This window comes from Myripristis murdjan, chromosome 2 (assembly GCF_902150065.1).
Source record: "Myripristis murdjan chromosome 2, fMyrMur1.1, whole genome shotgun sequence".
Taxonomy (NCBI): domain Eukaryota; kingdom Metazoa; phylum Chordata; class Actinopteri; order Holocentriformes; family Holocentridae; genus Myripristis; species Myripristis murdjan.
The window spans coordinates 10,342,173-10,400,810 of NC_043981.1; the positions used below are offsets into that span (position 1 = coordinate 10,342,173).

The window sequence follows — 58,638 nt, forward strand, 5'->3', positions numbered from 1 at the left end:
TGGGCGGAGTCACCGTCCTCATGACATCATCAATTAATGGAAGTGCAATCTGCTCGTTTTACAGGGAGAGTTTCAAAAAACGGGCTGTGTGCACTTCTCCATTTATCACAGGTTTAATGCATGGGACAGTATGTATGTGGCCCCAAGACCTTCCCTAGTATATATAGTATATATAGTACACCCGGTGGCCACTTTATTAAGTACACCTGTACAACCTAATACAATCCAATACAACTGTTCTGCCATAAAGTTTACTTTCTGCTGCCTATAATGCTCAGGTTTTCTTTTTGTCACAGTAATAAAGGTGTTCATTAAATTCTGTTTGGTATTAGTGGTGCTGTTGTACTGGACTGCATTTTATTGAGAGGTGTTTCCAATATTCTGCCCCCCTCATGTTTGTGAATATGGAGGACAAAAAATTAGAAACACCTCTCAGTATAATGTTGTCCAATACAAGACCTCTGCAAACTACAACCTCACTAATAAACATCAAATTAAATGTACACAAATTCTTCACGATGTGACAAAAAACTGAACATTATACATTTTCTTAAAAGGTAGAATTTAGGTTTTCACAACCTTATCAACCCTGATGCATCCAACTCCAGACATGGAGTTTCGCACGACAAAGCATGGAGACAACATCATCAGTTAGCATTAGATCTTTATTTCTCATGTCACTTTGAAAGCTTACAAGGAGCTTACATTTAACTTGGGAATTCTCAAATGACACAAGCAAAGATTATATACAGTACTATAAACTGTCAGCTATGATAAAGGAGACCAAATGTACACATTTTGTAGTTCTTTCCGTAGCATATGTTTTCTGTAAGGTATAGTTGTTTTTTTGTATTTTTTTATTTTTTTGCCGGAGGCAGGTGCCCATATCCATAAAGCATTCCTTATTTCCATACTTAACTCTTTGCGATTACAAAAATATCAGATATTTCTTAATTCTTTCAATCCCTGTGTTGACAAGTGCGTCTTGATGCAACTTCTCAACATTATTGCTGCATTAGCACAGTAGTAAATTCTGGACCTCTTAAGTAAACATATATAGTAAAACATGGCTATTAGCAACTTTTTCTTTTCTTTTTTTTCCTCTTACAGGTTCTTTAAATACTCAACACACTTTCAAAGTGCAAAAAACAGATCCGAAATTAGAAAAAAAAGGTGCAAATCATACTACAAAAAAAAAAAAAAAAAAATTCTGGTGAGAGCATAAAAGAGGACATGGCACTTCTAGCATGGTGTGGAAGTGTGAACAGAAACGTCTTGAGTGAGGAAAAGAAGAATGGCATTTATTTCTGCCCAATGTGTCATAGTAAAGAGTCAACATGAGCTTGGCTTGTCCTGATTTACGGTTCAATTTGGCCTTGGTTTTGTCAATGCACTGAGCAAGTGTCAGCATTCAACTGCCTGCAATGCTCCTTGCTTGTTTTTTTTTCCTTGCTTGAGTAATGCTAAGGATAAATTACAAGCAAAGGGGTAATGGTTCGAAAGACATCAGCATCCAATTTCCCACACTGCTCCGACCTTGTAATTTTCCATGCCTCCACTTAATTTTATAAGTTATGTTTGGGGTAAATTACAAGTAAATCGATAAGGTTGCATTTTCTAGACAATTTCAGAGCCTCCACTGACACAGAATCATATGTCCCTTCATTCTTGGCCTTGACCACATCTAAACAAAATGTAAAAACTGACTTTAAAGTTGTCTAAATATAAGTAAAGGTAGGAGTTTTCCCTCTGACTACAAAAAACAAAGGAAAAGCTTCTGCCCCTAAACAAAGTAGCTTAGTATCTTCCCAGTTAGTTAAATGATTCAGCAGGGACACTGTGATTGAAATGGAAGATTGGAACTCAGTCACTTAAGGAGAGAAAATACTGATGAATACTGAACTGAATTTCACTCACTGAGGGAGGGGTACAAAAAAAAACAAACAAAAAAAAAAACAGTAAACAAAATAATACAAATCTGATGAAATGAAAAATGCCAGAACATAAATGTATGCATCTCATAAAGGCAAGGCATTTTCAGTTCTTTCTGTTGGAGTGACTTTTGAATCTTTAAATATCTACTTTTGTTTTGTTTTAAACATCATCAATATCTACAAAATGCGCATGACCATTTTGTACACAGTGATTCATTTTTCCGCAACGTTGATGACAACTTGTAATCATGTACAGCATGGCGCCCCCCTACTGCCTCGGAGGACAAAGTCCACTTAAAGCACTTTACCTGAGGTTTTCATTAAGAATGCTGCAATTTGCCTAAACAGGGAGTCGAGGAACATACGCGAGAGCACACGTGCACGCACACAAACACACTCGCAGGTGCCCGCACACGGGTTGTGGTGCGGGTAAGCACGCATACACGCAGCGTACACGCTTGCACACAAAGATATATCCCCGCAGGTTCACCAAGCATGCTTTCAGAGGTTCTGGGGATATGACGCCTGCGTTAAGTTGGGGGATAGAAAAGTCTTGTCTGGACTGGGGGAGGATTTGCAGATCCTCTTCTAGCAGATGCCATGTAGAGCCCAGAGTCTGACTGGGCTGTTTTTCCTCTGGTGGGCTCGCTCTACTTTAGTCTGAGTCTTGCTCGTCCGTCTCAGGGGTTTTTTTTGGCCCCCGCCAGAGTCAACACCAAACTTTTCGAAGGGTTCTGCTGCCCCCCGATGTTCTCCACTGGTAAGTGACTAAAAGAGGCTCTCCAGAGTTTTCTCTTCCTCCGCAGAGCGTTTGGAGTTCAGTGATATATATGTTTTTTTTTTTGTTGTGTTTTTTTTTTTTTACAGGCTAGGTAAGCCCCCTGCCCCCTGCAGCCCCCAGGGGAGGTTAAATGCGGTCAGCTGGTGTTGAATGACTTGACCCCTGACTTTTAACCCTCTGACCTGGCTGTGGTGTGTTTCTGGGGGTGGAGGGGGGTGTGGGGCCTGGGAGAGCAGGGCCGGGGCAAGGAGCCAGTCACTAGGGGGAGGAGGAGGAAGATGTCCTGCCTGTGGAATAACTGTAAAAGACAGAGGAGGAGAAAATAATACATGTTACTTTCAGCCTCTGACCTTAAACTAGAGGAAAAAAGGAACAGGCATAGTTCATGAGGAGCTTATAAAGTTTATTAACAGTCAGATAAAAGTAAACATTGAACTCACACAAAAAATGTTAAAACTCCTGTGATATGGATACTCGGGCTAAGACCTGGCAAGAACCTCTCAAAAAATGAGTATCATGATGATAATTACATAGCTTATACATATATACACTGCAATAGTCTTGACTCAAAATCTATAAATGAAAGAATGTAATTCAAAAGTCGCATTCCTATTACTTAAAACAGAACTGGCATATTTCACTAACCACAGCAATAAATTAGAGACGCCATAAAATCAATATTAAAATGAAATGCAAGGTGCTACAGAATCGATACAAGATTTTGAAAAATAATCGGATACTGTGTCATTTCTTTTTCCAGAGGTACAATGGATAAAGAAATCATATGAGAGAAAATCCATGAAGTAAGTTTTAAGAATTGATTTTCAAGAACACAGTGATTCTACAAGCCTAACCTAAAGCCGAAAATGAGTGCAACCTGATGATTATGGCATCAGGATCATTTTTCCATGACTCACAGTCTGGATTCTGTGGTAAAAAACACAAAATCAGCGTTTCAAAGGACCCTTTGTGAAGTTGTACTCGGGATTCAGATCCTACCTCTGGATCCTGTGGACCATGTGAGCCACCAGGGAGTCGGAGATGCCGGGGTAGGCCTCCTCGGCCAGCAGGATGGCCTCCCTCAGCTCATCCAGGGCCATGGGGTTCCCGTTCACCTGCTCCTGCCTCGCCTTCAGCTGAAAGCGAGGAGGGGAAAGGTGGAAAGAACATGAGCACTGTGAAAATGGATTATTACACAGGCAAAAGGATAGTTCTGACGCTCAGGGGCTCCAAAACGTCTCCATGCCAAAAACCTCCATAGCAATTTGCACTGCATTTGATAAGATTGCGTCCCATCTGAGAATAGTTGCCAGATATGATTCAGGACAGGCCTACATGGCTGTCTGTGCTGCAGTTGGGGAGAATAAAACCTCTGACTCATGTGCAGGTCGGAAAACAACACTTCTATTAAAAATAGACCTTATTACGTGAGAGGTCATGAGCGTGAAGGAGACTAATTTGTGGTCGGCCTGTCCTTTGGTTAACCGGAGGGAGCTTCTTACCTCAGCCAGTGCAGGAGAGATGACTGTGGCCAGGCTCTGTGAATAAGGCCTCTTTGGAATGTCTTTAGTCTGCGGAAAGATAAAGAGAGAGATCTGAAACACGGAGGGGCTGATGGAAATAAAAGTAGCACAGCATTGCCTTGGGGGGGATTTTCAAATCGGCACGGCACGCATGTTAAATAAATATCACACCTTTTTATCATGGATTAGCTCTTATGCAACGGGACGCAAAATCTGTACTATAAAACCAAAGCCAATTTGTTCTATCAGTGGAGGGCAAAGACGCCCAAGGAAGCAGTGAGGCGCTTTTAGCAGCTGTGGCAGAGAAACCGTAGTGTCCTTTTCAAAATCAACAGGATTTGTATGCTGAAAACAACAAAAAACAACTTCACATTCCTGCATCCTGAATCTATTCTCCACTCGCGTCTCACCTGCTCTGTTGCCCCTGACTGTCCCTCCCCGTTCTGCAGCTTCTTGGGATCCTTCTCTCGGATTGTGAAGATCCAGTCATCGCTGCCAAAGTCGTTCCCGCCCGATGCCTGGCCGTCTTGCTCTCTGATTGGACCGATATCACACAGGATTGTAACATTTACTGGGCTGTGTAATTAAGTCATGCATGTTACGCGCTAACAACTGTGAACAAGTAATTCTGCCCTGATCATAACAAATGTGGGAGGACAAGTGGGACAGAGGATGATGAGAGACGATTTCCTCCCCCTCCACAGCTTATGTTGGTGAAAACTTAATAGCATACTTTCCAAAATAGCATTAAAAAGTGCTTAAGGCATAATCAAGCAGTGTAAAAGCAAACTGGCAGACGTGGATTATAAAGAGGGCTACAGAGGAAATACAAAAACAGCATGGATTTTAATAAACAGGAAAATTGACCTCTATTTCTGGGAAGATGTTCAGACTTACGAGTCGGACTCATCGGAACTGGACTCTGTGGTTCTGGACTGCTCTGCTTTCCACCGCTTGTACTTGTCCACCAGTTCGGTCAGGTAGGAGGTCTTCTTTGCATGGCGAACGATCAGCTTATGCTTGAGCAGCTCTTTGGCAGTGGGCCTCTGGGAGTGATAAAAGTTGGCCATAGGGACAAGGAGGTGAGCGCATATGAAAACAGCCATTTCAAGCCTGAAATTTACCCGTACAGACACGAAAAAACAAACACCACAAATCCTCCATCCTCACTTTAGTCTTATTGAAGTTAAGTCTTGCTTGAAATGTATACATGATCATGAAAGCAGAGCATAACAGTCTCAAATGAAATGAAAATCAACACCTGTTTACTTCATGCTGACACTTACAAAACTGGGCTCTTTATTGAGGCAGGCCTCAACAAACTCCTTGAGCGGTTTGCTGTAGTTGCCCTCCAGCGTGGGTGGGTTGTTCTTTGGGATGAGGAATAAAACCTTCATGGGATGGAGCTCTGAGTGGGGTGGCTCGCCTTTAGCCAGCTCAATGGCTGTGATGCCCAGAGACCAGATATCAGCCTGTAATGGACCGGGAGACACAGAAAGAGCCATGAATAACACAGATACAAATATCATAACACAGATCGTAGCAGGGTAGTGCTACAAATGTTTCTTGGTCTTTCTCATATAACTCTGCACTTCTCTTTAACCTGATCACTCGATTTGTTGCTTACAATGTTTGTGATCTCACTGTACCTTTATGTGCATGTCAAAAGCACCATATTTACCATATTTCCAAGTTAGCACCACATGATCGCCCCCCTCAAAGTGAGAATTACAAGAGTGAAATTCAGAGATGTTGATAAAATTCAAGTTTTTGATTTGTGACATTTCATGGTACTTCAGTCAATGCGGGAAGTACAGGCCTCCAACTTTAAATGGCATTAGGATGGTGTTTTATCAGTGATAAAACATCATCTTATAATAAATGACACTTTTTCTGGAGGACAAAGTCCTGGTGAAGTATCTGTTAAATTCAAATCGCCTCTGCAAAGAGATTCAGCTAAATGCCAACATGGATAACTAAAAACAGTTCTCATGGGTTTTCAGAGAGTTTTCATAACTAGCCTCTCCCATGCTCAATTTACTGCTTTTGAACCTCAGAGCAGATAAGAGCAAGACCGGAGACAGGCTGACCACCTCTCAAGAAAGACTGCCCCTGAACTTCGAGCTCACCTTAGAGTCATAGGCTGACTGTTTGATGACCTCTGGGGCCATCCAGAAGGGCGTGCCGACGAAGGTGTTGCGTTTGATCTGGGTGTCGGTGAGCTGGCCGGCCACACCGAAGTCCGCCAGCTTCACTTCTCCTTGCTCTGACAGCAGCACGTTGGCAGCTGCGGAGGACAGATGGAAGGTTGATAATGATCCAGCTTAGAGCTTGCAAAATCGCATAAAGTACAAACAATGTGTGAGAATCCGTGCTATCTTTATGGGTGCTTCTAGAACATTTGTCTGAGCCATTTATCTCAGTTACAAATGCATTTGATGAAGGGGAAACGACTGTCAAAAGCCATTTAGCGAACCACAGCGTGCTTTCACCTCAATTCCCCAATGAAATAAAAACTCTATAATGAATGAATCCAGACGGGAATGTCAATACCATTAGTGTGTTATATGATCTTAGTGTGTGCGCGACGACTGAAACCCAAGTGTTCTCTAATAGCGTTGCTGTCAATCAGTACCTTTAATATCCCTGTGGATCTTCTTCTCAGAGTGCAGGTACTCCAGGCCCTTAAGGATCTCTCTGAGGATCGTGGCAATCTGAGTTTCGTCCAGAGCTCCGGGCTCCAACTAACAGGGAAAAAAAAAAATATCAACAAAGGGAGAAAAAAAAAAAATACACAACCATGGGCTGTGGGTGCCAGGTTAGTCTCAAGGCTGAGAAGCTGACTGATGACGGTAAAGTTGTTGATTCAATTTCTGGCATTGAAAGGAGGGTGTATTTTAGGCAGATGGTATTACATCTATAGGGCAGTCAGATGAGAAGCAGCTTTGATGAATTTCCATTTCGTAGCCAAAAACCTAAGCTTTTATTCAGCTGAAGATGTGCCATGAGGGACACTCGGAATGTAATAATTATTGGTGTTAAGATTTTGGCGAAAACAACATCTAGCAGTCTATGAGCTCCGCATGCTTGTTAGTACTGAGAGGTGCTGATCACAAGCACAGAGCTCAATGCAGCCATGATGGGTAGGCATGAGTCACTTACCAAATCTAATGCCGAACCGCCACCTAAGTACTCCATGATGATCCATAACTTTGTGTCCTGGAACAGAAGAAGAGAATGAGCTGTTAGTGATAAAAGGAAGGGGTCAGTGAGTGCTTAGAGAGTTATATTCTGGATATACTTTCACAATTTGCTCATTAAGGCTGGGTATTGGCTTACTGCAAGGTGTCAGGAGTGTGGCGCCTTCCTAAACAAGTCATGATGACACTAATAAGTGTTTGGTGGGTGTCTAAAGTCCTCTCGGGCTAATCCCTATTTAATTTGGGATTATTCAGGGGAAAAAGTGGATAGAGGAAGGCAAATCCTTTTATGTCTCATCTCATTTTCTCATTTTGAGGTTTTGGCTTGTGGGGAAAATAGATGCACAAACACTGAGGTAAAGAAATTAGATGTAAAGCCCGAGACTTTGCATACAACCACAAAATTTTCGGTGTGTGCTACATTCTGCGCAAATTGTCTAGTGAAATCAAAGCACACACGCTCAGGTATTGTGTGTTCTGCGTAACCGGCGTCACCTTCAGGTATGAGCCGTAGTACTTGGTGACAAAGGGGCTGTCACACTGGCTCAGCACTGTGATCTCTTGCTGAATGTCTTCGATCTCGTCCTCGGCCTCCTCCAGGTCTATAATCTTGATGGCCACGACCTTCTGGGTGCGATTGTCGATGCCTTTGAACACCTCGCCAAACGAACCCTTGCCAATCCGCTCCAGCTTGGTGAACAGCTCCTCCGGATCCGCTTTGACATTCTGCGATGGAGGAGGGAAGAGGGGAGACAAAGCAGGGGAGGAAAGGGGAGGGAAGGAAGGGAGGAAAAAAAGGAATGTTTGAAAAGAACAAAACATCAGGGAGCAAAGCAAAGCACCAGCGGGGAACCATTATTAGAGAATACATGAATTCACCCAGTGCTGCTCTTTATATGTGTGTGTGTGTACATAAAGAAAGACACAGAGTGGAGGGGACTGAGTGTAAACACTGAATTAGCACATCAATTGGAAAAAAAAATGATAATTTACTAACAAAAAACACAGGGCAAGCTTGCAATTTATTTCTCACAATAAGACACCCATTCGCACGTAGTTTCAAGAAACAGCTGCGCCTTATGGATATTTCTTTTTCTCATGTGGTGTGCAGTTTAAATTGTCAGTGTGATGTTTTTTTTTTTTTTTTTTTTTTGCCCTGAAATTAATCTGTGGACTTTCTGATCCTTGCGTTAATGGTTTGGTTGTCTGATCACTGCCACTAAGACACAGATTCAACCAGTGCTAATACTAAATGAATAAGAGTTACAGGGACAAACCTAACATGTAGCGTAACACTATGTCAAAATGCATTTATTCAAAAAAAATGTTTTGATTTTTAGATGCGGATGATTTTGCATACAAATCTTCGACAGATCAATGAATGCTATTACTCACATTTGTATGGAAACTGCTGGAAATCGTCAATAAAATTACCCAGATTTGACATATTATTATCTTTTGAGCAGAATTAGGTGTTACACACAGACTCAGATGAGTCTGTGTGTTGGGAAACAAAGTTGAAGTTTCTCTTAAGTTCATGCGACAACCTGTACTAACTGCTGGCACTGTGATGCAAGGTAAAGACTCACCTGTAGGCTAAATTATTCTGTGCCCATGACAGCAAGGACACAAGATATTTTCCATGAGATCTGGGCATACAAAACTGCGTAAAAAAAAAAAAAAAAAAAAAAAAAAAAAAACTTAGGCGGCCCTCCTAGGAGTTTATTAGGGAGGTAGAACCCTGTATTTGTTCGGCAATTCCAGTGACAAGGCAAACATCCAATTTTTTTTTTTTTTTTTTTAGGGCTGCATGTCTATCTAAGGGTGGAATGAATAACCTACTCGAACGCCGCAGGAAGCGAAATAAAATGACTGAATTCTCCAAGGGCTGTTATGTGGGAAACACAAGAGCAGGCGCTGACAAAAACAACTTCCTTTTATGACCTCTTTTAAGCAGAGAAAGGGTCAATATGCCCGTTTTGACACAGCTAAAAATGAAACAGCTGCCTACTGTAAAAAGGGATGCTTTTGGCTGTTGCCCTTTAAGACATTTGCTAACGGATATCTCTGTAGTGTGAAAAGGATGATTAAGTGATGATGTTGTGTTTGAATTAAACAATGAGATATTTTTGTTTGCAGAGAGCACGAAATTGCAATGACAGCCTCCAATCAAAATTCTGGCTCATATTATTGTTGCAAAGTATATATATCGGTGTCAATTGAAACTAAGCGAGGTAAGGAGTCCATCGGTGCCAAGCATGCTATGCAGGGTTGCCAGCATTTTGCTCCATGGTTAGGCTACATTTTGGTGATCGAAAAAATTTCATTTTCAAGGAGATCCCTTCACCTCTGACCTGACCATTTTATGCCAATCCCATGCAGTTTGGAGTTTGCAGTTTGGGCCACAATCCATGCAGTGCAAATGTGTTCTTTTGGCTTATTCTAAAATGGTGTATTACTGCATACTGGGGTCTAAACAGTCTTGGAGTTGCATAAATTGGGTTTGACTGGAAAGCTGAGACTCTTGTGGATTCAGTGAGCCCACTTTTATTCATGTGCGATGATGTCAGCCCCCATAGTAGCCACTTCATTGTAGCGAGACCATTTCTTGAAACTTGACATCACTGTTTAAAATGACCCGGTGTGACCTTTAAGATAATCACAGCCTCATGCAATTTTACATCCACAAACTAGCGGATACAATACGTGCAGAATCACAATACCTAAGAGTTGCAATATATACTGATTCTCCACCCAAGTATTGTAATAGTATCGAATCACGAGGTAACCATATTGTGCCAGCACTACTGGAGTGGGCACAATCTTTACTTGACAGACAGCAAAACCTTCCTTTAAACCTAGGATCATAATGTTTGTCTAACACCTTGGTTCTAGCCCAAGCCCCATCTCTAATGCATCCTCCTCCAAAAATTCTGCCTTCCACCTCCTCAAAGCCAGCAACAAATCCAGACCATGGAAATCTGCTAACAGGCCTGCATGGGGAATATAATCTGGTGCATGAGGTAGTTGACATCAAGGAACAGTTATCTACTCAAGTTATCTACCCAACACAATTATCCCCCATAGGCACAATCCTAAAGATAGCAGCAGCAACACGAACAAGGCTCATGTGTGCATGATGGTTACTTGGAGCAGGGGAGCCGGATAGCAGTGTGCAACATGCCTGGAGCACTGGGGGGGAGCTGGATCAGTGTTGCAGCGCTCGGTGCTTTGCAGACCCCCAGCAGGGAGTCAGCACGGACAAACAGTGTGTACATTTTGTTCTAGCAGTGACTGAAAACAGTTAGACTTATATCAAAAGATAGATAGCTCACCTGCATGCCCGGTAGGTTACCCTGAACAGGAGAATGGGCCATGGTGCCTCCAACAACGCAGGGCTGTGCTCTCCTCGGCTTGCCTTGTGTTTACACTCCGCTTGTGGTAATGTTAACAAACACTATCCTTCAGGACGCCAGCCCTACTGTGAAAACTCGCCGTATTGAGAGGAAAACAGTCCTTCCTCAACTTGCTAATGTACCGTTCTTGGATGGGAACAACCCCAAGTCACCCAAACAGCTAAGTGAGCTAACCGAGGTTGGCTAATGCTAACTCTGAAGCTTGGGCAATCTCCTGCAAGCGAGAATTCCGCAATGTTAGCTCGCTAGCCAGTCGGCTAAGCGTAAACTAGCAAATCCGATTTCCTCCGCAGCCAGGCTACGCTGCTACGGCAATTTTAAACTTCCAGGAGACCAAGAAATGTTTAGCTATGACGCTGTATTTCACCGTTTACTTACTGACACTTTCTGAGACCGTATTCTCTCGCTGACGGTGTTGTCAGCTAGCTAACATGGTTAGCTTGCTAGCTAGCTAGCCGACGCAGACGACCTGACGAACGTTCTGTCAGCGAGCTGGCTAGGTGCACATTTGTCTGCATACCGCAAATGTCGCCCCGCAGAAGAGTCTTGAATAAAGCGATTAACAGCTCTTATCCCTTTTCTGGTGGTTTTCAGGAGCTCTAAAAGTCTGACATCAGTGGAGATGATCAGCTCGCCAGTATTTTTGTTTTCTCCCTCACTTTCGTCCAGTACTCTCGGCCATCTTGTCGGTGCTGTGACGCCTGGGCGGATCCGGATCCGGATCAACAACAACATCCTCACCACGACTCTCCACCTACAGCCCGCCGAGCTCAGGTGATGCTGCCAGGTGCATGGACCAGGGCCGCACAAACTTTTCCCCTCCAACATATTAAACCATTGACCCCTGTGTGGCATGGCTGTGTCCCAAGGAGGCTCATCTGGGAAGATTTCAGCAGGTATGATTTAATCCAGAAATAATTATTCAGGGTTGTGTTGGTGTGGTGACACACACACTGGGGGCCGGGGAGAGTGAAACCCATGATCAAAAATGTCACCCTTGCACGTTTTTTTTTTTTTTTACTGTGCAAACATTTACTTGAAGAAAATCTGCGAAATTAAATTTCTATTTCTAATTTCTAATTTTGTTGGGGAACCCCATCATGTGCTCTTGGGAAGCACAGCTCAAAAAAATCATAATTGGGCTGCACGAAGACGCACTTTGCATTGTTATGCATCAGTTAAATATGTGATTGCCGCCCCCCACCTCCATTTTGTTTAAAAAAAAAAAAAAATCACCTTTTGGCCACTGAGATCCCTGCTGTTATGCTACTGAGGTTCATCTAAAGGCATTTATGCAGCTCTGGACTGAGGCAGCCTTTTGCATTAGTCTATCAATAAATCAAAGCATGGGCCTGATCGTTTCCAGCCAACGCTTTCGCACTGCAGCGACGCCTAGCAAGCGTTAATTGGACTGTACTGGACTTAATTGGCATTTCACGGATTCCACCACAAGGGGGCGCCAGTGTATAAAATTATGACGACAGCAGCCTTGTATAATCTGGATGCTGCTGCCGGTGCATCATCCGTGCCTGCTGCAATTGGAAATAATAATGGAATGGATATTTCTGCGGCTAACATTTATGCTGTTTAGGGTGTAGTCATCAGGAAAATGTGTGAATTGAAACAGAATGGTGAAGCAGCCGCAATCTGACCATAATTAGACACATGGCCGTACTGCGCCCTTCACACTGTCCTAATTGGAGTGGCAGAGGCCCCATGGTATGCCGCAGGCCAGCGCTTGAGCAAATCCACGTGTAACCCAACACGACGTTGTCTACATTAAGCAAGCCTTTATAATATGATTATATGATTGAGATGAATACCGTGTCTACGCTGGATTTTATTGTCAAGAGGTAAAAGGAAACCATACCTAATCTTAGCATATTATATCCTATTTTAAACGCATAATAGCAAAAGTTCAGGTCCCTTTAGGAGTGTCATAATAACATTATAGGGGTACGTAAAAATGCTATTTATTACAATAAGGTCACTACAAACTCATTATTGCCACACACTACAAGTCATTGTGCAAGTACAGAGGTTATTATAGGAGTATTTTAGTGATTTTCTATGAAGCAGCCTCCATTTACTTAGCGTGCTGTGGAATATATTCATGATGGGCACAGTGGTGTATAAATAGACTATATGGAGGAGGAATTGCCCTCACAAATGAATTCCTGGATGGAAGTACACGCACAGTGCAGCGGCTCCGCGTCTCACATGTGCGCCCCGTCCTCGCCGCGTCCAGGCTTTAACGCGTCTATTGGGAAGCACTACCTCCCCCCTCCATGCGTAAATTATGTAGGGCAGGAAGGGAATGCTTACCTCCATTTGAGAAAAACCCGGTCGGTGAAGGCTATGTGTTGAGTGAGAAATAGATCACACAAAAAAATTCATCCTCGTTTCCAGCCAGCATTTGACAGAAGAGCACCGTAGTAGCGCATCACGACTTGCCTATTGTGAAACCAAGGAGAAGGAAAGATGGACATCACGGATCAAGGAGCTCAAATGGAGCCGTTATTACCAACGGTAAGTATATAACAGACAAGCTATCACTACATTTTTGTGACATTGTACATGGCTTTGAATATTATGAACGCCGAGTATGTGGATTGGTGTCCCTCTGCCTAATTTCTCTTTAGAATAAAACAGGCATAGCCATAATGAAACGTCCTATCAATGTAGGAATTACATTAAAAGCCCAGTGTTTCAAATCACCTATATTTTGACAGTTTTATTCCTTGTGTGTCGCCTGACATTCATGACATCGCTTTTGTTATGACTGAAATCCTAAAATATTGCGCACTTCAGATGGAAGAAATGCATAATTCCACCATGTACAATCACATTTGAGGGCATGATTAAATCCTGTATAGAGTTATGGCTTATGTGGCCGGCATTTGTGATAGCCGTGTCACTGCACACGCTGAAAAATGTCACAGCAGATTCATTTGTCTTTTCCAAATAGAAAATCCTCCAGATGATATCTTGCCTCTCAACATTACCGTATGGTGTACCCGTCGACCTAATTTTTGATACTCTTTATGAAACCTGATGCCAAGCTGTTGCTTTAAGTATACTGCGGCTCCAAGATGTTACAGTGAAGCTGATAGAGCGGATAGTACTATTTTATCTCAGACCCATGCAAACAGTGAGAAGGAGGGGGTTATAAGCCTGATCAGTGGTGTTTAATGAGCTCCCCTTCTCTCCATCTCTCCATGTGGGTAATTACCAACTGCAGCATAACCCACAGTGCCTGTAGCCCACACAGAAATACATGAAATTAGTAATCTTTCCCATCTGCATATGATAGTCTTGGCATTTGTGAACTCAACGTGACACTCCCACACAAGCCCAGCTATCCCTCCCCTGATGAAATCACCATGGACAGACCTGAGAGTTAAAAAAAAGAGAGAATAGCCTGTTTATTTAAAACACAGTGCTGTAGGGCTATGGCAACATCCCCTAAGTATTGTTTATTTCAATGAGGCAGGCTTGCTGAAAAATCAACACTATTCACTACAGGTAGAGTGTTGGTGGAATACAACAGGGGCCGCACAAGCAGAACCTCAACCCACTTAGTTCAGAGCCCTTCGTGCCCACTGGCAGAATATCAAAGTAGCAGCAGGTCTTAAACATGACTCATTGAACCACCTCTGTTACATGAAGGCAGAGCCTGTACTTCTGCGGTCAGCATCTCCTCATTAGCATTCAGGTGAGACTACACTGAGGAAAAAAAATGTCCGCTGCTCTGGATTCTTTCTCAAGGCTAAAGGAGAAATATTGCTTTTTTTTTTTTCCTCAGTTAAAGACGAAAAACTGTGTTCGCTCTTAAGAGCAATCAATATTTCCCCTTTTGGAGCTGATCACTCAGTTTTGTTTGTACAGCCGATATGTTAGTGTGGTGTTGTTTTCCCAGGGCTCCACACACATACAGTGCATACAGTGATGAGGAGAGCGATGGCTGTTCTGTTTCCCCTGCAGTCTCAATGCAGTGTGGTTCCCTGTCATCGTAACTCACTGCTGCTTCCACTGTCCCCTCCTCCTACACGCCGCATGCCAATGCGTTGTCATGGTTTCCAGAAAATGTGTATGGGTATGTGAGGTGTTAGTGTGGTGAGAATCCCTGGGACTCCTCGGGATGTGACAAGGCAGGATGGCTACCCATTGAAAAACAGGAGCAGAAGAAGGAGGTCCTCTGTTCTGTCCTATTGTAACATGTTACCAGGATTCCAAGGTCAGGCAAGGGAGTATGTTTGATTTACAGGACCAGGAAGGACCATTTCTCACTGCAGCAGCGCTAATAGCATGTTGTAATTCTCAATTGGCGTTTTCTAATTGAATGAGTGGTGTTGTGTACTACATACTGACTACAGGTGATCTTTTTTAACACACAAATTATGTATCTGGCAGGACAGTAATAAATGTGCATGTTTTGATTTTGTTCCACTCAGTGGCAGTTCTGTAGATTGATTTCTTGTTGTTCTCTGACTTTGTTTTGTAGGAACAAAGTTCTCAAGAAAACAAAGATGTGGTGAGTAATATTTATTTTCTTCATTTGGCCTGTAAGAAAATCTCACTTTTGCTCAATGATAATAATGATAGTAAGATTTATATTAATAATAATAGCAATCCTAGCACTTTACAAGACAGTTACAAAGCGCTGTACAAAGGATCGAAAACTCGTAAAATCAACAGCATAAGCCATAAAAACAAGTAGGAAATACAAGGGTATAGAAAGAGCCATAAAAGGAGGTCAAAAACAACATTTTAAAGGTCATTACATAAAAGCAAGTCTATAAAATGAGTTTTAAGAGGCGATTTAAAAGATGATACCGATTTAACCGGCCTCAGGCAGGTCAGCCCAAAGTTTTGAAGCACTGATGGCAAAATCCCTCAACTGTTGGATTTTAATCGACATTTTCTGTAATCTACAATCTACAGTAATATGAAACATCTTTTTTTTGGTTTTTTATTTTTAATTAGGCAGCTTGTTTAGCAGATGTCTGGTGTATTTTTAGAGCACAATGGTCATGAATGTCACTGACAATCCATCTGGCGACCACACCAGACCGAGAACATGCTGGGTGGATGCAAAGGGTTTTTCATAATGCATAATAGGAACTAAGTGGAGTTAAGGCTTTCAACATGTGGACTGGCTTTGGGAGCTTGTGGAGTAAGAGTAAATGAGTGAAGCGGACAATGGGTCCAGCCATAAAGAGTTTTGATGCAGTCATGGCATCTGTTCTGACAAAGTGTTACTTATGCAACCGTGGATGCTGGCCACTGGCAAACACTCTGTGCTCTGTCTTGTCCTCAGTCTGGTTCAAGCTGTGAATCTTGCACTCATCAGGACCACATGGCCACAAGACCTGACTAAAAATTCTCTCACAAAGTGTGGTAAAAGTGGGTAAATAAAATTAAGATGTGTGTGTGCATAGAAACACACAGGGAGACCTCCAGTGCAGTTTGTGATTAGTAACGAATTAGTAGCTATGATTAGTAATGAGCATCATAGACATGTGGATTGGTTTTCCTGTGGACAAAAATGGAGAAACACCTAATGTTTCCATTTTGTTTGCATCTGGAGATGGATACTCTGAGAGGTGCTTGTTTGCAGGATCAGATCATTTGTGGGTCAGATTGTGACTGTCGGCATAATCTCAGAGCTATCTTTGTAAATCAGTGGAAGAAACATTGTCATCGAAATTGGTTGGTCCTCTCTGGAACACTCGTTTAACAGAATATGAAGTGCAGTGTTATAACAGAATCATTACCTTGCATGGATCTGGAATATGTGGTGTTGAAAAATATAAATATAATGAATGATCACTGATTATGTAGCCAGCAAGGCGTAATCTGCCTTCTTGCTTAGTGGGAGCTGTATTATATTATGCTTTACCTTTGTTTTTTTTGTTTTTTTTCCTGAATCAAAATTAAAAAAATTAAAGTGAATAAATATCTTTGGTGTACTCTATCTAATAACTCACCTTTGAGTCCGTACCCAGACTTTGCAAAACACTGGTTCATATGGGCAGACAGGGGACTCTAGTGCCCGAATCTGATCTTGGTCTTTGGTTCAATTTCAAGAACAATTTTTTTTTGGTCTCATATTGAGTTTGAGTCATTCTTTTCTTGACCTTGTGCCTGCTTTGTGTGCCACTTGGTTCACTAAGTGCCAGTGTGGATTTTGACTAAAGCTTTTCCCACCTGTCAGTTTGGCTTTTTCTCGGGGAAGCCAACATACTTGGAAAGATGGTAGTGCTAAATTGACTCAGTTGGGATTATAACTCAGGCTATCTAGCATGGCAGGCCTATGCTCCAGCCAAGGTAAACTTGAAGTGAAGAAACAGACAGGCTCACAGAGTTTGCAGTGGGATATGGAAAGAAAAGAGTTTAAAATATTTTTTTGGTCTAATTGACCAAATCGTTAATGTTTGGTTCCCTTTAACCCCAGCATTATAAACAGTTTAAGGGGTTCAAAAGTCTATGGTCCTCAGACATTTATACCTTGATTTGTCAGTGTATCAAAGTATCATGTTAGGATGTTGCGGGGTGTAATACAGAGTAGATTTACAGGTCAATATATATCTTGGTCCTTTGAGCCTAGTGATTCAAACTCAAACTCCACTGGATTTGGTCTTGGATTTGACTTGGTCTTGACTAAGTTTGTCTTGACTACATCCCTGGGTAGAAGTGATAGGAGCACCTCTGCCAAGCTGTCCAGTCAGGGCAATTTGATGGGCCAGGCTGGAGAAGATCAGTGAGAACAGACGGGGGAAGTCTGCTGGAGTTGCCTAGCCTTGTTCTTTTGAACATGGTGTTCTTGGATCAGTGTAAAATCTCTGTACAACTTGATGCACCAAGTGTGTAAAGCTGGCAGGCAGTCACACAGGCAGGAAGCCTCCCTACTGCAGTTCGGAGCCCAGACCGGCTGTGCTCCTTTCTACATTTAACTATAGCGGTGGGAGTGAAAGGGAGGGTGATGAAGAGGGCACTCAGGGAGACAGAGGGAGGTGGTACAGAGATAGATGGAGATTGACGAGGAGGATGAGAAGAGGGAGACGTGGAGGAAGCAAGACTAAGTGCCTTGCTCAAAGCATGATTTGGAAGACGCCTGTGAGAGATTTCTTCTGCTGTGAGCAATGCAAGTGCCATCTTTACCAATGCAACTTCAAGGAATATCAGATGACATAAACCGCAGAGAGAGCATTATTAGAGTTTCACATTGTCATCACAGGCAGTGCAGCAGCGATAGTTGCTTGTTACACTCGATCTATTTCTAGTGCACCATGCCTCGATCGTTTCGCTGACAATGCATTACAGCCAGAGAGCAGCCTCTTTGCCTCAGGTAGGGTGTGCAAGCACTTGCATGCACACACATACACACACAGAGATGCACACATACAATATCGCTGCATTGCCAGACCTGCTCACTGCTTCTTCGTCTTGAGGTGTGTGACGACCATGGCAGGAGTAGTTGTGAGGTGTGGCGGGGCTTTGCTCACCGGCCAGAACCCCTCACACAGAACGTTATTGTTTGGCTTGCCGTGACTTAAGCCAAGCCTCTCTTAGGTAACACGGCTACAGGGCTTGGCGGCTCAGTAGAGCACAACTGTGCACGGCACAGCATCGGTGATGTCAGCACGCTAATCTCTCTAGGGGGATTGGCCGATGGACGCTTGTCAGAAACATTTGATGCTACCCCTGGATGAAAGCCATTGGAGGCAGAGACAGAGCTGGAGCTGAGCTGAGCTGAGCTCCCTGTTTTTGTTTTATGTTGTGTTCACGGGGCTTTTGAAGGGAGTTTGTTGGCATATTCTGGCATGGGAAGAGCGGGTGAGAAGAGCGTCTGAGGAGAGGAGAGTGTGGGTACGAGCAGGCGCCCAACTGAAAGGCTGACTTTCTCTCTCTCTCTCTTTCGCTCCCGTTCTCCCTCTCTCACTCATACACAATCACAAACGCACACACTCAGCCACCAGCGGGGCTCAGGCCCTGAGCCTTAGCCTCTCGTCTTTCAGCTGCCGCAAGCACAAGGGGAGTTAGCGGGCATCCTGCCCCAACCTCACAGGAGTCAAGCCATGCTCTCAGTGGACCACAATAATGGATTTATTTACCAGGTAGGTTACTCTGACTTTGATTGTGCAGTTATACTCATACTATGGTTCTTCAGCACTGGGGCTTGTCAGTACTAGGTTTTGATTTTTCCATCATGCAGAAGTATGTATTATTCTCTTATCAAGCTTAAGGATGCTTTTGGGTGTACTTTTGTCCTGCTGATATAAGTTATATACAGTGTTTAGATTGATGCTGTGCAATATCAGCTGGGGGAATCATCCCTGGTAAGCCTCCGTGTGATCTTCTTACTCTTTGACTTGACTGACTTAACACCAATACCATTACATGGTAGTGCTAGTAGCAATCTGATTCTTGCTTCCAAATGCAGGGTTAACGTCTGTCTAGTTAATGAGCTGCAGGGAGGCTTGCCTTCTGTGCTGCAGAGAGGGCCAGTTGTGCTGATCAGCATGTGAAAGGTCCTGAGGAGGTTGTCTGACAGATGGGACGGTCATTCTGGGGAGAGAGAGGAGCTTATACCCACTGTCCTGACCCCAGTGATCCCTGAGGGAGGCACTGGTGAACAAAAGCCAGAATCTGTGGATTTGTTTGTGTGTGAGAACTGTGTCAGGTGTGTTCCACAGCAGGGAGATTTTTTCAGGTCATTTTAAGGACGAACAAAAAGTTTTACTGCATTCATTTTTGTTTTGGAGCAGTTAACTTCTCTTCTCCAGGAGTTTTAGCTGTCCGCATGTCAGGTTTAAAAAAATCTTGAATCTGCCTGCTTTTTAGGAGAGCCTCTATGAATGTGTCCATGTTGCACAGGGTGAGGGAGAGGTGATGATGTAGCAATGCCCACAGTCCACTTAGCATATTCTTCCCTGTGATGTTGCTGATGCTGATCCTGCTACCATTGCCACGGTAACCATGGCCATCTGTGGGGCTCAGAGCCACGACAACAGAACCAGCCAGCCAATGACAGGCCCGTATAGCCCTTGTTAATCCGCCTCCCCTCTTAGATAGCTATAGAATCATTGCAGCTCTGAGCACATGTAGAAAGTCCACCCCACTAAAGCAGACTGAAAGTAAATACAGTAGATTTACATCATGATGGATTTCGCTTAAATCGCCATCTGCTTGGCTATTTTCTGGCCTTGCTGTGTGGAGCATGAATGCATTGTACAAAACTTTTCTTTGTTTACCAGATCTGGTATAATTTTTAATGTACACCTCCGGGCCTAGATATCAAGGTAATGTAAATATCCATCACTCCTGCTGTTCTTTGCGTCACAAAAACCCTCAGGAGAGCTCATCGAGGAACATGGAAATGAGGTCGCATATCTGCTTCCCAGAGAGCGGCACGATAATGTACACAGTTTCCTGGAAAGGAGCTTGTGTGAATCAATAAATTTGTGATTTGTACTGGCTAAGAAAGTGGAACATAAGCTCTCAGAAAAATCTTGAAGACATCCTGTGTGTTGTTTTATTGCTGGTTTCCCCCCTGAAAGATAACATCACTGGGTGGCTAATGTGCTCTGCTAGTGTTTCAATTACTCATGTTTTTCTTTCCATCACCTCTTGTGTTGTCTTTATCATGTGCTGGTGCAGAAAAAAGGTTATGAGAAAATAAAGAGAATCCAACTTTCACTTTCATTTTTGTGTTACGAGAATTATATATTATGTATTATGAATTATGTATTCCTGTGACATGAGGCAGTTCAATACTGTTGCCTCTTCCATAACTAGAAATGGAGAGAAAACTGATCCTATTCTGTTATTTCAAGGGATGTAGTGATTGATCAACCCACTTAAATGAAACTCAACTATCATTTTATTGGCAAAATAGTCGACTCACCTTTATTAGATAACATCACCACCTTTATTAGATAATAAGGTCTGCCTGCAACATCACAGCGGTCAACTGTCTGTTTAAATATTTATGGTATCAGTGCAGAGTGTATTATTGTAAATAGTTTCAGATTGATATCACATGAAAATAGGGTCTTTATTACAAATAAATAAATGAATATATAGCCTCTTTTTTGAATATTGGTATATTGGTGTTTTAGAGGTTATCCACCTTTCACTGGCTGCAAAGATATGGCGAGTTTGTACAGATAATGATAGTACCTTTAAATAATTTTCTGAGGAAAACAACCAATATGTGTTGACAAAGTCAGTTTCGTGTTGATTGTCGCTAGAGCGGCTTGGGGCATGCCATGGTATGACGGCCCACATCAGGGTCCTACAGTTAGCCTCTGGTTTATGTATTTTCTGGGGCGGTCTTAATGTTAATGAATGCTGACTGAGCTGTCACTAGAGAGCTTATGTGAAAGTTTCAAATGGGTGACATTGCCCTTTAACTGCACTATCAAACAAAGGTCAGCATGAGGAATAAAATGCAAACACCTTAATGCACCACACAGCAATTAAATCATATGTAATAGGTTTAAAGAGCATTTGAGGATTTGTAAATGCAACAGTTCTTGTGAAATCGCTCTGAGGAAAATGTTGATTAAGCATGGTTACACTTGGCTTTTTCAGAGCAGCGATGCTTGGGAAGCATCCTGTGAGCGAGAGGGACACATTTCAGGTCACTTTCACTGTTGGCTGTGTGTATTTTTGGATTGTATCAGTTGAAAATACACCACAGCAACCCAAGGGCAAACACAAGATGCTGCGTATGGGATTACGCTGAAAGCACAGTGAGTTCTTACCATGCTTTGTCCTACTCCACGTCAAAAGGGGTACACTGAATATTCAGCAAAATTGTGGGGATTTTGTTGTTGTCACAGGATTATCGTCCAGTAGGTGACTGTGCATAAGTTTACACGAGTATCTTGATGCATGTGCAAATACATGTGCATGTGTGCGTGCAGGCATAGAAGGAATGATTGTCCTATTTGGGCATTTTTTTTCACCGCTTCGTTTCCCAGGACTGTTGGTTCTTTTTCAGTGGCCGCCAGATGTGATTACAAAAACTAGGGCAGTGGCTGCCTGGTGGTCCCGAGGACACAGTGGCTTTGTTGGCCCTCTTGGGTCAAACACTCGATCCTCCCAGGGCACTGTTAAACAATGTCAGACATGGAACTCATTAGAAAGAGTGGTTGGGACACAGTTAGCACGTGTATCTGCCCGGAGAGCAGAATCGGGAGTTGATACGGGGCAAGGGTGCACAGACAGTGATTGGTTTAGAAACGCCTCACCTGCAGGGAAAACTGTAATTCTAGACTCGGGACTTGCAGGTACACCTGTTGTACGCAAGGGGAAATTGATGGTAATCCTATGAGGGATTTTGATTCTCAGGCTATTATAGTGATTCTTTTGTCATTTGTCATACCTTGTGGCTGCCAAGGGAGGAAATTGAGGTTTTTACTGGTGATAGATTAGAGAGTCATGCGAAAGTTTGCCTCAGGAAAAGGACCCTAAATGTTTGCATGACTGTGACTTTTAAAGTGTTTATTTGTGGGTTTTTTTCTGAAACATTGACTTTTTATACACTGTAGAAAATTGGAATTCATATCAGTTTAGCCAACATTTACATACTGTGCAACTGCTGGTTTCTACGTGTGCTGTGGTTGGAACCATTTATATCTCCTTCAGCCGTAATATTAAACAAATCATATCAGCAGAATAATGAAGTAGATAGACTTGCACCAGATTAAATGTCGGTAGTTATTTAAAGCTGCACTTAGCATTTTTATGACCACAAGAGGGTGTTGAGAGCTCAAACTCTGTTTCGTAAACATACAGAGTCAGTGCTGCTTCCTTCTTCGCTTGCACAAAAATTGAAAGTTAAGTAAAAAAAAAAAAAAAAAAAAAAGCTTTTTGGATGGAAATGGGGGATACATTTCACTCTCACAAGGGTGTTGTTAGATTACTTGGATTATTTTGTCTCTGACCCCCAATTTGAAATTACTTTCAGTGACAAAGTAAACAACTGCTTAGAATGAACTCTTTTTTCTGTCATGACAGTGCTGATTGCAGCAATGGAGGCACTCATGCAAACTGATCTGAAAATTTGATGTGTTTATCTGCAGAATGTACAGTTTTTAGATGTTTGAATGAAGCTGAGGAGATGAGGGAGGAACTGGGAGGGTGCCGGTTTTATATTGCAAGGCCTCAAATTTGAGGCTGGACTTTGACAACAAAGAGAGAAAAGAGGTGAAAAATAGGAAAATGGCTGGCTCTGGTGAATTGGTATTGGTTTATATAATTAGGGGTACAAAATTCTTCATAAAGCACAGGCTAACTTCAGGGTTGTTAAGAGGTTCTGAAATTCCTTAGTGCAGGTATAAGCTCAAAGGAGCTTGCTGCTGTTTTTATCAGTTACAAATGCACAGATTGTGTATGTTTGTGTGTGTGAGCATGTATTCCTGTAATTAAGGAAAATCCCAGCCTAAAGCATAGTAACAATTTAAAACCGTTGAGTTGTGATTTACATTGTATTTTGGGTGCTGTTTTCTTGTTTGATGTTATATTTGGTTATAACCAGCTATCTAGCCAAAAGTGAATCCACTGACATCACTGGGTGACAGTCTTCGCACAGCTACAATGGAGTTTAACAGGGAATTAAAAAAAAAAAATTGCAATCTAAAACAGAATTTTTACCTGTCAAGCAATGGCCGTCCATGAAAATAAATCAGCACAAGCTTCTTTATAGACTCACTAATTTGCAGCAGTGTTAATTAAACTTACAGGAGAAACCCAGCATAGAAGAAAGAGAACTCACTTCTTTCTCTTATGAAGCGCCATTATAGCTCAGCAGCTGTGTGCGTTGTGATTTTACGAAAGGAATCCATGCTTTCAAACAGCGTACGTGTGTTTTAGGGTTGAATTTTCTTGTAATACCTTTGCGCACCCCTATATGTAGCACAAAAAGCACATGGGTTCTGCCCTGTTCCTGTTAATAAAAGACCCTTAGTGGTAAAGATAAGACCGAACACAGATTGCGTACTACAGATTGTACAATGTGTCTGTAGTAGTGCCAGATATTGACCAGGAAGCTCTGCTGCTTCTATAGAATATGTGCACTGAATTGAGATCAGATGGAGCCCAATGTCAAGCCTGTCTCATGAAGGTCACAATGCTCTACTTCCCATCTCTGCACACATGCTTGCAGTGTCACACTTTCGCACAAACATATACACAATCCTGTACGACACCAGAACATCTTCTGATATGGTTTGTGTGTGTGTGTGTGTGTCTGGGCCTGAAGCCTTATGTCCTCTTCTTTGTGTTGTTCATTCATCCACAGTGCTAATCCCTGTCACACCACCGCCTGCAGAGAACTGTATGCATTGTTGGCATATGCATGGTGTGTGTCCATGTGTGTACAGTGCATACACAGCATGTGCCTGTGTGAGTCTGTACATGGCATTTGCCACATTCGCATATAGATTGGCATGCTTCCCAGCTCTTTAATGGTTTCACTCATTTGTTGGTTCATATTTTATGTTTTGTCTGTGCTTATGTGCTTAGATGGTGTGTGCATCCATTATGACTAAGTGTGTGTAGTCTTTTGTACGCATGTTTCCACAAGACATTAAAGGCTGAAACAAACCTACATACTGTAACAAAAAAAGTCCACACAGGAGTGTATGATTTGAAAATGAGAAAATAATGTGTGTGAGTGCACTCATCATATATGCTCGTTTGTGTGTGTGGCCGATCGTGATGTCTGCTCACGTGCCTGTGCGTGGGAGCGAACCACCCCTCCTCCATCTCTCCCATCCCCACTCCCCCCCAGCGTCTTAGTCACGTGATCTCCGCTCCAGTCCCCCCGAAGCCCTCATCACCAATCAGCAGACCAACTGAGAAATGGCTGATTTATTTATCCCTGCCATGTAGGTGCATACATCACTGATCCCATGGTCAGAAAGAAAAGGCTTTATCCCGCCATAAAAGCTGGGAGATTAATCTAAACCTGGATTGGTAAGCAGGGATGCGGCTCTCTGGCCTGATCTGGGGTCAGTTCCCTGAGGTAGAGAAACCAGTGCCTATAAATAGAGGCAGAGACCTGCAGGCAGGAGATTCTGGCTCATCTGTCTTATAAAGCAGGGTAAGGATTGGGGTGGGACAGAACAGGAAAGAACATATTGAGGATCACAGGATCAGGCTCACATATATCAGGTTTCACATGTATCTGATTAATTGTTGTCACCAAGGACATAGTAATAGATACTCAGATTAATCTGCCATGACAGTCTTGTTCAATTTCACTGTCTTACTTTTTGCAGTAAGACCCTGGTCAAGATTTTGGAAGGGCACACACTACCTCCTTAATATTATCACATAGAAAGCCAGGATTGGACCAAAGAATAATGCCATAATGCTCCAGAGTTAATAGTGTGTACCTCCCTGTGTTGTAAAATATAACTTGTACAAGGTCGAAAAAAGTCAGTGCTGTCTTCTTGTAGCAAAAGAATAAAATCCATTTATTTTACTGGCTCATGCACAGACTGGGAGGAAAAAGAACAATGTTTCAACACAGGCACACAGGACCTCCTCAGGGTGGAAACTGTACATTTGGCTGAGCAGCAATCACAGGTTTCCATGTGCTCAGATAACGTAATAACTCAGTTATCCCATGTTGGGCATTCACCGATTAAATAATAGGTTCTGTTCTTTGAATTTTTGTCATTTAGAATAGAATACAGTAGAGTTAATGTCCCTTAGGGGCAATTACTTTACAGACAATAGTCCAACAAGTACAGTATATACAAATGCATGCAATACATCATCCACAAAAGACAACGCAAGATCCATATAAGCCACACTGTCACGATGAATAACCGGAGTAAGAAAAAGAGACGCAGTGACATCCGGGGGTTATAGTTTGTTTAAAAATCCAATAGCGGATGGGACAGAGGACAGTCTGCTATTGGATGTCAATGTCTGTTGTGTATTGACACCCTCTACTCCAATATAAAAGAATCACCACCCTGTGGCACGCTGAAGCCAAAGCTACTTTCTTCCTTATAGTAGAGAATTACAAGCTCTATGGACACTATATCTGGCTTTGAGTGGGATAAAATAAGTACATTTAAAACAATGTTACAAGAGAGTAGAGTTTCTAATTTGTATAGAAGATCGTGAAAAATGTATTTTATGAATATGAAAGAATGCTGTTATCTTATTCTGGCAGAATGATAGTAAAAACTAGAATGAGTCTTAAGTAATATTGTGATAACATAAGCAACTTACTTTTCCAAGACTTGGTCTAGAAATGTCACATTTATTTTATGACTTGCATTCTTGTTCTAGTTACTCATTTGTGTTCTGCTTGTGTTGTGTAATGTCGAAATTATTATTGCTGAATGCCCCACTGATATATATTTAACAGATGTCTCTGAAATATTGTGGTGTTTGTGCAGACCAATCAGTAATGCATGGCACCTAATCTACAATTAGTTGATCAATTGATCATCTGTCACTATATGTTGCTAAAGTTAATTTGTTTCTCAACAGCACATTTTTTCAACTGTATAATCAGTAAGTATAATCAGATGTAGCGTTTAATGAAATTTTTTTTTTTTTTCTGCATTTAATGATGAACCACTATTACAGTATTTCTCCTCCCCAGAAAGAGAAATCAGAAAAATGTGTTACAGTCTGCACATTGTATGCTGCAGTGGCCACTGCAGTACTAATGCAGGGGAGATGCAGGGCAGTTAGACCTGAGCTCATGGAGGTACATGTGTATTTGACATCGAGAATAGGTTTGAGGCAGTTAGTGTGATCAATACCAAGTGAGAGTGATTTTAAAACCCTACCACTGAGCTTTCTTCATGCTGAGGCTCTGAACTCTAAAATTACACTTGCCTGATGTAGATGTGTGCAGTTCTCAGGGGTTTGGGACGGGGAGAAAAAGCATGTTACTGAGGCTGAGGGAGTTTCCCAGGGGACCCGCAGGGCCAACCAGCAGTGCCAGCCTCTCGTCAACCCCCCTGCTCCTCTCCCAGGCTTGTCACTAACATTTACATCTCTGCCGCTGTCACTGCCATGAGGATAAATATCAGGAGTGGACTGTATTAAAGGATAAAAGCTGTTACTAGGTTAGTTTGTCCGTTCTTTCCCTCTTTGAAACGACTTCTGCTCGATGTGAGAGTAGTGTTGATTATATCCAATTCCTCTCACAGTGGAGTGTGCTGGCAGTCAGTCTTGATCTGGACTTCTGAATCAGAGTGAACTGAAATGCACAAGCATGCACATTCACAAAATTAATACATTGAGAAATTGCCCAAGTCTTTCAGACTACCATTAACCATCTGCCAGGGGAAATCTGGGGAAGTCTGATATCTATCCAATGGGACTTGTTAATGTGTGTGTGTCTCTGTGTATGCGAGTGTGCCTGTATGTCTACAACAGTGTGAGTGAAAATGCTTGTTATATGCAGTGATGCTGGGTAAGCCCACCAACCCAACCCTCAGCATCTGTCCCTCACACTCCCTTGATGCCACGGGATGTCTCACATGGCTGTCCATGTGTGTATGTGTTTGTGTGTGTGTGAGAGTGAGTGTGTCTGCCCACCACCAGCACACTTGCTTAATCTCTACAGGATCAGTGTATGTTGCCCAGCGTCAGCCCCTTTTGACTTGACTGGCCACCAGCCACAGTGTGCCACATGGCCACGTGACTAAATAAAATCTGTTGCATAGTTTACACTAAAACTCTAAAACTACATTGTGAAATGAGCCACATAGAAATGCAATGTATCCACATAAACATTTCCATTATTGCATACAGTATTGGTTGTGTACAGTACCCATATAGGAGTCTATGTCGCTTTTGACACACATCATCTTATGGGTAACACTTTATTTTCTTAGTATATTGATACACTATTAAATTTGTTCTTATACATTGTTGATAATCAGCAGTGGGATTAAATAAAGTGATTTATTTTATCAGTATGTTTTATGACTTCTCTTACCACTCTGCTGTAGGGCTGGGCGATATATACATATTACCTCAATGTTGATATTATTACGATACTCTAATAGGGATGACTATCTGTACTTACATAAGCTCTCAAGGGATTTATGCTACAACAATCAATCATAGTAACGTGGATAGGATGACCAAGCAGGTCGAGGTAAATAAAACAGACATATAATGAAGAAAAAATTGCATCCATTTACTGTAATAAAACCTTTGGAAAAACAGGAAAACATAGCACTCATGTCATATGACCATTCAGTATCCAAAATCCCAGATCATATCAATATCAATATTATATCAGTATCACTCTGCTGCCTTGTTATTGGTGTCTAGCTTGGTGGAGTTTGACTTTCATACAGACAACCACTGGGAGCAAACAGTCTCTATCACTATCCATTGTCTGTCAATATAATGACTGGCATACATGCTACATCATGTCAGGACACAGCAAATCCTCCAGCATAAGAAACCGTTTATTTTTGGTTTATTTATTTATTTATTTATTTATTTATTTATTTTGGTGACAGCGATTTTGAGTGGATAAATGTTGACTGGAGCGTTGTCTGAGCTGATATGGCTTCAGGGCAGCTGTTCAAAAAGTGTTAAATTAACTCTGATGGGTGTGGACTCTGGCATAGTGTTGATTTTTACACAGGCAGAGTTAAATTAACACTGACGAGCTTGCTGTGGAATTCTCTGGGAGACCGTTTATTCTGAAATTCACTATTCACTTCTCCGGCATCAGCTTCATAGTTTAACAATGGATATTTGGGTATATTTCAGCATTTGTATCATAACGTATGGACACTTGTTGTGTTATGGCAGCATATAGTTGCCACAGTGAATAAAAGAATCACAGCAGCATCTATTGTGCTCAGTAACAGCAGAATCCCACCACGTCTCTACCCAAGCACAAGACAAAACTAGATCAAATCGTGTAAATGAGCTGTTGTCAATTTGAGTTCTCCACATTTTTAGAGTTATAGTTATGAGATAAGTTATCTCAGTGTTTGATGGTATAAGGAGATACGAGCAATAATTAATGTTATAGAGAGATAGGTTATCATTATAATAGGAAACATTTCATGTTATCACAAATTAAGTTGGTATGTTGTTATAAGGACAAAAGTTATAATGAGTTTGTAGGTCATAATAAGGAAAGAAGGTTTCATAATGTGAAAATGTCATGTTGCAGTGAGAAAAAAATGTCAGGAGTGCATTACCATATCCGGTCATTACAATTTTGATTATTTTTTTTAGGGGCAGGCTGAGCAGAAAGGCCAGATGATGAATTTCCATACATTTTTTTTCAAGCTGTGCTTTAGTTCCAAGCTGTGCGAGGTCACCACACCTGGCACGTATAGACGAGTACAGGCGAAACACTGGCATTGGCAAAAGACTTTTAAAGGACTTTTTAGGCACTAATTGGGTCTGCAGTGCATCTGCTATATGAGCACTCAGCGGAGATGGTCCACATTTATGTTCAGAAGTCATCCTTTCAAGGGGTATAGGTCTTATCCTCATGAAAAACAATCAGCATGAATAGCAATCCAGCGTTTTAATTAATATTCAAGAGCAGAGTAAGCATTCAAAGACCCCTCCCTTCTCCATTTTTCGAGGTCAGCACTATTTATAGAAAGAAATAACCAGCACTATGTTGCATTCTTTTGCACCAGTCCCTCTACCCTCCACTCCAGGCAGCCGCTTGCAGCATCTGCAGTCGCTGTAGTTTCACGAGGAGGTTGTCTTGCCAGAGGTGTGGGTGGTGATGCATTTAAATGATTTAAGGCTTACGCACAATGAAGCATTCTTGTTAAAACCATGACTCAAAAAACGGTGTAATCTGGCACTCAAGAGATGAGCGTGGCTCTTTCAAATTGCGATTGGCTGCCTTTTGTTGCCATGGTGACTGTCGGTGGAAGTTAGCCTTATAATGCTGAGTTTCTGTGTGTGTGTGTGTGTCTGGGTATTATTTCGGGACACATCCTCCCACTAGGCAGGGGGGCAGTGTGCTCTTATGTAACAACTTGTAGCATTTGGATGAAATGTGGATTTTGCCTCAACATGGGCAGAAAGGCCTCCGGCAAGTCAAATAATGGTTGGATGAATGCGTGCCAGGAGGCCGGCCTGGTCAGAGCATGGCATTGGGGATCCTCACTGTGAAATCCACTTAAACCATTACAAACACTCGTTTATTAGTGTAATAGGTTGTTTTTATGCACTGCACTTATTTCATTAGTGTTCTCATACGCATCTCTTTAAGAATATGTGGAGTGCTGCGGCTGAAAGTAGCATACACTGAATGAAGTCCATTTCATCTGCGTGAGTTGTGTGTTGTGCCTGTGACACGCCTGTCCCCCGTTTGTGTCTCCTGTAGAGAACCGACGAGGAGGCGGTGGTGGACCGCGGCGGCACGCGCTCCATGCTCAACACCAATTTCGAGAAGGAGGAGCTAGAAGGTAACACCGACGACGTTCAGCATGTGTTGTGCATTTTATCTGAGATGAGTGTTACACAATGTGTGACATTGTTGGGCTATGCTCCACCTTTCCAGTGGAGAGGATTAAAGGAAAAATCCATCCTAGGACAGTGTTAGTCACTTAAAATGCACAGCCATGCTTTACCTTACATCTACGTGGCCATTTAATTGCTTGGCAGTACACTTCTCGTTTTCCTGTGGATAGCTGACCAAATATAGATGTTGTGACTTCAGTTATAATGAAATTTGATGACGAAAATCCCAGCAATCTAAAACATCAGTGGTAAATGTCATTTTGCATTTTGGGAAATTCACCAGCACTGGCTTTTCTTTTTCTTTTGCAAGGCTCCGTCCATATACGTAAAGACTGCTTCCACACTCACATAAACACACCTCTTGTGTCTTTTATTGACCTACATTCAACAATTGACCTAAATAGAGGTGTTTGTAGGCCTCAAGGAATTGCATTGGGGAAAGACACGAAAATGAAAAGAAAACACAGCAGAAATGGACCAGTTTGAGAGAACTTACAACTGTGGAAAACATTGCTTTTGCTTTCCAGTATACATAACCAAGGTGCAATACTGAAAAGGAAAGATTCATGCAAGATGATCCAATTTCACATGGCCCTAACTGTGTTTTTAGTATGCATACAAAAATCATGTTCATTCACGAGGTGAATTATAGCTTGAACCAGATTTTGCACTCCACTATTATGTTGCACTGCGTTGTTTCCTGGAAGCATTTGTCGCTGCCGGGCAACGCTCACCTAGGCCGCCCACGGAGATGTCACTCTTTGATTGTGACACTCTGTGGGTAAGGTAACGCTTCCATCTCAAGGACCCTTGTTCTCAGATGATGGTTGTTGTATAGCTGTCTGTCTGGTGCCGTGGTAACAGCAACACTGCGTCAGTGCTGCGCAGAAGGAAATCCTCTAAAGTGATCTCCCTCCCAAACATACTCCCCCACACACATACACACCGGCCCCACCATCCCCTCACTTGCTTTTGCTCTAATTTCTGTTCATTTTGTCTCTCTGCACTCACACACACTCACAAACTCACACATGCACCCTTGCAGATGTGTGGGGGGGGGGGAAGAAAAGGGTCAGCATGACATGACCTTTTTCTTTTGTGAATCCATGGGGATTAAAGCATTGTGGCACACACACACACACATTGACATTAGGATGAAGGCTATCATACTGAACACTAAAATCCTTCCACTAAGATCCTTCCAGTCACGTCAACACTCCGTGTATTCTTGCGCTGAATGTGACCGAGATGTGGCTACGTAAGAAACAGAGAAAAAAGACATGCTATGACATCAGCAGTAGCTCAAGCCTGGGGGGGGTGGGAGCTATTTTTGTTAAGACCTCCCTCCTCATCTTGACTCATGAAGTTTAAAGCTCCAGCGCTGGGTTCTTATGTTTTCCAATGTGGCATTTCCCCAGCTTCCCTATTGTTGCTGCCTGCCTGAATACGCCTTATATAGCATAATTTGCAGTGTGTGTTAAATCAGCCCCAGCCCTCTGCCTCTTCCCTCTGCATTGGATATACATAATTTACATGTTGCTAACTGTAATTTGCGCTGGATCAATGCGTCTGCAGCAGCGCTCTCTTTCACAGCAGAGCAATATTTACTCTCAAACTGCAAATGCATTTTGACATATAGTTCATTTTCTCATTATGTTCCCCAAGACCTCAATTAACCTCTATCCTGGATTCCTGTTGATGGTAGTGGTGGTGGGACAGGGGAGGGGGTTTGTTATTGCGAACGGGCCTATCCCAATGCAGTGACATCAATGTGCTGTCAGGTGATTCAATTCAGGGAGGTTCATGTTATGACTGTTCTTTGCTTAAATCAGATTAGTGCGCTATGATGTGATTAGTAATGTCTCCGAGCAAGCGAAAACAATTCAAGACGCACATTTGAGAAATTTTCCCCTTTGGCTTAATAGTGCTGACGGAATATACACACTGTGGAGATATTGTTTGCTGTAACTGTCTCCCTCATACACAAATAAAAAAATTCTTTCTCACCCTGCACAAATGCTTGAACTTGAGCCAGGGTTTGATTTTGTGGGTTGGCAAAGGAGTTCACAAGCCATTCCTATTAAGGACCTCTAAATAAATGACTGCTGTAGATGGGAAGATATCAGCAGTGGGGAAGGGAAAACTCTCATTGTTCTGTCTCCTACTTAGCGAAATAGTTGGGGAACTAGAGCTGCAAGTAATTTAATTAATCTATTGGGTGTTTTTTTAATTATTATTAATCAATTTATCAGCCTCCAAGTTTCAAAAATAATTACAAATGCCCATTGGAAGTAGGCAGAGCCCAAGCTGATGTCTTCTAATTGCTTCTTTTATCAATTTTATAGTGATAGGAACAGAGAAAAGTAGCAAATCTTAGAGGCTTAGTCATCTTAGTGACCCTGAAATCAGCAAATATGTCATGTTTACATAGCGTGTATGTCATTTTTTTTTAAATTGCCCATCAAATTTTCTATTTATTAATTAATTTTCTATTGATCCACTGATGGATCGATCAATTTCTCAGTGACCCCCGGTGATCCACGGACCCTACTTTGCGAACCGCTGGCCTGCAGAACTCCTGTGCATCAAATTTCCAAAGAGTATGGATCCATTTGGTGTCACGTCATGCTGGACGCTGCTCTCCCTCATATGGTGTAAGAGGCAGATATAGAGAACGGGGCATCCTGTAGTCTTGTCCGTGTCCGGCCACTGAACTGAAGGCTGGCGGGAAGGAGGCAGCGCCCAGGCAGCTCGACCGCAATGAAACAGGAGAGAGTCAGCTTGGATTATCTTCACGCTGACCCTGTGGATACACATGCTCTCTCGCTCTCTCTCTCTCTCTCTCTCTCTCTCCCTCTCCCTCTCTCTCTCCCTCTCCCTCTCTCTCTCACATACACACACGCACAAACATAATGGAAAAAGAGATGAGACAGGCCTTTTAGTGCGATATCACTGCAGAATCCCTGTCTCATTATATCTGACAAAATGACCCCGATCATAAAAATCAACACTTTCACCGTGCCCCAGGAAGACAATAGCTCTGTATTTCTAGTATGCTGACCTCTTTTAAAATTGGGTATTGTAGTGCCATCCCCCTACATTTTTCCCAGCTCACTGGACACTCTACACTGGGGTCAAAGACAGTTTCTATGAAAAATACTCCTTAATATCCTCAGCGAATTCAGGTGCCTTTGCTTTGTTTAAGTCAAATAGTGATGAGGGCATCCACTTTATTCATATAGCACTCATCTAAATGCAGGGTTTACAAAGTGTAGTACACGAAAAGCGGTAACACTAAAATGTGCAATGGAAGGAGACACAGAGACATGAAAACAGGTAAAAACAAAACATAAGAGACAGTGAGACGGTGATTCACGACAGAAGACTAACATTTTAGTTAGATATCAATAAAAACTACCTTTGCTTTTTATTTGTTTGAGTGCCTGGGGCAATTTTTTTATTTTCTTATGAGAGACTGGGCAAGATCAAAAGCAATAAAGGTGAGGATATAACCGTGTGCTTTAAGAAATATTTTAAGAGCATATGGGCTTAGCTAACCGAAGTTCCTCAGGCAGGACGTTCCTAAAAAGCACAAAGTCACTTTTAGTCTTTCTTCAGTTTAGACCAAGGGACAGCCAGGTGCCCTCAGCCTGAGGAGCTTGGTATTAGATGTTATACTTTCACAGACTAATGTCTCTGTGTTGTCTGCAGGTCACCGCACACTCTATATTGGGGTTCACGTTCCCCTGGGCAGGAAGTCGCACCGACGTCACCGTCACCATGGACACAGACACAGGAAGAGGTCCAAGGAAAGGGACTCTGGGGTGGATGATGGACGAGAATCCCCCTCGCACAGTAGGTCTTCAACATGTACTGAAACGAAGTGAAAATCCCTCACCTCTTGTATCACCAAGCATCTTCTACCACTGGACGCCAAGCATCAGCTTTTCACTCCATTACCTTGTTTCTGCCCCTTCTTTCCTCTGCGCGCCGTCCCGTGCCTCTCCCTCTTGCTGCAGCAGACACTCCGGCTCAGAGGGTGCAGTTCCTGCTGGGGACGGAGGATGGCGACGAGGAGCACATCCCCCACGCCCTCTTCACCGAGCTCGACGAGATCTGCCTCAGGGAGGGAGAGGACGCAGAATGGAAAGAGACAGCCAGGTACACAGCTGTAGGCAGCCACATGGGCCGTTCTTTCAGAGCAGGCTGTTCCCAGCTGCCGTGTTGTTCTTTGTTGGACAGACACAGGAGAGGCTGATCCTGTTAGCGGCTGAATGCGAGTCTTTACCATGGTGCTATTGTCCCGGCGCCATCCTCACAACCGATTCATACGTACATCCTCATACGCTGTTTGCAGCCCTTAGGGATAACATTTTGAAGTCTTGTCTTATTTTATTGGACGGTGTCTAACTTATAAAAAATACACAAAGCAATAAAGAAATGCTAAAACTTCACACATTAGGTGCAGATTTTCACACAACCCCCATAATTCTCTTGGTGTGTTTGAAATGAACTATACACAAAGGTCCATAGGAAAGCAGAGGATCTCTTTTTTTTTTTTTTTTTTTTTTTTTTTTTTTTTTTTTTTTGTGGATGTCTACAAAAAACAATATTGGTGCTTTGCCCAAGAATTAATTCGGTGTGTATTACAAAATGCATTAGAAAATGGAATAGAAGGTTTTCCATAATAAAAGATGACTTGGAATAAGTGAGGAGTTATACTTGGAGGACATTAAAATAGATTTTTCAGTACTGAGCTTTAATCAGTGCAGTCAGCGTACTGCACTGATGAAAGCTGAACGCTGAAGCCTCTGCAGTAAAGACCAGTGCAATCCAAGTCATCTCCTACCGTGTGAAGTCTATAAATAAACTTGCATCTCATATCTGCATTTTTCTGCATTTTTATTGATGTAGTGTGCGCTTTCAAATTCAATATGCGACTGTTAACAAGTCTTGTTTTTCTTGTGCATAGGTGGCTGAAGTTTGAGGAGGATGTGGAGGACGGTGGAGAGCGGTGGAGTAAGCCCTACGTCGCCACGCTGTCCCTACACAGTCTGTTTGAGCTCCGGAGCTGCATCATGAACGGCACCGTGATGCTGGACATGAGGGCCAACTCTTTGGAGGAGATCGCAGGTAGACATCCCGGGCTGGACAGGATGGATAGTCTGTCTTTACGGCCATTAGCATTATAAAGCTTAATCCTTACTGTGTCTAGATATGTAATGGTCATACTTCTAGGGTGTCGACTCGACGCATAAAAACGTATGCTTACGTGTTGAGGCTGAGTCCCGATCGCAGCGTCCTGGGTTCAAATCTGACCTCAGACCATTTGCTGCATGTCATCCCCTCTCTCTCCCCTGCCTTTCCTGGTAATAACAATGATAATAATAATAATAATTATACGCTTTATTTATATAGCACTTTCCCAAATTGAAGCTCCAAAGTGCTTTACATAATATATGAAATAAACATAGTGAAACAAAAGGGATAAAATACAACCCAACTCACAGTCAGGAAAATACAGGAATAAAGAGTAACAGATAAAATAATAATAAAAATATAATAAAAATGTGTAATAAAATAATAACATTCCAGTTAGAAAAACTACAGGCCAAGGTCAAGAGCTCATGTGAGTCTTTAGTAGACTTTTGAAAGCTGAATCGATTTTTTTTTTTCTGATTTTTTTTTTTTTTTCTGGCAGAGCATTCCATATATATAAAATGTTAACTTGCCAACTGAAATACAAAACAGACGATTAAATCTGGTTACACAACTTGTCTGTCTTCTTCATATGTATCTACAGATTTAGGATGGGCTTGTTTGACCTGGTTTGGGAAGGAAAACTATATTTCATCTGAGATATTTTTGGTAAAAGGAAGGATGGCATGTATCTCATTGGGGAAAATTTGTGCTGCCGAGAGATCTGGTGAACTTAACCTGGTTTTGGGTGATTTAATCGGCAGCAGTGGGTGTTTTTTTTTTTTTTTTTTTTTTTTTTTTTGTTATAATCAGCTTAGCATCACTGGCTTCCACACAGGGACAGACGTTGTCGAGGGTAGAGCCTCTGTGAATCATTTTGAAGACATTCAACGGTCATGGCCTTAACCTACATTTCTGTGTTGTTTGTGGTGTGTGTGTGTGTGTGTGTGTGTGTGTTTTGTCCCCTCCAGAGATGGTCCTGGATCAGCACGAGGTGTCTGGTCCAGTAGGTCAGGACGCCAGGAGGAGGATCCGGGACGCCCTGCTCAAACAGCACCACCACCAGAACCACAAGAAACTGGCCAACCGCATCCCCATCGTTCGCTCCTTCGCAGATATTGGCAAGAAACAGTCCGAGCCCCATTCCATGGACAAGAATGGTGAGCAAATGGTCTGATGGTACACACACACACACACACACACACACACACACATACACCAGCCTGTCCAATTACCCAACTGTGGTCTTGGCCACATCATGTATTCCTCTCTACCATTTTCCATGGTGGCCATACTCGTAATTGGATGTCAATATTATTTGCTATTTTGTAATCCTCTGCATGTTTTTTTTCCAATGTCAAGCTTGTTGTGTCCATTTGTGACTTGCTGTTTTACTGCTGTTTGATATCTCCTTTTTCTCCTCTTGTTTTTGTTTCTCCGTGTTTGTACGTGTGTTTGTCCTTGTCTAACTTGCTTTGTCTGTGCGTACATGTATGTGTGTGTGTGTGTGTGTGTGTGTGTGTGTTTGTGTGCATGGATATGTGTGCCATTCACTTATCCAGTAAATGGCATCTTCTATCATAGCATAAAATCTCCCGGCCATTCGTCTAAGAAAACACTCCCTGAGAGCGCCCCAGCCAGAAAGGTCTTTTCCTGCGCGGTGTGGCCGCGGTGTGTGTGTTGCCCGTCGTGTCTGTCCACCCCTCCGTCACCTCTGAGCCCCTCCAAGAGCTGTGGCCACTTTTCCCCAGACACGCCCCTTGGCGAAACCAAGACCAAACGTCTTAGTTTCCACCAGGCGGTAGCGCAAGGCTACTCTCCCATCCCACAGCAAGACACAGTGCAGGAAATCTGTGCAGGCAACTAGCCAGGACGCCTAAACTGATGCTAAACACTAAAAGTCAAATAGTATAGTAATAGTATAGAATAGTATAGAGTATGAAGGGGGAGTGTCATCATGAGGATGGATTTATAATACATGTATGGTTTTCAAAACTATATGACCAATCCTTTCACGCAAAAGTGAAGACAAGAGAAAACATTTGCATCAACAGATGCCATTTGCAGTTTTAATTTCTCCAACGCTTGCAGTCCAAAAGATGTCCCAGGCATTCTCTCCTGAAATTGCTTCAGAATTAAAGTGGAAGTGATAAGGAAATGATAACTGCCTGGCTCTGAGCATGCAGAGGTTTTCTCTTTGGACTTGTCTGTACCTCCATGTCACAAAAGCTCTAACTGGGTGAGTGGTAGTCAATCAGCAGAACTATTTTATAATGGTCAACTGAGCTTGTGTAGTATCCATGACGATGCTCTCCACTTTATATCACTCTCAATGGTCTGTTTGATCACCAGAGCAGTCACAGGGGCCTTATGACTCCGGTGCTAAACTGATAGCAGTTACTAATCACTAATGATAATAGCTAATTGCCTCATAATCATGACTTAATTAATAACATGAAATCTTATCTCCATTTGGTTGCCTTCAGGATCCTTATATGGTAGTATCACACCCTCACTAAAAAGCTAGCCTTTTTGAGCAAACCACATTTCATATTAGGGAATACTGAGTCCCTACATGTCTTGTGACTTGGTCAAATATCTACACTGGTGCATTCACATCACAAAATGTTCGAAATTGAAGTTAAATTGAGCAATCTTTTACTTTTTCAATATTTATAACAGCTCTAAAATATATTGAATAAATCATTTATTCAAGCCAATGTCTATTTATAGATGCATTTTCACCTTGAATGAAAGTTAAAGATTGCACTTCACTGAGATACGAGCTTAGAAAACTGGTTCTCTGAGAAAGATTGAGCCTAATATTCGACTAAAATCATAATCTCTAATGCACCCTATCCTTGCTCTTGATTGTTCATGAAATAATCTTATTATTAAGCTTCATCAGAGACCAGGTTCACTCTGAAAAAAGGTACAATATTGCATCTTTTGTCACTGAGGCTCAACCTTTTGGCCAAGAAAGGTGCAGCTCAGACAACAAAATGGTCCACTGTTGTATCTTATTTTTCAGAGAATGTAACTGTACCCTGCAGTCATTCACTGGAGACCTTTGTCTTTGTGTGGGAAAGTGCTGTTGTGATAGGATGAGCCTCAGTGAGACTGACATGATGTTGGTTTTCTGCTCTGCCCGCCAGGCCAAACGGTCTCACCCCAGTCCCAGCCAGCTAACAATGAGGGCAAACAGGACGTTAGCCGAGAAAACAGTGCTGTCGACTTCAGCAAGGTGAGCGCCTGGACCCACCACTGATCTGCTGTTTATCTACTGGTACCGATAGCGGGACACACAACTACTTCTGTATATTTAACCGAGATAAGGTTACGTGTGAAATGGTCAGCCTCTTGTCCTGGGAAACTGGCCAAAATTTAACAGGAGTAAAGATTGTTTTGTTTTGGTGTGTGAATCATAAAATTCAGATACATCCATCATCTGTGATTATTTTACATTACGCACTTACCAATTCAAATTGTTTTAATTCTAAATTTTGAATGAACCATATGCTTAAGCTTTAGTATTTTTTACCTTTTACAGGTAAGCATAGAGATGGCTTTCACTCTAAAGCAGCTGTGACTAACATCTTTTGAAGTCGATGCAATATTAATGCTAGTATCAGTGTCTCATTCTGTCTCGCAGATTGACCTCCACTTCATGAAGAAGATCCCTCCTGGTGCTGAGGCATCCAACGTCCTGGTGGGGGAGTTAGAGTTCCTAGAGCGCCCCGTGGTGGCTTTCATCCGCCTGGCACCTGCTGTACTGCTCAATGGCCTGGCTGAGGTTCCCATCACCACCAGGTTATAAACCAAAATCCTGGCAAACCCCCTCTCCCCCTCTGTCTCTTTGTATCCTGATTCAAGTATGGTTAGGGGAGATGGTATTTTTCCAAATGCGTCACGGGGAGAGTGCTTGACTTTGACCCAAAATGGCTGTCCTGTCCTCTGTTTTTGCACAGGTTTCTTTTCATCCTGCTGGGCCCTCTGGGAAAAGGTCCGCAGTACCATGAAATTGGGCGGTCCATTGCCACCCTGATGACTGATGAGGTGAGGTCTCAGTACAGAAATATCCAGATTAGGCACCCAGAAAGGCTGCAGCCATTAAAATAACAAATTTAAGGTTGTTTCTTGGGCATTTTTGCCTTTATTAGTAGCTGAAAGTACAAAGAGGCATGAAGATTCATGGATGGCATGCGCCGCAGATCCCAGGCTAGACTGAAACCCAATTCAATTTAAGCCCCGTGACAACAAGCACCCACCTGAAGAGCCCTTCAAAAAGATATTGAATCCCCACAAAGCTCCAGGGGCACTGCCCTTTAGCTGACCCTGACAGTTTCCCTTTTTGGATCAATAGAGTATCAGGAAAAAAAAAAAAACAAAGCCCTACAGGATTGTACGTTTCCCACGGTGCAGCGCAGACCCAGTGTTACTGACCATCATCAGAGCCAGATGTCATCGTTTTGATTGGCAGCGGTCCTCTGGGATGTGCCAGAATAGAAGAATATGGACGTCAGTCTGCTTCATCATATTTGGGAAGGAATTGTACTCCTGTTTTTGTACCAGTCAGTAAGAGTCAGTGAGCATTAACTTGCTGTTGATGGAAGGACTACTCTCCCTTTGAGCCATACAGAATAACCATATTCTGTATGAGTCTAGCTTGGGTTTTAGGCAGACTGAGATTTAATGAGAAACTGAAGCATTTATACACCTTATCTGATTCATTATTATTTAGTGGTCCTTATAGATTCATTTTGTATGATAATATTCTCAATATTTTGTCCACTCATGTGGGGAAGGGGATACTTTTTTGTGGGATATGCAATACTTATAAAGAGATTTTGCTGGAGAAGCCCTTATTGTAGTTTCTATCTGGAATACTGCATGCATGGAAATGTATAAGATGATTTGTTAAGCAAAAGCAATAGAGCAGACTCCTAAATTAATTACTAAAAACAAAACTATATTTTTACACTTGAACATGCATTCTCCACAAAGATTCACATGGGATACGTGGCTCTAAAGCTTTTGATTTGTTTCCTCCACAGGTTTTCCATGACGTGGCATACAAGGCCAAGGACAGGAATGACCTGGTCGCAGGTATTGATGAGTTCCTGGACCAGGTGACAGTCCTGCCCCCCGGGGAGTGGGACCCCTCCATCAGAATAGAGCCGCCCAAAAACGTACCATCTCAGGTAATTCCCTACATATGTATAAAAGAAAATGAAATGTTTTAATCTCATCTTTTTTTAGCCCTTCTTCATTATTAATACGTGCTCTTAGTAAAGCAGGGATGTTCATCATTTCTCCTGTTTAGACACTGTCTGTGAACCTTGTACCACTTGTACCACTGCGTGCGACATGATCTAGGTTAACTGGGTAAATTATTGAAGGGGTGAGCATCACTGCTGCCACTCAAGAGGCTAAATCACAACCAGTGGAAATGGGTTTTTCTTTGTATATTATTGCTGTTGGCTGCTATTTTGGTTATTTCCATGTTTTAAGTTCATTTAAAGGATTGCATGCTTTTCTGTGGACTGAGAAAACTCTACAGCATCTGATTTCATGAAATATTCTCAGAGACAATTAGGTTGAAAAATGCATAACCATCAAACTAAAAATAAAGTTGTCTTTGTTGGTTCCTAAAAGGTGACATTTTACAGAAATGATGTTTTCACCTGACATCAAACATCACTGTTCTTTTGACGTCCCTTTGATGCCATCCCGCCACATGTTTTTTTTTTTTTTTTTTTTTTTTTTTTTCAGAGGAACACTGAAACATCTGCGTGCTCCTCTAATCTCAACTGTTTTGTACTTTGTGCTTTGATGGCGCTCCCCGGGGTTCTGCTCTCAATCCTCTCCAAAACATTTGTTGTTTTTCCTCCATTAGTTATTTTGGTCTATGACGACTTTACAGTTGAAAAGCGATCGGCCATCTTGCCGTGGAGAGTAATTCTGTTATCCAACATGTAGCTGACCTAGATGATTAAAAAAGTAGCGAGGTTGTTTTGGGTCTTCACTTCCATTTGTTATGAGAATCTGCCGGTAAATACCATACCACTATGGTATTAAAATTTTTATAATGCTATTGAATTATACAGAAATATGCCTCAGTCAGAAATAAATGGAAATAGAAGAGCTTTATAATTTGGTTTTAAGTTTGGTTAAATGGCCAGGATTGGGTATTACATCTGGTTTCTGCATGTGTTTGGCTCAGTGGAGCACTGAGTATAACAACTGCCGATAGTTTTTGTCTTTAAAATGACGACCAGCATCCGACAGCTGACTGACAGTGATGTTAACCATGCAGGAAAAGCGGAAGGTTCCCCCTGTTCCCAACGGAGTGACAGATCTTGGAGAGGCAGAGGAACATGGAGGCCACGGGGGCCCCGAGCTTCAACGCACTGGGAAGTACGTGTTTGTATGTGAGTGAGAGAGAAAAAGACGAGAGAGCGCGAGAGAGAGAGCCAGCGTGCATGCAACTTTCACCATTATTTACGTGATCTACAGCCCTGAGCTGTCTGAGCACTGCTTTTTTTTTTTCTTGTCCCTCTCTCCCTGTCGCCTGTCTGCCACCATTGCTCGTTGCCTCTTGGTCCCCAGACTGTAAATTCAGCTCTCTTTAGAAACAGTGGCCCATTACCATTCCTCATGCTTCAACTCCCCCAACACTGTTCATTCTGAGTTTTTAATTCATTATGAGCTTAGACTCTTCCAAGCATACCATCCCACATAAATTTATATTCATCGCTGTTGCGCTGTTATATTATTCAAGAACACGGAATCACATTAATATTCTCACTCACAAAGCGCAAAGTGCTCCTCAAACTCACTCCCTCATTCATTTGCAAAAAAAAAAAAAAAATTAAATCCAATCATCACACCATATTATCATTATATGTTTCATCTCACTTCTGCTTTTCTCTTGATTTTCTTGTCCTCCTCATCATATAGTGATGATAATGACAGGGCAATTACTCTGCCCAGCAATACAATCTTTAAATGTTTTTCATTAGTAAATAACCAGCTGCTTTATTCAGGCACATTCGCTCAGAACACGAAAGACATGATGAGGCTGGAGTTGTGGTTCTCAATTTACTTTACTTACCTAAATGTAAAAGTGAAGATGTACTCGTGACTCTTGACAAAATAAGATGAAAATGAATGTTCACTTTCAGTCCATCTCACTGGATAATTAATTTCAAGAGGCAGCACATATTCACTGTATCATGGGGCAAAAGTTCAGATTTACACATAATAAAATAGTTGATTATAGAAAGACTGCTTGTATATTTTTTTCATGTCCCATAGGTCATGTTGTGACCAAATCTTTTCACGACCACCAGGGGGTTCCCAAACCATAGCTTGAGACAATGGGACTAGACTACAGCACGGTGCAGAGGGGTATTTATATCTCAGCAGTAGTGGTTTCATAGTGAAGGGGTGAGTGATGCGGTGCGGCTGAGCGCCGGTATGCTGCGGCCGCTCTCATCCCAGCTCAGATTGGCTGGGAGCCCAGTCTCAGCGACCACTCCCCCACTCCTCTACCCCGCCACCCCTCTACCCCTCATCCCCCCTCCCTCCGGACGTGGCATCACTGCCTACCGCTCAGACTGAAATAAGCATAGAGTCCCGCCCTTTGTTGCCATAGCAACCACCTCCAGCTACTTTGCCACGGTCCCGGCTTGCTGCGGCAGGAGAGCCTGCTCGCTGGCTGAGAGTCGTACAAAGATGGACAAATGCGCACCTTCATGCACGTGTGCACACACACCACACACACCACACACACACACACACACACACACACACACACACACATATAGTAGTGCTTGCGTACTGAAGTGAAATTTAAATGAGTGCAAGTTGAAAACCATGTTGGACACAGCATAAACATTCAAAACAGAATTTTTTTTACATACATTCATGACTGCTTCTATCAATGCACTTGCAACAAATTTTGGTTAAACCTTCTGACAAAATCATGGGGAATCTGCTGTTTTGAGAGGATTTTTGTGGAGAATTAGCTGGAGAAGAATTTCAGCAATCAGACCAAATCCCAGGTTAGTAGTGTGTCCAGTGCATTATGATAACAGGCATTTTACAAGCCATAAAAATGACTTCATTAATGTAAATTCAATTTTGACCCAGATCTTGTTTTTTCAGGCTACCAAACTCTTTGCAGCCGACCTGGATTCTCTCCATCTTTATTATTATTTAGTGCTCAAGTAATGTTACTTCTCTGAAATAGTTTTAATGGAAATGACATGATTACAAAGGTGGGAAATGTCAAAAATTGCCTAACAAGTCAAAATTGTAGATGGTTGCTTTTTCTTTGTCCACAATGGGAACCTAAAAAACATAATTTCATCCCTGGCTTTTTTGAATTTGCAACCAAATTAGCCTGCATGTTCTTTAGAGAATAGATGGCCTTACCCATACAGAGACAGGTGTTGAGGGAAATTGAAAAAAAAATGCTTTGTGTGATCTTGAATTCAAATTTGACTCAGCATCTGTGTTCCTATCTGCCTGGGCATCAAAAGGTTTTGCATGTTTCTTCTCTCCAAATCGTGGAGACACAGCAGGCCTACTCAGTGGGTCAGTATGCAGAAAACAGCCTATCCTTCCCAGCATCAAGCTGCCATCACTACAGCATCACTACAAACACAGATAATCCCTTGCAGAGGTTGATTGCCCCAAACAGGATTAACAAAAAGCATTGGCTGCAAAAATCGGAAAATTAATAAATTCTTACTTCCATGCAGAAACTGGGTTGATTCATTTTTCAGATATAAGATGAACATGTTGATGTAAGCGATTTCTAATGGCCATGTGGCTTCAAAGCTCCTAATATAAGACGTGAAATATTTGGCATAGTTTGGCACAGTAGCTCAACATATTGGTTATAAACATAAGAGAGATTCATGTAGGCTTGGGTACTGCAGCCCTTTTCTGTATTTTATGTTGTTTTTCTGCATGGGAAATAGTGTAATACTCTGAAAATAAAAGAAAGCGTGCTCATGTTGGTCCTGTACCCTCCTCAAACATTTGCTCCGCACCAGAGAGAAGTACCAGTGTTTTTACAGGGGACATATTCCAATCCGTGCAATACTGTAACATAATAAAGCGTTCCTTCTTCAATAAGATAAAAACAACAACAACAACAACAACAACAACAACTGCACAGTTTTTGTTCAGTTTGCTGGGTAGCAGGATCTCAGAATTCAGTTTTAAAGATTGCAGTGTAGCTTTTGTGTAGTTTTGATGCATAAATGTTTATAGACACATACATGTATGTATGTATGGAGCCTATAACTCTGTGATCTGTGTTTTAGGGAAAGTGTCATATGTGCATTCAAGTGTGTGCTCAATGGCTGCCTCTCTCTCTCTGTCTCTGTGGGTACGACTGGTTGCATGTGCGTTTGTGTATACAGTATGCTTTTCCTTGCATGTGTTTTTCTCACAGAGTCCTTATTTCACCACAGGTTGTTCGGAGGGTTAATCTTAGACATCAAGCGAAAGGCCCCGCACTACCTTTCCGACTACGCAGATGCCGTCAGTCTGCAGTGTCTGGCCTCCTTCCTCTTCTTGTACTGCGCCTGCATGTCGCCCGTCATCACCTTCGGAGGTCTGCTGGGGGAGGCCACAGAGGGACGTGTGGTAAGAAGCCGCCTCACTATTAAAGACGGGGAGCGCCTCACACTGCTGCCACCGCTCCCACACATTTTATTTATCTCAACACAAAGTTTCAAGTTCAACTACACTCCACCGCCTGCTAAAAAATTCATGGGATGTGTGTATGCTCATCTTTTTTTTATCGAGGAACTGTCTCAAAAATGCACTGCATCTTTATTGGTCCCAAGAGATTGTGATGACCCCAAATTAAGGTTACGGCTAAAGTTATTGGACAGCATTTCTTCTCTCCATGGAAATACATTTATGACAGTGATTATTTCAGTTGAGAAACAGCCAAGATTTAGATTTTATATTCAGCAACAGTAGCTTCACTGGAGCACTCAGGGCTTTTGTCTTGCTCAAAGGCATGTTTCCCTGACCAGTTCAGGAATCAAACCATGGATCTGCCAAGCCGCCTTCACTTTTGTCTTCTGCCCCTTTACATGAAATCCAGTTTTTGTAACAACTGATGTGGCTGTTTATACATCAGGTATTTTTACAGTAACATTTATTTATGAACTCAGCCTCAGTAATGATAAGAGAAATTGAGACTCTATGTAATATGTTGAAACCCTGCACGATTACATGTCTTTTGAAACCTCAAAGGTGCGCTGACCAAATATATTCAAATATCTCAAGTCGAAGAGATCCATTTTTGGGCGGCTCTTTTTTTTTTTATTCTATTATAAGACAAGTCCACATGTGATGGATTTTGTAAGTCATGTCATGTAAGTTGACCAGTCAAGTAAGAGCATTCTTTCCTTTGTTTCCAGAGTGCTATTGAGTCCCTATTTGGGGCCTCTATGACCGGTATAGCCTACTCTCTGTTTGCCGGGCAGCCTCTCACCATACTGGGCAGCACAGGGCCCGTGCTTGTATTTGAGAAGATTCTCTTCAAGTTCTGCAAGTATGTTTCCTCCTTTATGTTTCAGTCTTAAAACGGATATTACCTTGTTGAGAAGCATTTTGCATGTTTTTGTACAAGAATGTGTACATCATTTACCTTCACATTTCCATGATGATGGCGGATGTGTGTCAGTCAAAGTGCACGCTCTTGTGTCTGCTTCAATAGGGATGTCATATCTAATTTTCTGCCCTTTCTTTTCTACTCCTCTGTGTGTGTGCGTGCGCGTGTGTGTGCATGCGTGTGACTCTGTCAGGGAGTACGGCCTCTCCTACCTCTCCCTGAGGGCCTGTATCGGCCTGTGGACGGCCTTCCTCTGTCTACTGCTGGTGGCTACGGATGCTAGCTCGCTTGTTTGTTACATCACACGCTTCACTGAGGAGGCCTTCGCCGCCCTCATCTGCATCATATTCATTTATGAAGCCCTGGAGAAGCTGCTCCACCTGGGGGAGCACTACCCTATCAACAAGAACAACAACCTCCAGAAACTCACACAGTATTGGTGAGTGCTTTTTCATGTCGGTCGAATAGAGAAGTGGACAGAGTACATGTGTATTTGTGGCCTGTGGCAGTGGTTGTAGGGATACAGTCAGTTAATCACATTCGCATTCTCACACTGGGCCAGATTCACGACTGTGTAAAGATCGATCTTAAGAAGCGACATAGGAAGACATTTTAGAAAATTCTTAAGAAGACTCTTAAGTGCAACTCCTCAGTATTTCCTTAGCAACATTATCATTTGTTCTACAGCTTATGGTTTACTGAAATATTGAGATATGTCAAAATATTTATGCACTGGTTATTGTTATTTGGCTGAACATATAAAAAGGTAAAATTTTGTAGCTTATTTTCATAGGCTTGCTTGGGTCTCTGCCAAAAAACGCTTTACAATAAAACTTAATCTAAATGTAAGTGTCGGGAAAGGTATGAATTTGTGAACAGTTGATGCTTTCCTTTTCAGTGTAGGAACTTTACTGTAGGAACATAGGAAGTGATATATAACAACTCTTTTTTTGCGAATATAATTTTTTCCTATTTTTTCTAAACACCAGAGTTAATTAAACGGCACTAGAGATGATTTGTTCCCCCCTTTATGAAGGTTTTATGAATGATTTTTTTTTAACTTTTGGCCTCCGAGCAGATCAGCCGTAAACCTCCATACACACCTCCTGCCAACTTTCAGACTGTCGCTCCCCCAACTGCACAGATGGAAAGCCTCCTTGTAAATGGAAATTTTGTGTTGGCCTCTATGGATGCAGCCACCTGACAAATTGAGTTCCCTCAAGGATCTGTAAAAAATTCATATTTCCAGCTTTCAAAGTATTCATGAGCTGTTGTGATCTTTGGTCTCCTTTATAATGGGTTCCTAAAGATTTTAAAATAGACACACACTTGACTTTAGATTAAAATTTGATAAAATTACATATAAAAGAACCACTCTGAGGATTTTTTCGTGGTTCAAAAGGATTTAAACATAAATTTGAGCTATTAACCTATTAATTTGACCTGTCATTTTATTGGAGACCTCTATGGAGCCCCTCCTCTTCTGATTTGCAGTTTCCATTTAAGGAACTGTGGCTCTATGCCATGAGCACTGTTGATGTTTTTGCTGTGGCGTCATCTCCTTCACAGTATTGCGTGTGCAGTTACTGTATGAGCACATTTTGCATGCATGTGCTAAGGGGACCAGTGTTTACTCCACCATGAAAGGGCAGATGGTGCAGCACTGTCACACACTCTCCAGTCTCCTGCTAATGGATTTTGCGTTATGGTGAATAATCCCATGTTGACTGGGTTTGAAGAGCATGCATTACCACAACAGATAAGCTGGCCGTGTCAATATGCAGTCAATCTAAGAGGTTGTCTTCTGTAGTGGACAGCAGGGGACTCTAACATTTAGAGTTTTCTAAAATGCCATCAGAAAATGTCATTGCATGTTGATGGCTGAGACTTTTTTTCTTATAATCCTAGAAGTGCTGTGTCACAGTCTACAGTAACTAGTTGCATAGCAGCCGGAGCAGGGCTTTTCAGACTGTTTCATGTTCAGGACCTTCAAGCGGACTCATTAAGTTGCAATTTGAAGAGATTTTTCCCGTGGGATCCTGTCATGAAAAAGACATTTTGGTTTGTGTTAAGTATTAAATTGCTCTGATGTCATACTTATAAATAGATTCAAAGCAGTGAGCTAATGTTAAAACAATCACTCATACATTTATCTCCTGTATTGTCAGTATTTCCATTGAATTAAGTTGCTAGGAGTTCCGATAACTCAACTTAGCCTATACGTACAGTCATTAGTCGTTGGCATTAATAATGTATTTAAGGCTGTGTGTGTTTTTCTATGTGTGCATGTTGATGTTCCACTCCATAGGTGTGCATGTGTGGAGCCCAGGGACCCCAGCAACGAAACTCTGCGGTACTGGGAGGAGAGAAACATCACGGCCTCTCAGGTCAACTGGACCTCACTGGAAGTCCATGTAAGAACCTGTAGACATTTAATGAAATGTAAAGGATAGATAGAGGCAAAGGTTATTTTTGGCTTCGAGATATGCAGACGGAACAGGCTTTCGCAGTTCAGCTACACTTCTAATCTGACGTCTTCCTCTGGATCTGTAAGCTGTAAAGACTTGAGAAGCATCAGCCAAATTTTCATCCTGGGGCAAGGAGGCAAGGCACACAAAGCAAACAGAAAAGTTTTAATGTGAGCTTGCACGTCAGATCACCCATAACTGCTTATCCGAGATACCTAGAGAGCTCGAGATATTGTTTACAGTCTCCGATTCTGTGTTGTGTCATGCTTTGTCCACACTTTGCATTATCAAAAAGCAGCTAAAGACTACAGGAGGATTAGGAACATGTGGGCAGGATTTCATGGATTTAGCTGTGCAGAATCAGCATGGAGACGCGCCGTGACGAGACGATTCTCACACTGTCAACCATAAATCAGACATGGCACTGGAAGCGTGCTGTGTCACTCCTACACATGCGCCGGTAAATATTGCAGGGGGCGAGGCCATGTGAGATTACGAGAAGTGCGCAGTTGTGCAAACATAGCAAGACACAGACACACACTAATCATCCTGTATGCTCTGAATATCCATAAACATGAAGCAGCAGTGGTTACACAATAACACAGGTTGTGAACTGCAGAGAGCTGAAGAAATGATGTCGTATGAATGCAAAGTGGCATAAAACACTGATTCATGATCGCCATCTTCACCGTATTCATCATCATCATCGCCGTCATGTTCTCCGGTGCCTGCAGGAGTGTGAGGTGCTGCACGGGGAGTTTGAGGGCAGCGCCTGTGGTCCCCATGGTCCCTACATCCCCGATGTCCTCTTTTGGTGCGTGGTCCTCTTCTTCTCCACTGTCATAATGTCTGCCTTCCTCAAGGAGTTCAAGACAAGCCGCTACTTCCCCACCAAGGTAAATGTCAGACACCAACACACCATTCTCTCTCTTTTCTCTCTTTGTATTGATCTCCGTTCCTTTAAACTTCATTAATTTTATGGTTTAAAGTGACACTGTCTCTGACACTGACACTGATTCCTATGCGTCACGTGGTGGAGAAATTAAATTGTAATTGATCTACCTGCCACATGTGGTTTTCGGTCGGTGGGTGATATTTTAAGAGGAAACTTGATTGTGCTGCCACCTACTGGCGGTGTCAACTGAAATGGCAAAGGATTCTGCAGTCTGTGTGGCCGTTCTATTTGTGCAATTTCTATGATTTATCATTGAGAGGACATTCATGAGCTGCTTAATGTGTGGGGTGATGCTGACACGTCAATCTGTAGTATACCAGTGCCTCCTTGTGGTGATGCATGCATACTACATTGTGGTCTGACAGGCATTTGAATGATACAGTATGTGGACTTTTTCCTCAATAATATGCTGGTTTCTTCCTCCTAAAGGTGCGGTCCATCATCAGTGACTTTGCTGTCTTCATCACCATCCTCACCATGGTTTTGATAGATTATGCTCTGGGTATCCCCTCACCAAAGCTACAGGTCCCCAGCAAGTTCAAAGTAAGTCAAAATGAAAGGTTTCATACTACAGACATTTTCTTCAAACATAAGTAAACAAGACCTCAAGTTCATTACTTATGTATCTCGTTTCTAATTACATATCGCAAAACAGTTCAAACTTAAAAGACAGTAAATGCAGAAGTAGGATATATCTAGAATAACAAGAAAGAGGTTTCTTAATTAGGATGCAAGTAGATATTTATTATAGCAGGAAATTGTGCAGTGTACATTAATCATATAAGCTGATATATATTCCAAATATTTCAGTCTACAGTGTCATTAACTTTCCTTACCTCACATGTTGGAACAGATTTATTACTCCAACGAGACAACACTGACACCACTTAAGACCAACCGAGTATTGATTTCTGTTTTTCTCTCTCCAGCCGACCAGAGATGATCGTGGCTGGGTGATAAACCCAGTGGGGCCCAACCCCTGGTGGACCACCATCGTCACCTTCATCCCTGCTCTGCTCTGCACCATCCTCATCTTCATGGACCAGCAGATCACCGCTGTCATTATCAACAGGAAGGAGCACAAACTGAAGGTGCTTTTCAAAGCCCTGTGTTAAAAGCCTAGCCGCAAAAAAAAAAAAAAAAAAAAAAAAAAATGGAATAAAAGCTTTTTTTTTTTGAAAACATTGCCTTCAGAATAACACTCTTTCAATCACCTTCTCTCATTTGTGAAAGGAAATGGTTGCAAATGGACTAGCTATTATTAACCAGCACTAGAGTGTATTTAAAGAATACGCTACAGAATAAAGGCCAAAATGAGAATTTAGCAAGTTCTTCCTCTTCTTTCTCTACTTCTTGTGATTGATTTTGTTCCTCCTCTACCTCTTTATAGTAGAAGTTGTAATAATAGAGGTGGTAGTAGCACATCCACCTTATTGAAGAATCCTTAACAATGGGACTGAGTATCTACCATCTCTGAGGCTGCTGTTCTGTTGCTGATTCTGACCTCTAACTTCCTTGAGGGGAGCCAGCAAAAAAATCAATAAATATTTACAGTAGCATTATTTTTATCATTCTAACCACCAGTGTCCCTTGTCTGGCTCTTGCAGAAAGGCTGTGGCTACCACCTGGACCTGTTTGTGGTGGGGGTGATGCTGGGCGTGTGCTCAGTCATGGGCTTGCCGTGGTTCGTGGCGGCCACCGTCCTCTCCATCTCCCACGTGAACAGCCTGAAGCTGGAGTCGGAGTGCTCGGCCCCCGGGGAGCAGCCCAAGTTCCTGGGGATTCGAGAACAGCGCTTCACAGGCCTCATGATCTTCACTCTGATGGGCTGCTCCGTCTTCATGACCTCTATGCTAAAGGTCAGGGATCAGGGGTCAAATCATGCATTACAACAAGCCATACATCCTGATCTGTAACAAACTGTTGGACTCAGCAGCTTGTTTAATTACTCATAATTATCCTTAATACTTACTAATCACAATTTAATTTCTATTTGTTGGCATTGAAATGGATGCTGTGTTGATGTTCTATTGTTTAGAGATGCCATACTTAGAAGACAATACATTTAATATCAGTTAGGACAAGAGAAAGAGTTTAGTTGAGACTAAATTTAGTCCTATGACTGAGCACTAGCTGAGTTGTTGATGCAATTATTATGAAATACTTTCTGTCCCTGATGTTGAATATTTCTCTGTCTCCAGTTCATCCCCATGCCAGTGCTGTACGGTGTGTTTTTATACATGGGGGCTTCTTCACTCAGAGGCATTCAGGTGAGCTCCTAAAGTTGCAGTAATAGCAGCATTAGCAATAGGGTTAGCAGTAGAAGTCGTAGTTGTAGCAGCTATAATGATGATAAGAAGAACAATGAGAAACTTCATGTGCAGTATTTTCCAAAATAGTGCTGCAGTGGGCTGTACTTCTATTAAATGACAAAAAACTCATTAAGACAAGCAGTAAAAGTACTGTGCAAAATATTAACATGATTTCATGAGAAGAAAGGATAAAAAAAGAATAAAATAGCAGCAATTCGTAGCATTAGTTTGTGCACTTTTGTAAACACAGCAACAGTATAGTTGTAAATAACGCAATAGACATAGCCACATGGATAAATTAGCATATTCAAATGCACCCACATACGATGGCTGATTCTTCTGAAGTGACTGATTGAATCATTCCAGTCTGTACACTAGAGATCTGTCACTTTATTCAACATTTTATTTTAAAGCTCAATGGGAATCAAAGGTGCCGTAATGAAGTGCTCTCATTCTCCTCACGCGGCCTCATGTGGTTGATGTTAGCTGGATGGTGTCCAAGCACTCTGTACTCCACTTGTAGTAACTCACCTCCTCGCACATGTGCACATTACAGAATATTACATTCAACTTAGCATTTTTATTAGCAGCAGTAATCCAGGATAGATGCAGGAGAAGTGCTCCAAGTGTGTATATGGAAAGACTATTTGCTGTTACATTAACTGTGCTCTCTCGAATGCCCAAGACAAATTTCTCTTAAGGGTGACAGTAAAGGCTGATTTTATCGTAAATGGATGTACGTCTGTATCCATGCAGTTCTTTGACCGTCTAAAGCTGTTTGGCATGCCGGCGAAGCACCAGCCAGACTTCATCTACCTTCGCCACGTCCCACTGAGGAAGGTGCACCTCTTCACCATCGTCCAGCTCAGCTGCCTTGTCCTGCTCTGGGTCATCAAGACCTCTAAGGCTGCCATCGTCTTTCCTATGATGGTAACCTGTGTGTGTGTGTGTGTGTGTGTGTGTACGTACAGGGCTTGCCTGTGCACCTACATGCTTAATATCCATCCTTTTCTGTTGCTTCAGGTCTTAGCTCTGGTGTTCATTCGGAAGCTGCTTGACTTCATCTTCTCCAAGAGAGAACTGAGCTGGCTGGACGACCTGATGCCAGAATGGAAGAAGAAGAAACTTGAAGATGCACAGCAAGAGGTAGACAATGGCTTCATTCACACTGAGGTTGAAAGTGACTCAATTCTGCTTTTTCTTTTTGCCTTGAGTGTTCTGTATGTGACCTGTATCTGACATCAGTGTGAACCCATCTGCACCGTAATAATAACACAATAAAAACACATCCTCTATTGTTTATTGCTTATTTTCAATCCCCATTAGCCGTTACAACAGCTACTGTTCCTGGAGTCCATATTACATACATGCATACATAAATACATTTCCATTCCTCTCCCCACCCATCCCCAACCATAATTAAAACATTATAGAAATCACAAAACCAACACTAATTCAATAACCATGAAAAATTTTTGCTATGCACACATAAAATATACATTAGGCACAACCCAATGCTGATATACACACACTATTTGCACGCACATAAGTACTAACAGTTACATCTAAACCACACTTGGTAAATGCTTATGTTTCATAAAACTAGATAAAATAAATAAGATATTTTCAGTAGTAGCCTCTTTAGTTGCTTTTCAAAATTTGGCCAACTTAGCTGGTCAATTGGGTTTCACATCAGCATGACCGAAAGGTTAATCCATAAAGAGGCAATCCCCAAAACAAATAGCTTTTACTCTTTTCTTTTTCTTTTTCTTTCAAATCTTTTGCACCTTAAAATTTTTGTCACTTCACTGGTAATATACAGCAGTTATGTCTGCATTGCTGTGTTTAAGATCATCAGTTGTCTTTCCTGTGTTTTTTCCTCAGGAGGAGCACAGCATCATTGCAGAGGAAGAAGGCATTGTACAAGTGCCACTGGAGGGACACTACAAGTAAGTCATTTCAATCTCTAAACATTCTCTGCCTTTTAGATGCCCAAGAAGGTTTCACATTTTGAATTTAGATCACACTCAGGTAGGAAAACTCTTTGTGGAAGACTGGCACACTGTATGTTAAACTAGGACTACTTATGTCAACACATAAGTGTCACATATCTCACACAGACCTAACATCTATCAAATTAGCGAGGAATCTTGGGTTGATGATCTTCATGATGATGATGATGATGATGACAGTGTAACTTGAATTAAGCAGGGACAGTGGCTAATCTAACAGCTATTTGGCTGCTATTCAACTGTCTAGATTAGGGTATAGCTGTAGTTGCCCAATATATAGCTTTTTTAATGCATTTTATGTGCATCTCAATAGGACATATCTAGGCTTGTTCTGAATTTCCCCAGAGTCAAGTTTTAAATGGCTGTGATGGTAATAAGGTCATTAAAAGTCTATCCAAACACTTTAGCAATGTGTGGTCAGTGCCACATCATATTTCAAAGTTTCACAAATTTTAAGTGGTAAGACTCAGCAGACCTATAACAGATAATTTCAGGCAAGTGATCTCACCGATCAAAGAAGTGTTCATTTCCTCTAAAACATGCGTTGCCACTTTGTTCAGTTCCAGCTGCTTGAATGTCAGTCTTTCTTGCTTTCTCTCCTTTATTTTTTTTATTATTAATGTGCACTACTTTGGAGAAAACTTTTCAAACTGTTCACATACTTTGAAGTAACAGACTTTTCTAAAAGGTTCCTCTCTAATATGTTCGAAGGAGTGACCCTGCCACGGTGAACATCACTGACGAGATGTCCAAAGGCTCTTTCGGAAACGTGTGGAAGAGCGTGAACCCTGAAAGCACTAAGAAGGAGCCCAGCGCTAAAAGGTTAGTTTCTTTAAACATTCTTCTTCGTCTTCTGCCTTAAACGTGCTACTCTCACATATTCAAATCAATATCGTTGGCCTGTATACAAAATAATGCATAAAGCAAATCCTTACTTACTTCATGCATGAGTCAGCAAGATATCTCAAAAATTTATAAACTTATTTCCATAAAATTTGCAGGACAGATTCGCTTTAGGTGAGGGAGAAATTGATTCGATTTTGGTACAGACCTAGACTGTTGATTTTATTAGGCCATAATTGTTTTTAGCCATGTGTGAAATTAACTTTGCCATAATTCCCAATCCCAGGGGTGAGTTTGCAAGGTCAAGCAATCAGCTTCACTTAGAGTTGAAGCACTGTAACAGGGATGATGTTTTTCAGAGTAACAGCAAGTTGAAGACTACCTTCTAGTTAGTTGTTGGAACATTTACTTTTTTACATCATGTGTATTTTTCCAGCGCAATCCTTCCCTCCATAAATTTACCGCAGAATCTGTAGATTAATCTAGTATCTCCTCTCCTGCCTGCCTCTCTCACTCCACTCCAACCCTAAGCTCCCCTTCCTAACCTCTCAGAAGCTGAAATCCCAAAGGTAAGTCCTTCCCAGTCCCTTTCTGTCGGCATGGAGAGTTTTGTCCTTTGTCTTCTGTTTACTGCCAACAACTGTTGCATGCGCTGGTGGTAATATGGTGCTGATCCGTGCTGCGAGTTAAGATTCAGTGCTGGGAGTGACAGCTGAGGCTTTGTATGTACAAACGCACATGAGGAAAATGGATGGATGCTTTCGCGAACTGGCAGCACAGCATGGTCTGGATATGCATGCTACTACCAGGATGTGTTGTTTATGATGCCAGCTGCACCTTTGCATGTTGTAAAAGTTGTAAAAAATCAAAAGCACTTTATTACTTGCCAGGCAGACTGCACTGACAGCTTCGAAGACATATTTGCATGTTTTGTGACTTGCGTTCTTTGAGCTTCTGACCACTCCTGAGCAATTTGTGTTGCAGACAGCCAGCTGACAATACATTGGACTGACTTACAGTTACGCTCAGTTTTTAAAGGAGCATTACACTCAAAATACAAAAAAAAGGTGCTGAGTTTTACATGTAAATAGAGCAAATGGGTTGGTGATGTCTAGACTCACAAATCTGATCTCATCATTTCATATCTTAGAGATCTGAAATAAGAAACAAATCCGACCTGCCCGCAGTCTGAACAAGTAGATAGATAGATAGATACTTTATTCATCCCGCAGGAAATTCACAGTTTTTCAGCAGTATCCACAGATTACAGATTAAATAAAATAAAAAAGATGAAAAAAAAATAAAGAATAAGTTCTAAGTACAACAGAATAAGATCTAAGTACAAGCCAGTGTGCAAAAAGCAATGTGCAACAAAAAAAACAGAAAAAAACGTGTGCATGGGTGTATAAAATGTGCATAGAGGTAGGTCAATGTGCAAATTTAGAAGTAGAAGAAATATGAACAATTTAAACAGAAGTATTAACAATTTAAACAGCAGTGGAAAATAACCTAACCTGAGGAACACACGCTCCGACCGAGGTTCAGAGTTAGTGTGAAACCATGAGACCAAGACCGTCGACAGAACCTGGCGCCCTGTACTGGGAATTCAGGAACTGAATTACCAGTAATGCAGAGTGTGTATAATGAGAGTTATTTTATCCACCTAGATGGGTGGATAAATTGCATTAAATGAGAAAATTTCTTTCTTTTTTTTTCTATTTTGGGTGAACTGTTCCTTTAAAGATCAATTCCAGTACAGCAAAATGAACAAAGCAGTGCATGGATAGCATGAGCTAGCCTCAAGTGCTTCCGCCGGCCAGCTCAGTGCTAAATTCCCCTTGTTTCTCTTGCTCCCTGTGTGACACTCTGCTTGGCTTGTTTCAGCGTTTCCAGTGGTGGCGAGAAGCGACACAAGCGGAGGAGACACGAGAAGAGCTTGGACAGGGAGACAAGTTTGTGATGACACGTACTGGCTGTGCCACCGCGCTGTCGGTCAAAAAAATAGATCAAAAAAACTATACCGTGCCACACTCGACCACCTCTGTACTGTGCTACACTGTGCGTTTTTGTCATGTAAGTCTGTGTGCAAGTTGTGTACAAAAAAAGAAAAAAAAAAGAAAGAAAAATTTGTTAGAAACAGTATTAACACGATGAACCGAGAAACATTTGTGTTCTTTTTTCTATGTATATCAATGTGTGGTGATACCAGCAACAGAAGGAGCAAAGCGAGAATTATTTGACACTTCACTGCTGTCGATGGGCCAATCCAGTCAACATTTTAAACAAAGATTTTTAAATCTACTTGTATTTTGTATGTTTTTATATTTTTTCAACAACAACCGCGAGTTGTCCTCTGAAAATCTGCTAGAGCAAACCTCCAATTTGTGGAACCTGTATGTAATATTTAATGCCACTATTAAATGGGTGCACCTCACGATAAAAACACTTAAGATTGAATAGATATTTGCCAATACTAATCTAAGTCACTGGTATCTAAAATAGTTGGCTATATAGAAAATCTAGGAAATTTTTTGGAAAGTATTAAATATACATTTTATATATTCTGTATATCTTAATGTTTTTGTGACAGTGACAGTTCATTGTATGCTTTATCACTCCAGATTTTTCTCCATATCATTTTACAAATAAATGTCTATCCTCCAGCATAGCATTTCTCCAATGAGTTAAGGGCAATATTTTCTTTTGGGCAGTTCATTGGAAAATGACACATGTAGACTAGCATGGCAGCTTAGTCTGGGAACTTTGTGTATCTCTAGCTATTTGGCCTTGGCTTTTTTCAAATCATCAAATTTGCAAACGCCTAATTTTAGGGTGACCGTGTAGGAAGCTGTATGTTTTTCACCCGCATAACTCTTTCTGTCATCTTGTCAGTAAGTGTCATCCATGGACATGTGATCTCCCCTCCAAATGACCCTCAACGTGTTGACATCTAACTTAATTGTTTCAAAAAATACAACACCTGCACAAAGGTGAGGCAAACTTGTCCGTCCATGGTTACTTCTAGAGATGCAATAATACCTTTTTCTGAGAAGGGCAACATGTAATAAATGGTAAAGACTCTTAACAATGTACAATACATAGTATATTTTATTCATGTAAAATGTTACTAATATATTACTAACTTGGAAACAGTGTTGAAGGCAAGTTTTTTGTTGTAGATGTTCTTTTCCCATTGTACTGTCTAATTGATGGTTCTTAGATGACTAGAAAAACTAATAATGGGTCAAAATTATATCATTCTGAAATATTTTGACCACTTATGTGTGGAATCTGCCTTAAATTTGGTAGTGATAGCTGTATACTTATGTTTAATAAATTAAGTCATCTGTATAGATGAAATATTAATTCAGATCTGTTATTAAATTGTAATTTGTTACATGAGAGTGAGAGTGTGAGAGAGAGCGCAAATAAAGAGATATCAAACACACTTTGCTTCACAGAATTGAATTCAGAAATTGAATAAGAAATGAGTGTTGTGATGTTTGACTGATTCCTGTGAGAGTTTTCTTTTTGCCTTCACCTTCCTCCACAGAGGTTGAATTACCAACTGAGTATGTATGTAGATATAGATTTTCTGACACCAGGCTTGGAGGAGAGTCTCCAAACTCTCCACCACCGTGCTTACAAATGGACTTCACTGTGTTGTATTAAAGTTATGGGAAGAGAAGAATCAGACAAGCTTCAGGTTAGAGACTCGACACTGACAGTCTTTGGAAAAAGTGATCATTGCAGGCGTCTTCAAAGCACAACTCCAGACATTTTCAAGCCATTTACCCATCTTTTTTTCCTTTTTAGACCAAAGCAAAGTCATGTTGTT

The 58,638-nt window shown here is 41.8% G+C and overlaps 2 protein-coding genes across 5 annotated transcripts; one reads left to right on the forward strand and one right to left on the reverse strand.

The window, feature by feature from the left end:
* Positions 1 to 647: 647 nt before the first annotated feature.
* On the reverse strand, positions 648 to 11,570 carry stk24b (serine/threonine kinase 24b (STE20 homolog, yeast)). Its single transcript, XM_030073379.1, has 11 exons — positions 10,774 to 11,570; positions 7,934 to 8,164; positions 7,401 to 7,457; positions 6,874 to 6,982; positions 6,368 to 6,525; positions 5,525 to 5,710; positions 5,136 to 5,284; positions 4,649 to 4,772; positions 4,218 to 4,286; positions 3,715 to 3,851; positions 648 to 3,013 (listed from the first exon to the last, which is right to left on the reverse strand). The coding sequence occupies exons 1-11, from the start codon at positions 10,813 to 10,815 to the stop codon at positions 2,974 to 2,976; spliced, it is 1,302 nt and encodes a 433-aa protein (XP_029929239.1). The 5' UTR covers positions 10,816 to 11,570; the 3' UTR covers positions 648 to 2,973.
* Positions 11,571 to 11,640: 70 nt separating this feature from the next.
* On the forward strand, positions 11,641 to 58,248 carry LOC115374425 (sodium-driven chloride bicarbonate exchanger-like). Of its 4 annotated transcripts, none has more exons than XM_030073337.1 (27): positions 11,641 to 11,750; positions 13,264 to 13,383; positions 15,359 to 15,388; positions 30,230 to 30,311; positions 34,078 to 34,221; positions 34,386 to 34,527; positions 35,339 to 35,499; positions 36,537 to 36,725; positions 38,721 to 38,809; positions 39,218 to 39,375; positions 39,534 to 39,621; positions 40,620 to 40,766; positions 41,882 to 41,982; positions 45,054 to 45,228; positions 46,017 to 46,150; positions 46,404 to 46,649; positions 48,519 to 48,624; positions 49,413 to 49,574; positions 50,063 to 50,176; positions 50,563 to 50,724; positions 51,241 to 51,492; positions 51,835 to 51,903; positions 52,702 to 52,875; positions 52,969 to 53,091; positions 53,830 to 53,894; positions 54,669 to 54,779; positions 56,685 to 58,248. In XM_030073337.1, the coding sequence occupies exons 2-27, from the start codon at positions 13,336 to 13,338 to the stop codon at positions 56,758 to 56,760; spliced, it is 3,348 nt and encodes a 1,115-aa protein (XP_029929197.1). In that variant the 5' UTR covers positions 11,641 to 11,750; positions 13,264 to 13,335; the 3' UTR covers positions 56,761 to 58,248. The 4 variants fall into 4 exon arrangements, with proteins under 4 accessions (XP_029929197.1, XP_029929226.1, XP_029929208.1 ...); XM_030073366.1 differs by lacking the exon at positions 11,641 to 11,750 and adding an exon at positions 55,332 to 55,369 and having other exon boundaries at positions 13,048 to 13,383; XM_030073348.1 differs by lacking the exon at positions 11,641 to 11,750 and having other exon boundaries at positions 13,048 to 13,383; positions 34,389 to 34,527.
* The last annotated feature ends 390 nt before the right edge of the window (positions 58,249 to 58,638 follow it).

Excerpts from the sequence above, each read along its gene's own strand:
- stk24b (XM_030073379.1), bottom strand. The coding sequence starts at position 10,815 with ATGGCCCATTCTCCTGTTCAGGGTAACCTACCGGGCATGCAG. Across the intron at positions 5,285-5,524 it reads TCAATAAAGAGCCCAGTTTT|AGGCCCACTGCCAAAGAGCT; the intron begins GTAAGTGTCAGC and ends TATCACTCCCAG. Across the intron at positions 3,852-4,217 it reads TCTCTCCTGCACTGGCTGAG|CTGAAGGCGAGGCAGGAGCA; the intron begins GTAAGAAGCTCC and ends CCTCGCTTTCAG.
- LOC115374425 (XM_030073337.1), top strand. The coding sequence starts at position 13,336 with ATGGACATCACGGATCAAGGAGCTCAAATGGAGCCGTTATTACCAACG. Across the intron at positions 36,726-38,720 it reads CCATTCCATGGACAAGAATG|GCCAAACGGTCTCACCCCAG; the intron begins GTGAGCAAATGG and ends TCTGCCCGCCAG. Across the intron at positions 51,493-51,834 it reads TCATGACCTCTATGCTAAAG|TTCATCCCCATGCCAGTGCT; the intron begins GTCAGGGATCAG and ends CTCTGTCTCCAG.